The sequence below is a fragment of the Hibiscus syriacus genome, unplaced genomic scaffold (genome assembly GCF_006381635.1).
Source record: "Hibiscus syriacus cultivar Baekdansim isolate YM2019G1 unplaced genomic scaffold, ASM638163v2 tig00116982_pilon, whole genome shotgun sequence".
In the NCBI taxonomy this organism is placed as follows: Eukaryota; Viridiplantae; Streptophyta; class Magnoliopsida; order Malvales; family Malvaceae; genus Hibiscus; species Hibiscus syriacus.
The window spans coordinates 812,855-884,943 of record NW_024063505.1 but is presented as its reverse complement, the minus strand read 5'-3'; the positions used below and the strand labels follow the sequence as shown (position 1 = coordinate 884,943).

Below are 72,089 nucleotides of genomic sequence, written 5' to 3'. Positions count from 1 at the left end.
ATTGAAATACCAACAAATCAATCATTATGTGATACAAATTGTATATCATAGAACTACCCAAATATTGGGTAAAATTAGGTCACTAATCCAAGCGAATTAATTATTTGGCCCAATACGCCAACCCCAACATTAATTTGCTCTACAACGTTTGCTACAGTGTAGGCAAATTTGGCATGCACACATTGTGAGTTTGCCCAGATATTATTTTTTAATAGCCCCAAGTCTACCGCCCAGTCGAGCTTAATTGTTTAATATACTTCTTGAAACTCGTCATGCCCACATGATTATTAATTTTAAAATATATGATTTTTTTTTAAATTGAAATAATATATAATAATTATAAATTTATTTTTTAAACTATGGAACTCGTCACGTAGGCATGACGAGTTCTGTTTGAATTTAAAAATTATAGTCGTTAACTAAACGTTAGGCAACGAGAATTTTTTTTTTAAAATTCCACTAGAGCTCGTCGTGTTCATATCATTTAAAAAATTCATGTTCCTATCATTTATAATTTATTCATGTTCATATCATTTACTCAAAAGAACGTAATTTGTTTTGTATAAACAAATATTTTGATGTTCATATCATTTAAAAAAATTCTTAAGTAATAATTTTATTTATTTTGTAAATATTTTATTACAAACTAATAATTAAAATTTATTTTACTAAATAAAATCACTAATAACAATAAAATTTACTTATATTTATTTAATTATTGACGATGTTGAAAAGTGGTTGAACAATAATGACGCAGGACTCGTCAATTTCTTTATAGTTGTATGTCTTCATCATGTTGTTCTCGTTTGCTTCTCGTTGAACTGGTATAGTGTACATCAGTCCAATGTTATAGCCTTACTATATAGCCTTTTAGTTTAGTGTATCTGAACTGATTTATTGTTCTTCTGTGGTTTTATTCTGGTTTGACTTGTGTATTTTTTTTTTTGTTATTATAAGTAGTGTGCATAAACACCAAACAAACTTTACGTTTCACCTATGGTATGTTATAGCCTTTTAGTTTGGTGGATTTGAAAGATGTTGCGTGTTACTACTTCTTTTTTATGTTTTAGTTTTGATAATATCTTTTTAATTTATGATTTTGATTTGTTTGGCTTTATTAATTGAATTTTTAGGTTTTAATTCCTAATGATAATAGTGGGTTTTAGCGGCATTTTTTTAAATCATATAGCGGCCTTTTTAAGTGCGGCTAAAAACCCTTGTGGCGAAACAAAAAACGCCGCTAAAACCAACACCGCAAAAGGTAGAGAAGATTGTGGACGACAAACGCCGCTAAAGGTTATGATTTTTTAGCGGCGTTTTTCCACAAACGTTGTTGAAGGTTATTATATTTAGCGGCGTTGTTGAGAAACATCATTATATATCTTTTCTTTTGTGGCATTTGTAAAAAACGCTGCTAAATGTTCTGACAAATGGTGACATTTGTTCCCAAAAATATCGGTAAAGGTAGTAACATATAGCGACATTTGTGAATGTAAAACGCCGCTATTGACTATGGCTATAGTGGCATTTTCTGTATAAATGCCGCAAAGATCTAGAACTTTAGTGGCTTTTTTTTCTAAAATGCCAGTATTGAGTATGTATTTAGTGGTGTTTTTTATACAAACACCGCGAATTAAAAATGATTTTCCATATGTTGTTTTCTGCTATTTTGTTACCCAAATTTAAATTTTTAACATGTAATATTATCCAATAAACTTGACATCCATAACAATCAACTTGAAATCCATAATAATAAATCAAAGTTTACATTAACGTAAAATATAATGTAGTTCAACATTGTTAACTAGAATAAACAAAGCATATATCTAAAATAAAACCTAAGATGGTGGACTTTGGGGTTGATTTTTTCGTATCATCTGCATCATAGTTTGAAGTTGATTTTCAAAAGTCTTCACATTTTTGCTGATATGTTGTTTCTCTCTATGCTTCCCTCGCTTCATTTTCGGCTTTCATTTGAGCAACTTTTTTATCCATTTCAGCCAACTGTTGTTTTAAACGACTAACTTCTAATTGGGAAGATTGACTCTGTGATGACATATACTGAGATGAACTGGATCCAAAACATTTGGTTGGAGTAACGAATGATCCTTAACAGCGAACCTGACGATATCTTTCAGGACCCAAAACTTCATTAATAACTTGATTTTCGATGTCATCCGCATTAACAATACCATGACTTGAAGTCGTAGCTTCATACTCCGCTCTTTTATCCCTCAATTTTTTCTAATAATAGATTCAATAATTATTTTAAATAAGAATGTCATACTATAGATATAAAATATAACATAATTCAAATCTTGTGTCCAATAAATGTACCATAATTTCTCAGTTTCATCAGTCATAAGAGAGTCATCCTTTTTTGTATGTGTCATGTCAAGGAGCTTTATTCGTCTAACTTTACAACCAGACGTATTTTCCTACAATACAGAATAAAAATTAAGTATTGCATATAAATAATTTTCGTTACTATGTGCTACCAACTGTAAATCACTATGTGAATAGTCAATAATACCTCATCATTAGCTATACAAGCAAAGCTCTTCGATCCAGCTGTGAGAGTAAACTTTTGTTGTTGTCTGCTAGCAACACCAACATGCTCTCGGTCCTACAATTTTAAATTTGTAATTATAAAGTCAATATTATAATGACATTATATTATTTTTGAAAAATACATCATACATGTCCTTTCTTTAAACTCCAAAATTGACTGCATCTTCCCATTAATACCTGAGCATTCCAGGTAGAACGGTTTGCAGCTTCTCTTCAAGGTTGAGATCATTCTTGAAGTATTTCTTTTTTAAAGAACTCTTGTGGTCTCTCCATATCTTCCCTAACTCTTGCTTCAAATAATCGTCTGAGACCTCTAAAGAAAGTTTCTCCTACAAATAACATAATTGTTCAAAGTAAATATAAATTACTATTGAATTGTTATGGATTATCTATTATAATGACATTATTGCCTTAATAAAATCCAAAGCCTGATTTTTGTTACTATTTGGCATTTCACGCCATGACTCATAATTGATCGGTAAAATATTAGCATTACGTGCAACCATGCCTAAGTGATCGAATAGAAGATGTGATTCTGGACAATAGGTTTACCGACATCGTTTCTTGAAACTTTTACATGGTTCCCAAGAGGAAGTTGGTATAATTCCTTCAACGTTGTACGTCCTCTAGTCTTGCGTGTTCGACCATTTTCAACTATATAAGAAATAATTCAATGTAAGTTTTCAAAATGAACCAGCAATTAAAGAAAGTGTCGAACATTACCTTCAATTTCTACATCTTCTTCAATAGTAATCAGAACTTCTGAAGAACTTACGAAAAGCCAACACCAGTCGATTCCTCATTATTTGTTTCTTCCTCCTCTTGAGAAGCTCGAACAATCTGCAAATCAATTAATTTTCTCCTGGGCATGATTAACTTTTCAATATTCATGTAAAGAGTTAGAAGTCATGATTAAGAAATATAAAATTAAATTTTTTTAGTAAATAAAGTTTTACTTTTTATAGCTAATTTGAGCAAAGCTTTGAGTGCTAAATATGTAGATCAACAAGTTTATGAATGAGAATACTTAACAATTTTGATGATAGTTAACAAATGACGAAACTATTTGGAAGGAGGGCCATTTTTCATTAAAATTGATCATGAAGCTTTCAAGTATTTGTTAGATCATAAACTTACCACTATTATTTAGAAGAAGGGCTTGACTAAGCTCATTGGATTGGATTACATTATTCAATTTAGGAAATGGAAACACAATTTTTTTGTTAATTCTTTATCAAGAAAGATGGAATAGACTTCTAAATTTTCTCAACTTACTGCAACACAAATTAATCCAACTTGGATTCAAGAAATTGAGAACAATTATACATATGACACTTTTGCTATAGAAAAAATGAAAACAACTATGGTTAATTCAACATATTCAACAGATTAGTCTTATACAAAGGGCATGTTTTGATTCAAGATTGGTAGTTCGAGGCCTTTGCGAGCTAAACTTCTACAGCTCGTACATGATTCTCCTCAGGGTGGTCACTCAGAGGTACATGCTACATTGCACAAGTTAAAATCATATTTTTCTGGCCTAAAATGAAGAGTGTTGTCAATAAACAACTATGTTTCTTTTTAAAACATGTCTCTTGATACAATTATGGAGATACGAATCCCAACTAGTCATGGTAGACCTAGGTCGGGTGGATGGGAGCAATCACCTCTTAAAAATTTTAAATGTTAAGATATATTATTTGTTAACAATAAAATAAGAAACTAGAACATAGAATCTACCCCAAAACATTAGAACTTGTTAAAATTAGTACCAGATCAATATTATTTATAAAATTATGGGTGGTTTTAATTTTCTATTATAATAATTAGTTGTGCAAAACATTTGATAATGAATTTATTAAACCTAAATGAAAAATACCAAACACATATGATAAAGACATCACAGAAAATGATAGCACAAACTAATATTATAGAGGATGTTACTCTTAATCAATAGTATATATGAATTAGCTTCTTCCAATAAAGATTATCATACCAATTCATAAACTCATAGAAAATATTTTCATAAGGGGTTCATTTTTGTTACTATAGTAACACCATCATTTCATAACAAAGGAAATCACGAGCAATCATCAAAATTTCATCTCATCCCCTTTGTTTTATTCATTGTCTTCACATTTGAATCGTTGAAGGAAAGATAATGAATATGAAAACAATCCAAATCTAAAGATTCAGAAGCAAACCAATAGGAATAGTAACAACGGAAAAAAAGGCAACTACTAAAAGCAAGTAACGAAGACAAAATCCAAACTGAGATTTGAAATCATAAGACAAAAAAAGAGATACGGCACTGCAGGTCTTATCAGAGAAAGCAAAGTGATAATTCAAAATAGAAATGGTACATGTCAACAAAAGAATGGAGTCTTTGAGATTCGCTTAACCTAAAGCTCCCACCGTAGCAGAAAAAGATACCATCGGATTAAAGACAACTGAACCCCCAAATATAGTGACGGTTAAAACTGTTAGATTCAATGGTAGATTTGGGTTTTAGCGGGGAACGACTACAACAGAGAAACAATCGAAAGGCAAAGGAACAATGGTAGTTTATAGGAAAAAGATGGAAGATAGGGAATAAGAGGCTCAAAAGAATTAGGGATCGAGCAAGAGAAAGGGGGAGATATATTTATCCTTTCACGGCGTTTATAGGAGAAAACGCCACTAATGTACGCGATTTTGCAGCGTTTTTATAACAAATGCCACTATTTACGTGTCTATTGTGGTGCGTGCATAAAAAACGCCACTATTGTCCAATTCTATGAAGGCATTTTTCCAAAAATGCCACCTTTTGTCATTTTATAACAGCGTTTATTCTAAAACGCTACTAACATATGTGTTTATAGCGGCGTTTTTAATAAAACGCCAGTAGAGTACTATATTCCGTGGTGTTTTCAGAAAAATGCAACTATATATCTGGCTATCGCAGTGTTCTTAAATAAACGCCCCTAAAGTACAAAATTTTAATGATATTTCCCCAAAAGCATCGTTATATGTAAAAAAAATAACGGCGTTTTCTGTAAAAATGCCACTACAGCCAAATGCGATCCACCGAAAAGCCCATCGAAAAGTGTCATTGGGAAACAATTCCTTCATTTCATCAAACTTTCGGCTCAACAAGAGCGCAAGCAACAACGAGTTCATAGACTTTATTGTCCTCGAGCAAGTATACTGAGGAATTTCGTCAAACAGCTTCAGTGCACGTTCGTGTAACTTCGCCCAGCTGTAAATCTTCAAGACATTGCAAAAAATGATCTCTTCTAGGACTATCCGCGTGTCGTTTTTGAGAATGTGAAGAACTTGATTCATTTCTTCAAACATTTAGAAGCGGCTGAGCTTGGTGATGATGAGATCATAGGAAATTAGGGAGTAGCGGAAGGGTTTGTCGGTAGGTTTGAGGTATGGGTTTGGGTTTTTTAAAAGGTTGAAGGTTAGGGTTGGGTCTTTTTGGCTGCGGAGAATAAAGGAGAGCCTAAATAGAGATACAGGTTTTGGAATTTTCAGCAAAGAATAAAACAAAAGTTTAACTTTTAATGTTCGCGGCTATAGCGGCTTTTTTTAACATAAACGCCACTATATATCTGGCTATAGCGGCGTTTCTTACATAAATGCCACTGAAGTGCATGTTTTTAGCGACATTTTCATAAAAAATGCCGCTATATATTAGGATATTGCGACATTTTTCTAGAAACAAAACTATACGTAAAAAATAACGACGTTTTCTCTAAAATCGTCGCTAAAATTGATGCTACAAATATGGTTTGTTATAGTGCTTATAGCGACGTTTGTATAAAAACACCGCTAAAGTACTCCTCTGTTGTAGTGTTTGTTGAAAAATGCACTATAGATGAACCCTATTGCAGCGTTTGTATAAAACTCCGCTAAAGTACTACTTTGTTGCGGCATTTGTTGAAAAATACCACTATAGATAAACCCTATTACGACATTAGTATTAAAACATCTCTAATGTACTACTCTGTTACGACGTTTGTTGAAAAATGCCACTATAGATGAACCCTATTGCATTTTTTATAAAAATGCCACTAAAGTGCTACTCTGTTGCGGCGTTTGTTGAAAAATGTCACTATAGATGAACCCTATTGTGACGTTTGTATAAAAACACTACTAAAGTTACCATTTTGTAACGTTTGGAATGTAAACGTCACTATATGTTTAAAGTTGGTGAATTTTACTCTCAAAACGCCGCTAAAAATGCCGTTGTAGAACAGTTTTGTTATAGTGTTTTATTCATGAATGAAAGAACACGGAAGGGTGACGAATCTTCTCGAAGTATGGTAAGTACTTCCCATCGAACGTGACGACAACACATTCTTTCCCTTCCACGCCTTTAACTTTTGTCAACAGAGCAATAAAAGTCTATAGCAGACATGCTAAGCAAAACACAAAGATGAATTAGTGAATGAGAATATGAAAATTGACACAATTTTCTGCGTGGGACTCTAATCTAGGCTATATTCGAGTAGATTTTAAATCCAAAGCTGTGAATATAGCATTAAACACTGGAGTTGAATGAAGAAATTACCTAAAACGTTATGGAAGTGTTTATGATTATGCAATTGAATTAAATTCAACCTATCATCTACCCACAAACTAAACATGCAAACTCCCATATTTCGTTCAAACAAATAATTCAATCATAATCCTATACAATTAACCCATGTTCTATAATTTCTTTTCTCTAGCCACGAAATCATTAGCCACCAAAAACTCTACAAAAACTGTTAAGTCAATCTAATCGTTTGACATATATTCCATATCATAATTTCTTCTCAAAGCAGGAAAACTAATGTTGAACTTACTTCTCTATTAATACACTGGAAGCATGCAGATACACTAGGCATTCAGGCTAAGAGATGCTCATGTCAAAGTTTAACAATCAGCATTGATACCAAATAAAACACAGCAAAAGCTTCTATAATAAACAAATCCACAAAATATTGGACCTCAAAAACATCAATCATCGCTGCCTGATAGAAGTAATGAGATAAAAAAAAGTTCACTATCTCGAGATCCTTTATCACCAATTATCCCTGAGCCTCTTGGTCTACTAACAGATGTTTTTAGCTGCAAGAAAACCAAAAATTGTCATCAGCAAACACTACACCAATGCTTAGGTAGAAGTAACCACCAAGAAACATATATTCGTCAGTAAATGCCATTGGTGAATCTTCATTTTAAGAAATGTTAAGGAAAAAGATAGGAATTTTGCCCTTCATAGCTCTCTTGTAGGGCAAAGATTTGATACAGGAACTAGCAAGCAAGAATATACAATTTAAAAGGCGATTATCTTTTCAAATTAATTATACAAAAGTTAAGTCAATATCAAGGGAAGTTAGGGTTCATAAAACATAGACACCACTCAAAAGTGATAAAACTATAATTAATCTTATAGAAAATCATGAAATCTTTAACAAATACAATAGAGATGATTTGCATTGATCTTAATCAAAACCTATTGAAACTAAAAGGAATCTGAATTAAATTAACTATCATCTACCCAAAAACTAAAAGGAGATGAAATATAATCAAAACAAAGGCTGTTATTCATACCTTAGTTTAACTTCCTTGAGTTGGTATGCAGAAACGAAGAAGAAATACCTTTGAGCAGAGTTAATATCAAAGAGAGACTTAAAATTAGGGGGAAACAAAAAATTTGAACTGATTTGCATGGATCTTAGTTTAATAAAACAAAATGGTAAGAAAAAAAAACTAGATCTCTACATTCATAATGATAAATTTGAACCGATTTGCATTGTCTCAGTCAAAAGCTATCGAAATTGAAAATTAACGAGATACGGGCCTTGTAGGCGAACTGTATTCTCTTCATCTGAGTTAAGGAACCTGAAAAAATAAACATTCACGGTATGATAAAATCTATACAAGATTTACTTAGACGTAGCTCTATTCTCTTCATATGAGTTAAGAAACCTTAGATTTTGCAGATGAGAATAACCCATTAGTAAAAAATATGTTGAAACAAAAAGCCTTCAAACTTTAAGAAATGGGAAATAAGAAGAATATCGTGAATGAAGAAAATCGAAAATAAGAAGAAAAAAATATCAGATTATGAGCAACTTGCTGGGTTTATTCGTATTTGCTGCCCAACGCCACTATATATTCATGTATTGCGGCGCTTATTACAAAAACGCCGCTAGAGTATGAAGTTAGCGTCTTCAAGAAAACACCTTTATATAACTCTATTTTACGACGTTTTTACGACAAATTCCACTATAGGTACATTTAGCGACATTTTTTCTATAAACGCCGCAATATATATAAAAATAGCGACAATTAGTCCAAAACGTCACTACAAACATGTAGTGGTGTATTTGCAATAATTAAATTAATAAAATTATGAATATATATATTATTGTATGATAGTTAATTTCTAAATATGTTTTATTGTATGTTAATATGTTTTTTTGGGTAAACTATATAGATAAACCTCTATGTTTTTAGTCTGGCCGATTTTAATCACCGGTTTATAAACTATAGTTTTAATCTCTTATATTATCGATTTGTTCGATTTTAATCCTTTCAACTTTAATTCTTATTAACCCGTTAACAGAAGCATTAGTTAGCAACTAAAAATAAAAATTAATCCATGTGTCTTTTTTTTCTTCTTCCTCCTCCTCCATGACTAGAGAGAATAGCGCACACAAAACGAAATGCAAGCCTATAAACCAAAATTATTTTGATTTTTGATTTTGGAATCAATTTACAAATTCTCAACTAATGTTTTAAGACGTTATTATGATATAAAATTAAGAATGCTTAATTATCTCTCAATTATGAACAAAAATTATTTTAACTGTCTCTTCAATAGCACTGCAACTCGTGAATAAATTAACAGAAGTTAATTCAGTTGAAACGACTATAATTAGCAAATCAAATTCCACAACACTTAACTTTTCCTCGATTTCAAATAAATAAATCATCCTCTTTTACGTTTCATTTTTATTATTTCTTATGGATCAAACAATCCACCAACTTCTCTCTACTTCCTCCATTATCAAGAGACAGATTTACTGCACTATCTGTTTCATCTTTATCTTGATCTCTTCCATCTAGGTTTTGAACCTTGGGGAGCTCTTCAAAGTCCCTCCGTTTGTTTCGTTTCGTTCATTACTTCCCTCGGAAACCAATACACAATTATCATAAACTACCCTTATGACCTTGTGATTATTCCCATGACGAATAGGTTCAGGTCAACAACAAAAATTAGGTTCACTTGTACGAGGAAAACTGTTCGTTTATTGATCCCGAATTTCAGTGTCGTTAGAGTGGAAGAAAAAACGTCGAGTATCTGAAATGGAAATGGAAACCACATGGCTGTTATGTTCCAAGGTACGAGAGTTTAAACATTTTCTTTGCCTTACTTTCTATCCCTTTCATGCATGCGGATTGCCATTGCCGCAACAAAATGGCAGAGTAAGTGTGGTTGTTAGGGTTGTTTAATTTATTTCAATGCCAACAATTTTTTGGAAAGGAGTCGAAACGGATAAATAGTTTTTGCAGGTGATTTGGTGGGAAGAAACCTGTTAGGTATGGCTCATAAATATACCGGTAAAGAAGACAGAAGATGGAGCGGAGTGAGCTCATAAATATATGGTACAAGGTTTTTTTTTTAAATATGTACCAGGGTTTATTTATTATAAAAAGAGATGTAATCAAAATCTATGAGACATTGAATGACAATTCTAGCGCTGCCTAGAACACCGAGGACGTAAGCACATTACTGAACCTCGTTAAAATTCCTGTGTTCTTTTCGTTTTCTTTACCCGATTGTTCAACAAAACCAATGGGAGTCCTTGCTTTACATGTTAGCTCAAGCAGTTTCAAACAAATCTAATATCTTCAAACAAAACGGGAACCTCATACGCAAAGGCTTTCTTTCAATCAAGTTCCAGAACTACACCCTCTCCGTCGAATACTTGTATACTACAGAATACCTTTCATAGCGTTCCTCGCACGCCGGCCGATAATAGATATTGAGTGGCAGTTTTAATGAAAGAAGAAGAAGACACGTGCATTAATTATTATTTTTTTTAATTATCAACTCAGATTTCCATTAATGTGTTAACAAGAGTTAATAGCCGAGGGATTAAAATTGAACGAACTAATAGCGTAAGGGACCAAAACCATGATTTTTCTAAATCAATTACCGAAATTGGCCAGACCAAAAAATAGGAAACCATCTGTATAGTTTACCCATATTTTTTTTACTGTAATTAGACACCGAATTTGTGACAATTCACTCCGTTTGCTTTGTCTAATTTGCAAGTTACAAATAAGTTTGATTAGATCGTGATCATATTGTTATAAAGTTATAAGTCAGCCATTTTACATGTAAATTTATGTTTTACTGAGTTTAATATGAATGGTATATATGTCAATATGTAGTAATTGTTAATGGCATGTATGTTAATGTGTATTAATTGTTATTTTTATTGCTTAGTAAGTTTCATTGACCATTTGGTTATATATGTATAAGTTTCATTTAATTTTTTTAGTTATGAATAATGTAGTGGTATATATGTATGATGAAGCTTGTGTGTTATATTATGAAAAGTGTAGAAAAATAAGATAATAAAAAGGATGATGAGATGACATATGTTACATGATAATAGTTTTTTTAAATTTTTTGCTCGGTAAGAAAATATACCGAGGCTCTTCAAACAAAAAACATGCCCAATATGTGAAGTGCTGCAAGTTCAAGATTAACTATTATTCATGTAACATATGTCCAATATGTTCCTTACACAAAAAAGATAACACTATTATCACTTAATCCCCTGAACAAAAACCTAAAACAATATACCGAGGCTCTTCAAACAAAAAACATGCCCAATATGTTCCTTACACAAAAAAGATAACACTTCACCCTTCAAAAACTACAGATCCAACAATGAAGGCCACTAAAGCCAATGATAAGGAAACACAACAGAGATCCAAAACAATATCACTAGATACCTACACCACTGCAAATCGAGCCAAAACAAGGAAAGAATTCGATGTAACTAATCAATGCATCTAAAGAATCAACCACCCAAAAAGAAATCAGACAAACCATATTGAAAATACAACAGCCAGGCACACTAAAAGCTATGGAAAATTCAACCTTCCTTGGGGTATACATCATCCCTAAAAAACTGCGACACGGTCGATATCCTCAAAAAATCCAACCTTTCAAGATCTCGTTGAAACAAAAGTGTGCCAGGCCTCAAACCATCACTACATAAGTCCCACAGAAATAGTCACCCTTCACCACGCAACACAAATATGACTCACTCACTCATCCAAAAAAAACTGACAATTGGACTACCTTTTCAATAATTGACTTGCCCAATCGGCCTTTGCAAAATGATCCACCATAACGTTGATTTGACTACAAATAAATATGAACCAGGACCAAACCTTACCCAATCAGCCTTACTAGATAAATACTTTTAATTTTTCAGCTCCTCTCCCCGACCTTGAACTTTTCCCAAAATTTTCAATTCAAATTCTTTAACACACCTTTGACCTTCATTAAGCTTAAAAAACTGATTAAATTGAATGGTTCCTACCAAGAGCTTTCTTAATTGCCTCCTTGCACCCTTCTTTTGTATCTCTATGTTTATAAAAACAAAAAGACTGGGACTCCAAGCAATAACTCGAGATGAGTCCAGGTCATATAGTGTCAGAAACTCACTCAGTTAGTCTACTCCTCCAGAGTACCCGAGATATAGTCAGGTCACTTAACATCGACACCTCATATAACTAGCATTTATAGTGCCCAAGCACTAAATTGGATATAGCCATATAAGCCCTTACTTAACTAGACCAACATCGTACACAAATAATTCGGGTGTCCTCAACGTTTTCCCGATATTATAGAGATGTGGAAACGGATAAATGAATGTTTCTTGTTGTGGAAGCGGAAGGATTTGAATGGAAGAAGAAGATGATGACGTTGTGAAGGATGGAGATGGATAATTATTCTATTGAACTCTTCTAGTCACAATAAAAAGACAAACTCATAAATTGCTCTAATCAACCCTCCTAATCTTTGTTGCAGAAAACAGACAAATCTTTGTATGACTATACCTCTCATATTTTTTTACTTTTTCTAAAAGACAAAAAACCATAACTGTTTGATATTGATTTTCGGGTCATTCTCTGAATCAAACTAGAGCAATGGCATCAACTATATTTGACGGCTTTAACACCCTCGAGAAGAGTCTAAAATGACCAAGATTTCCTTTTCTTATTTTCTTTAATGTTTAATTGGCAAATATCATGAATGAAGGCCAAAAATTGCATCTAATCTCTACCAGACACCACCCCCCCCCCATTGCTTCCAAAGAGGATGCTTGAACGTTATTTTTTATTAAATGATACGAACTTCGCAAAATGCCTTTTCGACAAAATACTTATATCGAACACTCAAACATAAGTTCCGACTGAATATTTATCATATTCGAATTCGGGTATACGATAATGAATCTTTGGAGTGAAGAATCTAGATGGAGTGAAGACCACGACATTGATATTTGACCACATTAACAAATCTACTGCAACAGCCAACCAGAATTCATTCAAAAGAAACTATATTAACAAAGCTTTTTACCACGTAACTTTCAAAAGTAAATCAATCTTCATCAAAGCAGTTTTCACCAAGAATTTCAAGGAACAGCTAAAGGGTATTGTGGATTAGTTACAGACTGCAAGTTAAAGGCCCTTCCAAGTCTTTTGCTTCGAAACAAACTTCAGATTACAAGAAACTTGAAAGAACTAAACAAAAGGTACAATAGATCCGGAGGCATTTAGTTACAAATCTGTTTATAGGGTATTTCCCTTTCTAAATCAGCTAACATTCTTCATCGAATGTCTTAACAAAACAAACAAAGATTAACATACAATACACCAAACCCGAAAAACATTAACACCAATATATAGATATTCGAAGTCACCCTAAATACACCACACGATACCTAATCAGTTAAACAAAGCTAAAGGCTTTTATTTATGATCAGTGTATGGAATCTATGTTCTTACTGAGCTCCTCGAGCTTCTTCATCCTCAACTTTTCGCTTTCACTCACAAGCTGTTCAATCAATAAAAACAGATAACACAAGGTGAGATTTGAATTTACGATGCTTTGAATCTGTAATTTTGTTTTCAACATTACAATTATAAAAAACTAACCTCCATCAACTTTGTGATTAGCTGTACTTTTTCTTTGTTCTTTTCATTAAAGGCCTCGAGGGCTTCCTTGTACTCCCTTTCCTACAAACCCAGTGGCGTAATGGGTACCATAGTTAACAAATGTTTCATAATTTACAATGAAATTTGATGGAAAAATTCAATTATTAGCTTCAAAGTTGGGTAAAGTAGGAACCTTTTTCTGGCAGGTGTGCCCTAATGGCTTCCTATCTTTGTTAACTGCATCTATCTTCTTCCTAACCTGAGCAACTTCCTTCCTCATAGGATCTGCAAGTGCTTCAAGCTCCTGTAGATTCATACGTTTTCATTTAAAATGAGAAACAGTACAAGAAAATTATCATGTGGGACTTAAGAGCATCTCTGGGGTTGAAACTACAAAACCCAAAAAAAAACTTCCGAAATAGTAAACCATTTAAAGATAACCTTGATCTATTAACTTAAATGGTTGTTTCTGCAACAAGATGTAAAGCCCAAAAATTAACTGACAATTTCTTAATTTATATTGAAACCTTGAACTACAAATCTGATAGATAAATACTCTTAATCTCAAGCAGAAATGTATTATGAAGGCTAAACCTGAAAGCCCTCTTCCAGAATTTCAAATCCATGCCCAGATCATGACTTTTCATCACCATGTTACCCTCTAAACTCTCTTTTTTTGTTGCAGAAATTTACCAAAAAATGTAAACTTGTTTGAAAACCAAAAGCTATAAACATTAAAAATTGCATCTTTCCTGGTCAAAATAAAGAAGAAAAAAAGCCAAAATGTTCTTTGAAACATACCTCACGAATCACGGCCAAGCGTTTTGTTTCATCTTCAACACGGCCTAACTGAAGCTGAACTTTTTCTCTAACTTCCATCTTCTTCCTCTCGATCTCGTCTTCTTTGGCTCTAAAAGTGGAAAGAGCAGACTTAGAGATCTCTTCATCTTCCTTAGACAAGTGGCTGCTGAAGCTTAGACTCCCGGAGTTTTGAACCGTTAACTGCTTTTGAGGCTGAGGCGGCGGCGGCTCCTGCTGATCAATCTGCATCATCTTAGACAACTCCAGCTTCTTCACTAAAGGAGAAAAAAAAAACCTTCTTCCTTGAATTTCTCTCTTTATTATCCCCTTCAACTTCTTTTTTTTTTCACTCTTGCTTTTGCTTTTTTGCTTTGAAATGATAGCCTGTGTTTCTCTCTCATCCTTTCTACTTTTTATATTATATACAATAATGCTTCCAAAGATTTTTATTTTTGTTTTTATTAATTAAAGTATTGTAACCCAGGCCAGCTTAGCTTTTTTTCTAGGCGATTTTTTTTAAAAATCATCGGTGATCGGTATATATATATATTGATCTAATATCGATCAGATTATATTTTTTGATTTAACATTTATAGTAGTAAAACGTGTTTTTTGAACCACGTTATATATTGATTTGACGTCACGTGAAGTATAGCGCGCCTCCTGTACCTCGCTATACGCTGACTGAGTTACACATGGGGTATAGCGCGCCCTCTGCTCCGCACTATACGTTACGTAGGGGTATAGCGCGGATCAAGAGCTGCGCTATACGCCGTACCAAAATTATATTTAACGCGGTCACTGATCCGCGCTATATAATAATTACATATAACACGGTGCAGGTACCGCGCCTTATATGTTTATAAATGCCTCCGGTTCTCGCATCTCTCCTCACATCTACTCGCATCTCTCCTCTCTTATAAATTAATACAACAATTCCGTCAACGAGTAATAATTCTGACAATCTTCTTATACTTGATTTAGAAGTTCGTGCGATTTTTCGTTATAAGGTAATTTTATTATAATTTTTTAATTATACTTATTGTTTATTATCATTATTTGAAAAAATATTATACTAATTATTTTTAATTAATTTTTATGTTTGTAAAATTAAAAAGCGGGAGCATACGTCGAAATAGTTTTGCGGTGCAGGTAATAATATAAAATTATATTATTTAAATTATTTACGTTGATGTGTAAAAAAAATTTGTGTTATATTTTCGTTCATATATAATTTATTTAATCAGGTTTGTTTAAGTTATTTTTTTTCAGATATAATATTGCCGCACTTTTAAACTCAAAGAATGGCGCGACTTTCAGCTATTGTTTATTATAATGGTCAAATTCGAGAAGATGAAACCGACGTTGTTTTCGTATCAAATGTGCATGTTAAAATATCATTCAAGAGAAACATAACTCTTGAGGAGCTGATAACGAAGATTTCGAGGAAGATTCATGTTGGAAGTAACAGAAGAATGTTGTCGTTGCAGTACAGATTTCCAACATCATTGTTGCAATTAACTTATACAGCGTTCGAACTTTCGAACAATGATGATGTTCAAATGATGGTTGAAGCTCAAAGTAATTATTCAGACGCCACTATTGAGATGTATGCACATTTTGTTCAAGTGCGTGCTGTTCGGGGTCAATCTTTAAGCTCACACTATGGGCTGGCTGAACAAGTTGATCAAGTTGACAATCCGACTATAGTAATGTGTAATGATTTTAATGCCATAATGGGGAGACATTCATCCGCAACTCCTTACGATATGTACCGAGGTGGGTCCACGAACAATCCGTATGGCAACACCGCGTCCAGTTCAAGGTGAAGGCATTCATCTGCAAATTTCTTTGACCATATGGAGATGCCATCGACGCAACCATCTGTGTAGTTTCCATTTGACACGATGGCTTCAAGCTCCAGGGGGAGGCATTCGACTGCGAGCTTTTTCGATCTCAATGTCGATATGCCTTCCAGTTCAAGGGGAATGCGTGCAAGTAGTAGGTTCTTCGACCTAAATGTAGAGAGCATGGAGGAACTATCATCTCCACCAGAAGAACCGCTTCGTGAGCCTGGTGCGGATGGTGCTGAGACTGGACTATTCATTCACCCAGAATCACCGCAATTCAACTCCGATGATGATGAAGTTCCAGGAAATGTGGCACAAACTGACCCTCTTGCACACATGTATGAAGCTGATTATGGTGCAATGTACGGGCCAGAATTTGTGGATATGCCTCATCTCGGTGACTATGGATATTACTCATCAATAAATAATGGTGAGTTATCTTTAGGCATGGAGTTTTCAAGCAAAGAAGAAACGATGATGGCTATCAAAAATTACAATATCCGTAATTCTGTTCAGTCCAGAGTTAACCGATCGACGACCGAAAAATATGTATGCTACTGTGCCCGACACGAAAATGGATGCAATTGGATGGTTCGCGTATCGAAAATGAAGAGGAAAAACAACATATGGGAACTAACAATATACAATGGTCCTCACACATGTTATACTGGAGGGGTTAACCAAGATCATCCCAACTTGGACTCTGTAGTGATATGCCAAGCCATCATGCCTATGGTAAAAGCAAGCTCTCATATAGTTGTTGCAGTGTTGATTTCAGCTATACAATCGCAGTATGGGTACACCGTCTCCTATAAAAAAGCTTGGTTGGCAAAACAAAATGCTATTGTCAAACTTCATGGCGAATGGGATGCATCTTACAACGAACTTCCAGGTTGGTTTAGGCTGGTGTTGACGTTGAATCCTGGGATAATTGTGGACTTCGAAACCTCCTATGCATACCATAATGATCGAGTTCTTCGCGATCGATGCCAATTCTACCGGGTTTTTTGGAGTTACCCAAAGTGCGTTAATGATGCCAAATACTGCAAGCCTGTGGACCAGATCGACGGGACTTTCTTGTATGGAAAATACAAGCAAGTTTTATTATTGGCAGTTGTTCAAGATGGCAATCGCAACATTCTTCCAGTTGTTTTTTCTCTTGTCGAAGGAGAAGATACATATTCTTGGGCTTTTTTCCTCCGAAATTTACGTGCACATGTTATCACGAGGGAAAAAACATGTGTTATTTCTGATCGCGGAGCTGGGATCAAAGCAGCAATGGAGTCTTTGGGTCCAATGTGGCAACCACCCTTTGTCCAACATAGGTATTGTCTCTGACACATTGCTGCGAACTATCATGGAAGGTACAAGAAGAATGATGAACGTCAATTAATTGTGCGCATGGGTAAGTGAAAGCAAATTAGTAAGTTATACATTTTTTGATCAGGTTACGAACTACTTCCTCGAACGTTTGAATCAATGCTTCAAGATTTACGGGAGAAGAACGAGGAATGATACGATTACATCAGCCTCATCGATAAAGAAATGTGGACGAACACATATGATGGTGGATATCGATATGAACACATGACGACCAACTTGGCTGAGGCAATCAATTCAACCTTAAAGGGTGCACGTCACTTACCTGTAGCGGCTTTGGTAAAAACTACATATTTTCGTTTCGGGGCGCTTTTTGCGAAGCTCGGGGGACAAGCTCAAACCTAGATGCAAGGCGGTCATGTCTATCACCCTAGATTAGTTGCAGATCTACAGAAAAAAATTGTTGCATCAAATGGAATGTCTGTAACAATCTTCTCAAGAAGGCATGAAATGTTTCATGTCACAGAGTTGCCACGACCTCTTCAATGGATTGAAGCTGTGTCGTTAAGAGTAAATCTAAGGGACAGAACGTGCGACTGCGGGTTTTTTCAAGCTCTGAAGTATCCATGCTCTCATGTGATAGTAGCTTACTCGCATACACGTTAAGACTATAACCATTTTTTGGATCCCGTATACCTACTATCTGAAGTTTTTAAGGTATACGAATTTGAGTTTCCCCCCATAGGTAATGACAAAGACCCTGATGAGGTTCAAGATTGGCTTCCGATTGTACCAAATCCGAGTTTATTAAGGGAGCGTGGTCGTCCAAAATCCAATCGAATTCATTGCGATATGGATATTCAAGAAAGATCTAGACAAGATAAAAGATGTGGCCATTGTAGAAACCCAGGACACACTAGAAAAACATGTCCACTTCTGTTATCATCAAGTAACAATTGATGAGGAAATGATGTATTTGTTTATCAAATAATAATTCTTGTATTTTAATTTGCATTTACTTCAAGTTAATGTCATTCGATAATCGCTGATGAAGATTAAAAAAACGAACACAATCATTAAATTTTATCAAACTAATAACAATTTGGTATTTAAATACAACAAACTTACAATAAGAATTAAATGGTAAATGATAACCAAATTACAATAACTTATATTAAATGGTAATAAACAAAATTAACTGAAATATATTAAAAAAAAAGTCCAACAAATTTAACAAAATAAAGTAAGTATTAAATGAGAAATAATAAAAAATTACAATTAAACAAAATAAAGTAAATACAAATATAATAAAAAAATCTATCGATGCCTGCGTCGCGAATGTGTTCCGCATGGCGGTGGCTGTCGGTCTCGAGGAGGATTTCTTCGTATCACTGGTTCTGACTCATCGCTGTCATCATCGTCGTCATCGTCGTCATCACCATCGTCATCATCGTCGTCGTTGTCCTGAGCAGGTACATTAGGTTGATGAGGAGCTGATGACAATGAAGCACCTCCATAGAATAAGGACCCTGGAGGTGTATGACTGACTATCCCGCCTGCCTGCGAAAACTGGGAAAACCCAGACATCGCTGAGTGTGAAAACTGTACAGGAGGTGTCTGTGCTGCGGCTATGGGTGATGAGGCTGAACCTGAACCCCAAGTCAAATCTGCAAACATAGACCCATAATAGCCTCCAGGAGGGGTCATCTGTGACGGTGGCGGTGGTGGGGTCATAAAACCAGGTGAAGGCGGCGACAGCGACATCTGGTAATGGAAAGGCGATGGCGGCATCATATATGGTTGCAGTAGCTGCTGGGAAGGTCCTGCTGGTGCAGTTGAGGATGAACCGAAAACACCTGCTCTCCATCCATGAGTCGGGGGACGATAGTGCTGTATCGGTGAACGTCTCTCTCGACTTCGTGGAAAGGTCTGCCCTCGTGCATCCTCAGGAAGTAGAAACGGTTTCCCGTTACTGTTGAACCACTCATAATAATCCTCAGCATATATCAAGAGGTCATCAAAAATGGGCTCTCTACAGGGAAGGCGCCGATGTCGATCCTCCCACAACATGACCCACCCAAGATGCCTCACCAGTCAATCTGTATCTGTCTTGTTGCGTCTGTCTAAGCTATGCAGCTCGTCTATATTGCGAGGTGCTTCCAGAATTGGTTGAAAACAGCCAAACTGCCGGAGCACGCGATCAGTGGAGTGCCACTCGACGGTCGCATAAGAGATCAGAGGGACCATCGCCATCTAAACATCTGATGGACCCCTCAACTCAGGTGGGATCATCGCCCTCACATCATCAGTAGAATATGACACTCATTCAAACTAAAACAAATAATATACAATTTTTATCAAAATAATAATCTAATTATATAACTATAATCTAAAATCGATTTTTAAACATTAAAATTCATACCTGTGTGCCAGCCTTCTGATCGATTAGCACCCTAATTTTTTCTAAATTATTAGGTAGCTCCTGATGATTTTTCCTATCAGTAGACCACCTATTCAAGGAAAAAATTGTTATACGCTGTATAAAATTATTAATATACAAAATCAGTTTTATAATTACCTCAGCAGTTGTGGAAATACGAATGGGTTCTTCACAACAGGACATAAAAAGGGCAATCGATATCATGCCCAAGATTGCAGCAGCAGGAGACATCCGCCGATATTATTACGTGTGTAGTAAGTGGCTCCACACATCTCCCTGTACAGCAAAGCCAAAACTGCCGAGCCCCAACTGAATGATCCGGCGAGATGAAAATCGCTAAGATGTCGCAACCACATGCAGTGAACTAGGTTGCGCGATTTGTACGACATCATCAACCCTTCTATCAACTGCAGTATGCATGCTCGTGCATACATCTTAACCTCATCCTCAGAGGTGTCTGCGCTCAACTTCCGAAAATTGGCATCTAACCAATTTAACGGTATCCTACCTCCGATAAAATTTTTCGGGACACGTCCTAAACTATCCCGACACAAAGTAGTCCAAGAACTGGAAGCTATCCCTGATATCACATCTCCATCCACCGGAAGCCCCAGGTGCATAGAAACATCCTCAAGCGTGATCGTGCACTCTCCGCACGGAAGATGGAATGTGTGGGTCTCCGGCCTCCACCGCTCTAATAAGGCAGAAATCAGGTCTGGCTCTATCTTACAGTGACCCTGATATCTACCTATGTAACCGAATCCAGCCTCTACTAAATACGACAAGACACGGCTGGGTATCACTAACTTAAGATTCCTAATAAAATGATCTAATACACGGTCCTTCTCCTAAAAATAAATAATTATAAAAATTAATTCTTACTCTAATAATCATGCATTAAATAAATCAATTAATTATTACTAATAATTTAAATTAAATTAAAACGTTAAAATGTTACCGTATCAGCAAAGTGTCGAGATATTTAATTCTTAATCTAATAATCATGCATTAAATAAATCAACTAATTATTACTAATAATTTAAATTAAATTAAAACGTTAAAATATTACCGTATCAGCAAAGTGTCGAGATATTTAATTCTTAATCTAATAATCATGTATTAAGTAAATCAACTAAATATTACTAATAATTTAAATTAAATTAAAACGTTAAAATGTTACCGTATCAGCAAAGTGTAGAGATATATGATTTCCATCCGAGCGAAGTAGAATGCCTTCCATTATATATATGTAAAATAATTATATTAGTAAAATATTAAATAAAGTAAATACATAATAGTAAAAATATTATAAAATATACCTTAAAAAGATAGAGTATTTGAGAGAAATTTAGAGAATTTGAGAGAATTTAGTGTGATAAAAGTGATTGAGGATGGGGGTATTTATAGGGACGATGGGACGTGAAGGGTTGGGTATTTAGGGCTATAGCGCGCCCCCTACACTGCGTTATACCCTACGTGTCAGATACCCAGGTATAGCTCGGATCAGGGGACGCGCTATACCCACGTGGCGCCAGATCACCGTATATCGCGAGGCAGGGGGCGCGCTATACCCACATGGCGCCAAATCAGCGTATAGCGCGATTCAGGGGGCGCGCTTTACTGCTACGGGTGTTAGATCGAAAAATATAATCTGATCGGTGTTAGATCGATAAATATACCGATCACCTGTGATTTATTGGAAAAATTGCCTCTTTTCTGAACAAAGAAAATAGGATATCGATCTTCAAAGACAAGACAATTTTTTTAAGAGAGAGAGAGAGAGAGAGAGAGAGAGAGAGAGAGAGAGAGAGAGAGAGAGAGAGAGAGAGAGAGAGAGAGAGAGAGAGAGAGAGAGAAATGTATTTTATCTTTTTATCTATTATACCAATATAAATTTAATAAAAAAATATAAAATGTGCCAAAGTTTTTAATATTAACCCATCAATGAATATTAATTGATTTTCTAGCATTTAAAATAATAATTAAAAAAACTACCACTTGCTTGTTTTTTACCTTTTGTACCAAAACGTGAACATGTTTGAGGGTGCAAAGCAAAAAATGGGACCTTTTCTTGGCTTTATTATTTTTTGGTATAACACTCTTTAGAAAAATAAATGTTTTTTTTACAAGAATAGTCATTCATATGGAGTATATTTTGTATGTGTGGCAATATCCTTAAAAGCTGCATTTGATAGGAAAACGTCTTTCATGCCCTCAAATTATCTTCCATTTCATCTTAGATTCTTTTTTTTTAGGGTGATTTAGGGGTTTTAGAGTTAATATTTTAGGGTGCGATTGGTTCACGGAATGTAAGATTACCAATGGGAATAAAAGATTACCAATGGGAATAAAAGATTACCAGGGAATAGGATTACTGGGAATGTTGTATTTTGTGTTTGGTTGGTTTAGCAGGAATGTAAGATTACCGTGTTTGGTTAAAAGAATAAAAGATTATTGGAATGTATATTTGACCAAATTGTCCTTATTATATATTTGTATAATATTACAAATTGTAAAATATTTATATATTTTCTTTAAAAAATTAAATTCATAATATTTATATAATTTTTTTACAAAATTAAAAATATAAAAAATGTTTAATGAAAGGGTAAATTTTTTTTAATCCCTGAACTTTATATAAAATTTTAATTATAGATTTTTTTGTAAATCTAAAATAATTTAAGGATAAATTTGTAATTTAACATTCGTAGAATTTTTATTATTCAATGACAGAAGAAGGATATTTTTGAAAAAAATAAAAATTAAAGGGCATTTTAGTCCAAAATGCCGGTAATGTTACAATACCTAAGGGAAGGGAGATAATGATATTCCCAGTAATATACCCCATAAAATCTACTATTGGTATATACCCCATAAAATTTACTATTGGTAATAAAACATTACCGGGAATTAGATTCCCGGCCAACTAAATATGGGAATGTGAGATTCTCATCTCATGGGAATCCCACGATCCTTGAACCAAACACCCCCTTAGGGTTTAACGTTTGTAATATTTATGTTTAGATGCTATTTAAAAAATTATTTTAGTAATTATATAAGAGGAAATTGAATAGAATTATGATTAATTACGATAGCAGTTATGATTTAAACACAAATTTAAACAATCCACAATATGATGAATTTTTTTATAAAAAAAATACATTAAAAACAATATCAACATACATTAAAGAAAAATACAATCATAACATATAAAATCATATCAGACCTTAATGACTCAATAATAATTTGGACATCAAAATGTAAGTCTTAGTCTCTAACACATACAAATGTATTATGTTGACAATTAGAATGGTTGTAATCATACATTTAATAACATATCGACAATAAAATATAATATCAAGACATCTATTATCATATCAGATATTAAGATTAGACAAAACCCAATAATCCTTAAAGTCTGAATCTTATATATATATAATAAATGAAGGCCTAAGACATAAATTGCTTCGATCAAACCTTGATCGAAAGCTTGTTGGAGCAATTGTAACTCATGTTCAACGTTTCGAGTAGCGTAGAAAAACACTCTTGTATCCTCACCCAATATAACGCATGGAGATTATTTGCAGCAAACATCATATTGAGGAATGTAGTTGTGGGTAGCACATAGAAGAAAGTAGGCATGAGTGAATAGAAACGCAGGCAATCGTAGTTGCAGCTGCTAATATAGAATTGCAGTTATAAGTCTCTTGAAATGGATCTATGAAATAAATAAAAAGAAAAGATAACAAAAAACTCAATAGTAGAATACTTTTTAATAGTTTGGATGGTTATAAGATATTATCTGTTTATAATCTTTCTTACCCACTGATAGCACACACACATTGTAAACACAATTGCTCGAATCCAATACCTCGAAGGTAAACAATTTCTCTTTAACTACTAAGTCTTCTCGATGGATTTAAGAGTATAATACTTAATAATGTATTTTATAATATCCGATAAAATTTCAAAACGAAAGATCAGTCAAATTAAATTTAGTAGCCATAAAGACAACTCAAAAAGATTAACAAATTGATATAGACATTTTAGAAATTAATATGAAAATTGATGTTGAGAATGAGTCTTGAAAACTTAGCAATGTGATGGAATAATAATTTAATAAAAGCCGGAGGTGATTTTCACCTTTTTCGGTGTAAAAAATCGATAATATTTACTTATTCCATTAATTGCTAGAATCACCTTGGAAATGTATGTTTAAATTCTAGTTGTTTGAGCTGGACTATTCGAATATAAAACTCTATATACAATTTAATAAAAAAATCTATATACTTCTAGAGTCAACTGTTTTAACGAGTTATTGTATATATCTTATTGGGTTATAATTATATTTAAAGTATATTCTTTTTAAATAAAAGTTAACGTGTAACTAATTTATATTATATAAAAAATAATATGTTCAAAAATTTGTTTATTTTTTTAATTTTAAGAATATTTTAATTATTATGTTTAATTCTATAATTATATCATGATCAGTATTATCACAAAAATGAATTAAAAATTTACTAGTCTTATTTTTTTTACGATAAAATTTTACAAGTCTTAACTCAGTCGAACTAATTACTATTATATCATCTAAGAGGAAGTCCAAACACGCTCAAACTTATATTTTCTTTTATAAGTAAATTAAAGTCTAAAAAAATTTAAATAATGTATTAATTTTTTTATTTTGTCACCAAATATTTATATTTATCTTTATAGTAAAAGTTCAAATTTTTTGCTTAAAAAATTAATTATAGATTGAATAAATTATGTATTTGTATCTATATCGTGACCTTAATAATTAATATTTATTTGGATTATAATGAAGTTTAAAATTCTATACGTTAATGTAAACTTTGACACACTAATTTTTATCTTATGAAATTCGTATTATTATTTATTTAATATAATGTTCATTTTACATATCGTATTACAAGATCTGCTTAACCATAAATTAGGGTCACTCTTGGTAGACAATCTGTAAAATCATATGTAAATCTCAATTGGATCTTAAGTATACCATAGTCTTGGACTGGAGAGCCACCCTTAACATAAACTTTTAATCATAAAAAAATAGGGCATAATAAGGTAGTAGTTTAAGGGAAAATATTTCTGTAAACGAACTGAACGCACACGAACGGAGGTATGTTCATGTTCGTTCATTTAATAAATAAAACATAAACGAACAAATATTTTTTGTTCATGTTCGTTCATTAAGGAATATAGCTTGTTCATGTTCGTTCATTTAAATAATAAACGAACATAAACAAACACGAACAAACGAACATAAACAAACACAATAAACAAACAACACAAAAAAAACTTATTCGAACACAACAAACGAATGTAAAAAAAGTAAACAACAAGAATAACAACTTAAAATTCATTAATATAATCTGTAACTTTAGAGTTAATTTGTTCTAATACGACAAAAACATACATAAATCATAAATAAGCTATATGAACATAATAAAGTCTTAAAGTTAATTTGTTCAACAGAACAATCTTTTTGAAATCCAAACAACTTCAATAATCTTCGTAACATATTCAACTTGCCCTCTGTTCGAACATAAATGAACATAAATGAACGAACAAATAATCGAACGTTCACGAACGTAAATGAACGAACGAGCCATTTGTTCATTTTCGTTCATTTAATTAAACGAACGCAAAATCTTGTTCATGTTCGTTCATTTAATAAATAAATAAACTTCCCACCGCACGATTCATGAATGGTTCGCTAAACGTTCAGTTCATTTACAGGCCTAAGGGCAAAGATGTAGAAGAGGTACTTGAAATAAATTAAATGATGGTTTGGTGGAGGTTGATGTAGGGAGGGGTTACCTACACATGAACATTTAACCACACCAAATAAATCAAATAGGGAGGAGTAAGTGAAAAGGCAATGTTTAATTAATTAATTAATTAGGAGAGAAATTGCCAATTTGGCGGCAGCTTAGCTAACCATTTGACAAATATCACCAACTTTCCCACTCTTTGCCATCAAAGCAAGAATCTCCTCTTTTAGATTTTAGATTTATCTCTTTGTTTCTTTCTTTCTAATTTCCTTTTTGATAACATGTCTTCAAATGATATATATATTAAAAGTTATTTATAATTTAGAAACTTAAACGATTCTGTATGTTACTCGTTATATGTTTTTAAACACTAGCAAATAAAATTAACTTAATAACAACTCATAATCTTTGAATATAATAAAAAACAAATGTAAAATTATTGATTAGACACAAAAGAGTTTTGGTGATTGTAAATAGTTGATACTTTTAATTTGGGTGAAAAGTTATTGTCGATAGGGAAACGATCTTTAATCGATATTTTTATATTACAGAGAGAAGTACAGAGAATGAGAAAATAGAGATGAGGTGTATGTATATCCACATTTTGTTATCAAATTGATTGAGAGTATTTATAATGATTTTTAGTGTGCATGCCAGTTATAGGATTTTCATGATTATTAGGAGGCTGATAAGCTTAGACAAATTTACTAATCAGATTTTGAATTTAGTTGATCTGTCAGAGATCTTGTATACGTCTTGTTTGTTAACTATTGTTAACTGATGGGATGCCGACTATTTTCATTTTATTTGTCTTGACAGCTAGGAGATTTCTGAAACCTGTCTCCAAAAGTATAAATATTAATTAGGTTTGAGTCGAATAAATATATGCATATGGGTGAGCCTGCGAATTCTTTTTTTTACTTCTCTTTCAAATTCGAATTTAGATATAAGTCGGCGTGTTTCATTAATTAAAATAATATGTATATCTTTTTAATATACAGTTAATTACATATCTTTGTACGTTCTGAATTTAGATAAAATTACACTTAGCATTATATTTATATATAAATTTGGACGTGAGCTGAGCAGATCAATTCAATTTTGTAAAATCCAGCCGGTAAACTTGTAAAATCAAACGAACGATATAATAATTGAACCGGTCTCGACACAAGATTGCACTTTAAAATAATATAATTAAATTAATCACTGGTTTTAATAAATTGATACTTTTTGTTTTCATTGGGGGGACCAATTTGAGATGAATGGACAAGTTCAGAGTCCAAACAAAAATGAAATATCATTTTCTACGAAAATAGAAAAAGCCAAAAAAGAAAGAAGAAGAAGTTCATTATCAACTTAAACGGTCAAGATATTGCGATTAAAATAAAACTGATTTTGGGCCAAGGAATCTGCTGGTGGGGCAATCCAACGATGCCCATTTGAAACCTCACCATCCTATACGTCACTGCCGTGCAACCTGGACTACTGTTTTTATTTTCTATTATTTTTGACATTAACTAATTAAAAATTAGGATGAAGTACACAAATACAGTCATCCGAATATAAAATTTACAAATGATCATTTAACTATATATGATGTTTTGTTAAGTTCCCATCTATATATATGATGTTTTGTTAAGTTCCCATGTTATTAAAAGTTATGAAATTGTCACTCGATTATTTATATGTTCCAAACTGTATTTTTCTGTTAAAAAGTTAAGAATCGTCTAAGCTGGACGTTAGCGTGGTGATTGATATATGATAAAATTATATTTTAATGATATCTAGTGGTATAGTCGTTGCTTTCAAGTATCGGCTTGACAATATAATGTGTCAAGCACTGACTCGATGACATAATGTAAACGAAGAGTCCGACCAAAAAATACAACTTAAACAATTTTTTGATTAGATTTTATCATATCTCAGTCAATAAGTTAATGTCTAACTTGGAATATATGAATAGTCAGTGAACCATTTTGTAACTTTTAATAGTTATGTGACTCATTAGTTTAACGAAAAATGATGAGTTTGGATCATATAAATAGTCTATGAATCATTTTTTTAATTTTAAATAGTTAGAAGATTCAATAAAATAACATCATACAGTTGGAGACTGTTTGTATACTTTACCAAAAAAAATTTAATGGAGAAAAAGGTAGTGTGCAAAGATACTCACCGTTAACCTAATGCCAGCTTATACATGGTTTGTTTTGTGTTATTTATTTATATAAGGCCGTGTTGGAACATCAATGATTTGGTGTCCCATAGAATTGTATTTTAGGTTGGCATGGAATGAAACATTTTGGGGGTTACGGTTATGGACGGACATGTTCAACTGTGTGTTTTGGATTCTCAAATCTCAAACCACACACGGTTATGATTAGATTTTTATTGTTAGATTTTGTATTTGATCATATGCTCGACAAATTATTTGTGTTTATCATTGATGCGTTTCTAGCTGAATTAATTAAGTGATTTCAGTAAGAGTATCGTTTTTTAGAAGTTATAAACTCGAGCACTGGGTATGTAAATTATTATTGATTTTTTGTAAAAAAATATTTAATTAGTATATGATAGATGAGATGAATCAATTTTCAAATTAGTTAGTTTATAATTAAAATTAAAATGTTAGAATAAATTATATGAAACATCATAAACAAGGCACGAGTAAGTTATAGTACGAAATAATATAAATATGTCGCATAATATAAAAATATTATGAATATATCATAAACAATGATAACCAAAAGAGAATAAGTAGCAATAGTGGTTGTTTTAAAAGATTTAAATTCTTATATATTTTAAATATTTTATTTACGTTTTTATTTATAATATGTTTTTATTCCCTAAAATTTTATATGTTTATCTCTTAAATGAATTCACGATAAATAATTTGAAATAATTATAAGATATTATATTTTCATAATATTTTAAGCCACTGATAACACACCCTACAAATACAATTACTCAAAATAAAAAGATGAAGGAAAATAATACTTAATTTAACCACCGAGATCACTTAAAATTTATAACGATAAACACTCTTATTATTAGGGGTGGCAATGGGGCGAGATGGGGACTATTTTGCATTACCCATTCCATCCTCAACACTTACGGGTACAGTTTTGAGGAATCCCCATTATATGTTTCAGGGATTTTTTTCTCCCTATACCTATCCCTTACGGATTAATGTGGGTTTCGGTTAATCCCCATCCCAAAAAATAAACAAACATTTTTTAAATTAATGCAATACCTAAAATTTATAAGATATATATGATTGTCTCAAATTTATCTATCTATAATATGAAAGTTTCAAACGTCAATATTCATCTAGCACTCAATGTATATATACAATCTTAATCATTTTCGATCTCAACAAATCAATGTATATTAAATGAGAAAATATATAAACTTCAATTTTAGTTCCTTTGAGATGTAACGGTGGTAACACGTAATCTAACAAATATTTTTCGAGGAACCCCACGGTTATTTTTGTAAAATATTGGGGATCCCTACAGTTATTTTTCGGGGATTCTCATGGCTATTCACACGGGTACGACTCGGTTATCTCCATGGTTCAGATAGAGCAATCCATGTTCCCATCCCCATTTTAACTTCGGGGATAAAACTTTTTTCAACCCTATCCCTGTGGGTGAAGATTTCGGTAATTTCCCATCCCGTTGGTTTGGATTCCCATGATTTTCGGTTTATCCCCATCCGATTGCCACCCTTACTTATTATCAATCAAAAGGGTGCTTTTCAAAATTTAAGAAAATTGCATAGTAAATTAGGTAAAATATAATATACTGAACAATTAGCAAGTGGAATAATACCTTGAGACCGACTTATCTTATTCCCAATCAATCAAGAACGCCTAGGACTGATACCTTCTTGAAGAAAAACACACACACACACATGAATTTACCAATAAGTGCTGCTAGGCTTTTAGGAATTTATGGAAAAACACCAGTTGACCAAAGTTTATACAACTGAATTCAGTTGATCTGAACTCTCAGAAATGAAAAATAAGAGTAATAAATAAAGTCAAAATTCCATGATTTAACGGCTTAACCTTTACAATACACGCATGTGGAGTACAATTATATGTTATTATTATATAATTTTTTTAACTTTAAAATGCAAAAACGCATCCAAGGTCCCTAAATTAAAAAAACAATGTGTTTCTCATCCTATTTTTTAGATTAATGTAACCCTCCAACTCGAAAAAAAATCAATGTGGCCCATTGACCAACGTTTTTCATCTTTGACCAACGAAACCGTTACTTTCAATTGACGTGGCAAGTTAAACTGCCCAACTCACTCCATTTAATGCTGACTTCACATTGAATATGTTTATATGAACTAAGGTGGAAAGTAAGCAATTAAAAGTAGAAAAAAATTACTTTGAAATCTAAATTTAAAAACCCTAAATGTCTCTACTTTCCCAAATTTCTTCTCACCCTGTCGCGGTTTTAAAAAATGTGTTAATTTCTTTTAAGTGTCAATTTTTTTGTTGTCAATTTTTTTTGGAATGCTTTTTGTTGAGGGGAGCTTTTGCTTTTTCAATTGATTATATATTAATTTTTTCCACTTACTCTACATTTTTATTTTTGTACTTTAAAGTTTGAATTATTTTTGATATAACAAAAAGGTGAAGAAGTAAAGGTTTGAAAATTTCAATTTTAATAATGAAAAGGGGGAGCTTAATTTTTTTTTCCAAAATACTTTTTTTCATTAAATGTTTTATTAAGGGAGAGTTTTGCCAAAACTATTTTTTCAAATGTTTTGATATATCAAAAAGAGGGAGATTGTTGGATTTATTTTGATATAACAAATTAAGGGCAAAATGTTTTTGGACTTAATTGAATTTATTCAAAAATAATTAAAAAATAATTCAAAGTCCAATAAACAAGAATTTGAACACAAAATAGTTTTCTGGTTAAGTAGTACCAATACTATTCTTACAGTATCGATACCTCATGAACAATATTGATATTATTCTCATAGTATCGATATCCAAGGTAAAAGAGGTAATGATACTTGTCAGAAAGTCCCAATGTTTCTTGTTGTTTTCAAATATGTTCAGATTCCAATAGGCAAAATTGGTACTGATACTCAAAGGAGTATCGATACTACTTTACATAGTATTATCAATACCATAAACCCTAGCATTGATATTGTTATAGCCCAATAGTCTTAACGACTAGTTTCTTTGAAAGTTACTAGGGTAGTACTGATACTCATATCTCGAGTACCGATACTCCATATTCTAGGCAGTTTTATTTTGCATGAATTAAGTTTCCAATGGCTCCAAAACACCCCAAACGGCTAGAAACAGTTACAAACTCATTCAAACATATAAAAACAAGTTAAAGACACTTGAAGAATGTTACAACACCTATCTAAGAAATCCACATCAATAGAGAAGCCCTTTCAATATTTTTTTCCTTTTCTCTTGTACATAGAGTGTTTTTAGTGAGCTTAAACTATAAACACCTACCTTTAGATGTTTTCTTGTTTACACATTTTTATCCTTTGTAAAAGGGAAGTGGTTATATCTAGGGAGTTTGTAAAGGTTACTCTTAAGCCTAAAAAAAGAAAGAACAAATTAGTGAATTTGTTAGAAATCCTTAGTGTGGAGCTAATATAGTGGATGTAAACTTCATTAAGAAAGTTGAACCACTACAAATCATTGTGCACAATTTTCTTATATTTTCTCCTCAAGTCCCAATTTTTTCAAAAAGCCAATTGACCCCCTCTTGGCTATATTTTCGATTGATTCATAAAGCCTAAAATCCTAACAATACACTATCAACATTAAATAAACCATTAATTTGATTCATCTTCCTATGTTGACTAAAATGTGCATGAAAGAATCTCGTAAGTGAGCCATTGAACTCGAGAACATTGAGCCCAACATTGTTTTTCTTTATCCACTAATTGCTTAAGTTTAGTCTTGGCTTCAAGTAACTTAACCATTTGACAATGTATAAAATATAATTACACAATATGATGACTTTTCATATGCACCATAGTAATTTATGTACGGTTGATAAATATTATATACTTTTTTTCATGTATCTTTTATGTATAAAATATTTATCCAATTAAATAAAGATTCACCAAAGCTTAGGCATGTAAAGAAATTGAACATTCATCGAACCGTTCATGAACTATTTGATGGAAAGTTTGTTTATTAATTAAACAAACGAACATGAATAAGATTTTATGTTCATTTAATTAAATGAACGAACACAAACAAATATTGTCAAGTATAGGGAAGTCAAACAACAAGACTGGCGAGGTAAAATATTGTCAAGTTATTAGGTTAACGTGTAACATCAACATTTCGTCATTTTTGTTAATGGTTGTTGACAGCGAATGATCGATTTGTTATAAATCGATATTGTTAATGACCAATTTGTTACTTTTGAAACTTTTGTGGGAAAACGAAAACTAACACAAACATTAGTAACCATTTGTTTAGTTTACCCATAAAGAAAATGCATTGATTTGTTGTACCAATATTTTGATCATAATAAAGGGTAAACTAAGTGTAACGCCCCGATTTCCAGGTTAGCAGTTTTGGGCAAACCTAAGTACGATTTTAATAGGCCAAGGGACCATTTATAAGTGGTGGGTTAAGACATGACTTGTTCTAGTTTGGGCTTGAGCCCATTAAAGCATAAAAAGGGTGTTTTTGTGTTGGGCTTGAAAGGAGAGGACTAGGAGAGCAATTAACCCTTAAACTTATTCAAAGGCTAAAATCCTTTTATTACAATGAGGTCATACATGCATAAATTTCATACCACTTTTTCTTCATTCATTGTCTTCTTCCTCTACCCATTCAAACTCCATTCTTCATCTCATCTCTTGAAGCTAGAAAAAGGTGAAAACTTGTGAAGTTTTCCTCCCTAATCCAAAAATCTAAGGTAAAAAAATGAAATCCTCCATCCTCTAGCTTCATCCCAAACCCATTCTTGTAAAACCACCATGGAAAATCTTACGGAGGTTTAAGATGAGTTTTGGATTTTAGAGTACCTTAATGCTCTCAATCTATTTTGGATAATTGAAATCATGTTTCCAATCTCCTTAAGCCCCTAGATGATTTAGTAACTTATTCTTTTTCTTGTGATTAGTGAAGGAGGCTGGAGAGAGCTCCAAAAGTAAGGACAAGGGGAAACTTGTCTTTGGGTAATCTTAGAGAGTTCTCTTGCAGCTTAGACTAAAGGTAACACACTTCTAACATTTCCTTACTGCTTGTAGATTAGCATGTGTAGTTTTGGTTCTTGTACGAGTTTATGAAGCATTTGGGTGCATTTGGGGTTTAAAGTATAAAAACAAGAATTTATTGTTGTTATGCATAAAGTGATGACCTTTTTGACCCTTAAGTACTAAATAAACTTTAAACACTATTTGAGGGCCTTGGGGACCTTTTAAGAGTGATTTAAAAAGTTTTAGACGACTGAAACAGAGCTTTCTAGGCACATGGTATCAGTATCGTAACAATACCGATACTATTCATCATGAAAAGACAAAATTCAAAGGTTTTGTGAGGAGAGTATTGATACCCCATCAAGGAGTATCGATGTTTCATTGGTTGTATCGATACTCGAGGACTTGATAAGATTCTAGTAAGCTATTTTGGTATGGGTACTGTAATACCCTAATTTTTTCCGAACCATTTAAATTCACTTGAAGATGATCAAGAATTAATTTGGAGATGTTTGTACTCGACGAGGAATTAATTCAAGTGATAAATCATAGAAGTTTGCGTTTGAAAGCTTGAGGTGCTTAATTGGACTAAAACCGTATATGTTCATTTTTAAAATCGAGACACAAATTGAAATTCAATCCCAAATACAAATTTAAGTGTATAAAGTCCATTTACATATTTGAAGCCAAATTACAATCCAAATTAATTGCAAGACTCAAGATTCAGGCCCAACAAACGAAGCCCAACAGTAATTAAATCCAAACCTGACCCAACAGCTCGACCCAGACCTGGTTGCAACGACTCGACCCGGGCTGCCCATGCCTCCCACGTGCAGCTTGGCCCCCCGCCATCGTACATGCTACAACAACTCAGCACCACACGTGAAGACAAGGCTCGACTCCCCAACTGTTGCCCATGCGCCATTGCAGTATCATAACCAAGATGGTGCCATTTTCAACCTCGACGTGGAGCACCAAGCTCCACAATGCCCAAACATCTGCACATGCCAACACAACACCCAATAGCTCGGTTCTCTACTACTGCCCACACCTGTCGGCCACCCACGTTCATTCCTATACTCTACACCAAGAAAGATACCAAATTCCATTAGAAAGTAGAGAACATTATATTTCTAGGGATTTTTTGATGTAAAAAAGAGATCAGCAACAGAAAAAAATGAACAGCAAATAAAGAGCAACAATTAGCAAAAAACCATTACAATAGGGGGTGTTTATTAACGAAAAAAGAAGGGTTCATCAGTAACCATTCGAACAACAGGGGGTTTTTGGTGGTAATAAAATAGGGGGTCTCGATCTTTCTTTCGAATTTATACATGAAAATCACTGTAAAAGAGAAAAAGAAAGTGCAATCCTACCATTGTATTAAAAAACCGAGGAATCAATAGAAAGCAAAGAACTTTTTCTGGTATTACCCATATTTCTTTCAATTTTCAGTGTCCTTTATGAATTTCTTTCTAAGCAAGTAGAAAACGTGAAAAATCAAGAGTTTATTTCTGTTACCTTTTTATTTTGTTTGTTTCATCGCTGTTGGAGTCTAGATCACCGATGCTTAGTAGGGATTGTGTTGTGGTCTAGGTGGGTTTAGGTTTTGGTTCTGTCACAGGATGGGTTCACACATGTGGGGGATCCTCATCGGAGCTCTAGGCAATGGTTTCCATGGTGACCACGACGGTTGTTTAGGTCTCGTTGAGGTTGAGAGAGGGGTTTGAGAGAAAAATGGTTGAAGAGGGTTGTTGTCTGTTTAGGTTGGGAAGGAAATGAATTAGGGCTAAAATTTTACCCTAATATTCCATATATCAATACTTTAAAATGACGTAGTGTTGGGCAGCGTCGAAACGACATCGTTTCGATTAGGCTAGAGTATTCCATGTTTTGTTTTGGGGGAATTTCGCGATAGGTCCTTCCACTGTCAACTTGTATCATTATGATCCCTAAATCAAGCTTCATTGGGATTTTAATATTGTAGCGCGTTTTATTTTAGTATGATATTATGATATGTTTATTTTAACACTGTTTTTACATTGGATGTTGTAGATTGGGAACTTTTCATTTTGGTCCTATGTAGTACTTTGGTTGTATTATGTTTGGAGTACCTAAAAATGAAAATTTTATGAAAAGAGGCTGCTGTTTACTTTCTTTATATTTTAGCCCCCTTGTTTAATATTTTATGCATGTTTGTAGGGTTAATTTAGGTTTACTTTAAGTGTACGCATGTATATATATACATATATATTATTTCAAGCATGTTGTTCATGCGCACAGATTTAGGTGTCATTTTTTATGCATGTTAGCCTCATGTGCATGACTCAACCTAATCATATAATCGGATTAAGGGTAATACCCTTTTAATTTAAAATTGTCAAAATGGCTTCTCTTAACTCACTAGACAGCTACTTTCGACGATTTTAAATTACAAGTGTATCCCATCAGTGTCACTAAAAAATTTTGGTTCTTCAAGTTAAAATTTGGGAATGAAAGAAAAATAAATGTTCGACTATTTAAATTTATTGAGAAATGGTCGTTAGAACTCACCTAAAGATCTGGTCTCAATATTTTTAAGTAATCGAAAATTCTTTATTTTTCTAACGGTTTGGTAATTTTAATTTAACCTATCTTCTTGCTTTTGAATGTTATAAAATTCACATTTTTGTTGTTTTAAGGGATCAAAAATTAAATTAAAGTTGAACTTGTAAAATTTCGTTGCAAAGACATTTATTAATTGACTAGGTACCAATTTAGAGCGCTGTGGGGTGCTAATCCTTCCCCACACATAACCGACTCTCGAACTCATTTTATGGTAACGCAGACCCCTACTTGTCGTTTTAATTAAAATCATTTTTTATTTAAAATGGCAAAACATTTTTTGATGCCTAATCACACCCTAATCAAAGATTGGTGGCGACTCCTCAAACCGTATATTTTTTCATCGTAAAGGAATTTCCAATTTTTTGAAACGAGAGGTTTTCTAAAATTTCATCATTTTTAATTAAAAAACCAATCAATTAAGAGGAAAATTAAAAATTATGCGGCTTTCAAAATCTCGTAAAGATTGTATCGTAAAGATTGGTAGACCGTAAAATTGTCGTTTCAATTAAAATTATTTTTAAGCGGCAAAATATTTTTGGGTGCCCAATCACACCCTAATCAAAGATTGGTGAAGACTCCTCGAACCATATGTTTTTATTGTAAAGGAATTTCTAATTTTTTGAAACGAGAGGTTTTCTAAAATTGAATTTTTTTTAATTAAAAAACCAATCAATTAAGAGGAAAATTAAAAATGACGCGGTTTTCAAATCTCGCTCCACTCAGAAAAAATGGTTTCGATAGCTTGGCGACTCTGCTAGGGACCCTTTTTTAGTGAACCAGGCCGATAGTCGATTAATTAATTATCTTTGCAAACGAAACTTATAAGTTCGTTTCAATTTGGGTTTTTATCCCTTGTTTGTTCTAAATTTCTTGTTTGCATTTTAATTTGTGCTTTGGTTAAAGAATAAATAGTTGTACTAACGTGTGATTTACATGTTTCAGTTTTCTGACCTTCACTTTAGTTTGCTGTTTTTCTTGGATCGAGGCAAAGGATTATGAGTTTCCCCTCACTGTCGCTATAACTTTTCGATATTTAGAGCCATCTAACTGTGCTCTATCCCGTTAGGTAGAGGTGAACGCTACGCTTACGTGAGAAAAATTACTTTTCTCCGTATGGGCTTTAGCAAGTAATCTCTGGGGTACATACCTTATGTTTACGAGCGAAACATTGAGTTTCCTCGCATGGACATAGGGAAATGTATCATCTCGAATTGAACTTGACCCGTTTAAGCCTATAATGGGTGAGGGTCTGGCAAGCCCAAGGGGGAACCAACGAAGGACAATTCGAGGACCCTGCTAGTGGTACCAAACCTTTACCCGTCTTACGTTGAATCTCTATCCGCAGACACAAAGGGGAAACTCATTCTAACCTTTTCCTCGAATTTATTAATTTTTACAAAAAGTATGAGAACTAGAAAAACATGCGGTTAGGTTTTATATTTCCGTACGAAGCCTGTGAATTAGATATCATGAGGTTAGGATTTGTTGTAAATGACATAGCATGTGGGTAGATATCATGTCGGGTAGGATCTACTAAAGCATGATTGGGTAGCTAGCATGTGAGGGTAGGTTTCATTTGATGTTTACTGAACTTACTATATTGTTGTTTATCTTATGTGTACTATCCCATTTTTGTTATATTATGATTTTATTGCATTTGCATCTTTATGTCATTGAGGGGTGTTAATTCACAAGTGATTGACTAATAAGAAGGCATGCCATATTGAGGCAAGAAATTCTCCACCATGTAGTCGAAACTGGGAGATCCGAAGATGTTCAAACGATTCATTAAGAATGACATCCAATGAATGAAGAAATCAGAAGCTGATTGGAGAATTCCTTTAAAGGTGCAATGGCCAAGATGTTGACTCAAGAGATGGATACAGTCATACCAAGGACGAGAAGACCCTTCATAAAGACATGAAGACCAATTCACATTGGAGGTAAGAATGGAGATTTCAAGATTCAATTTAATGACATCCGGCATCATCAAAGGTGATAAAATACGCCAACAACTTTGGGGTGCAATATTAGATTCCATGAAGAGTACGACTCAAGGAAATAGAGAGATGAAGAATCACATTTATATTTTGACTACATGGTGTACTTACTGTATTCTTGTCATCTAAATGAAGGTTGTTCTATAAGTGGTCACTTTCGGAGTTAACACCTCGTGCATTTGCATTTGCATTATTGTTTTTGCATTGACTTATTTATTTTTCTATTGTTATTTTTTTGTCATTTTGTTATCTTATTTGTACTAACTCATTTTTATGTTATTTTTCTCTTTGTCTGCATTGCATGATCATGACATAATCAAAAGGTGTCGATTTGTGAGTGGTCAGCATAGTATAAGGTTTTCATGATGGACAAGGGGTTTCGTGATCAAGCAGGCTATAATACAGCTGAGAAGTGGCATCCTAAGAAAGCTTCAAGAATAGTGGAAAGATCTGCACCCAAAGATCGCATAACTGAGGAAGAGCAAAATGAGATAAGAGAGATAAAAGAGCAGATGTACAGGATGATGGATATGATAGATGTTTTGTCCAAATGAAGGGGTACTTCCACAACAGGAAAGAAAGAGCTCGACGAGAGCAACTTTGAGGTGTCAAACATGAAAGAGACTACTTTAGAGGCTGTTGATCCTAGCCAGTATGAGAAGCCACACACAATCATTGTTTGTATCAACAAACTGTTTGGAAAAGCCAAGGAAATAGTGGAAACTAGAGAAGTTTAGAAAGATGAAAAGAAGCCATGCAATCAGAACTAATCGATGTGTGATAGTCTACTCCCCACATCAAGGGCAGTAAAACGGGAAATTCCAGTCCAACGCAAGTTGAGAGGTGGCTCTCATTTTGATTTTATCCCAATATTATATAAGGAGTTGTATGATACACTGTTAGAAGCTCGAGAAGTGTCCCCACATTATGTGAAACCTCTGCAGCCTCCATATCCAAGTTGATATAACGTCAACGTTCGTTGTGAATATCATGATGGAGTTCAAGAACATTATATTAAGAATTGTTCTACCTTCAAACGTCGAGTCCAACTTCTTCTAGATCATGGAGTATTGGAGTTTGAATTGAAAGGACAACCTAGTTTGGTAACGGGTTATCCTGTTGAGTTTGAAACAAAAGTGACCAAAGGTAAATGTATCAGCGAGGACATCCAGGAGAAAGATTGTTTACCAAAGTACGAAGCTCAGATTCGTCATCTAAGAAGAGAAAATGATAAATTGAGCATAAAGATGGAAGCCATGCGGGTTATTTTTCAAAGGATCAGTCAAGCCTTTAAATTTACCGGCATAGGAAATGTCCCAGAGGAGTGGATAGCAGGGGTCGCTAAACTGAAGAACGACGCTGAACAGTGGAGGAAGAATTGCAAGATGCACGAAGGTCAATCTGAGAAGTTTTCTCATGATTTACAGATTGCAGAAAAAAGACGCAATATAACTATTGATAATTTGGGAAGATATCAAGCTGAAAATCAGACGTTGAATTTGGCCATAGCCAATATGGAAATCTCATATCAACGCCACAAGAGGAAAAATGAAGCTGAGCTAGAAGCCACTAGAGCCAAGAACAAGAAGTTGATGAAGATGGTGGACGATTGTAGTGATCTTATGCAAGAGTTTCATAACCACAATGACTTTTTTACAAGGAAGATTTAACAGCTCTGAGAGTCGACAATCAAGATACAGAAAATGGACAAAGTCATGAAAGAAGCTATGACCCAATCAATCAGTGTGGCTCACAAATGGGTTGATTTGCTGGCTTTGCAAGAGTATTGAAGTAGATTGACAATTCAACACCCGAGCATGAGTGGAAGTTAAATTAGCTTTTGGATGAGATAGAAAAGTTAGGAGCAAAAGCTATCCATTATCTGTAAAAGAAGAGAAACAAAAGAGAGAAAAAAGAAGAAAAAAAGAAAGAAAAAAGAAGACAAAAGAAGAAAAAAGAAAGAAAAGTAACAAAAAGAATGAGGAAGATTGAAAAAGGGCTCAAGACGAGAATCCACCAAGATCGTTGTAAAGCTAAAAGAATGAATTGAGGTGAAAGGCTGAAAGGGTAGCTCGAATGCATTTTAATAGGCACCAGGCAAGTAAAACACCCTCAAGATTCTGATGTTTTGAAATGAGCTATTTTGACAACATTTGCGTTCTTCTAGACAGAAGCTTACTTCAACGCTCCAAATTATATCGAGTTGATTAGTTCAGGAACATTCATGTTGGTGATGCTTGAGGCATTTGACTTTATTTCTTAATTTTTATTATGATTGCCATGATTTTGTAAAATTCCAATTTTATCATTTCAAACTCCAACTCTGTGTATTTATAAGTGTCTTATAACTAGATTAATATAGTTCGACAGAACACAAAAGATTTCTTGGTATTACTTTAAATTGATCTTTTAGAGTGCATGAAATCCTAAGTAGCCCAAAACCATGACACTCGTGTTCATTTGTTAAAGAGTGCATGCCAAGGAATAATCTGGAATGATTTGTGAACCAAGTTCATAACCATTTGATTCTCATCAAAGACGTCTCTCTGACATATTTGGATCGGAGTAAAGAAACAAGTTGATTTCTTGAACTATGGATATCTTATAAGTTGTTTCTTGGAGAAAAATAATAGGCGATGCCAAAATGATGGAGCACTTCACACTCTTAAAAGCAAGTGGTACGAAAGATTAGGAGGGCTAGAGGAGAGAACTTGCAACACTCTCTTGTGACATTATCAGCAACCTGATAAGAAGGGGATGATTGTCTCATTCGAAAAAAAGTTACATATCTCAGTGTATAGTAAAAAGGCAAGAATGCGACCAGTCAAGAAGAAGATGGCCACCTAATTCAGAAGAGGAACATGTCTCAGACATTTCTGTTAGAAGGGTTGATCACTTTTTAAGTTTGTTACAACATGAATATAATCCCTCGAGTTACTTGATAACATTGTTGTTTAGTAACACTAGAATGAGAAATTCAAGATAAACAAATTTGAGCACGAATAGAGCCATAATGATCCATAAATGAGGCATTATCAAAGTTGTACCTCGTGGGAATCATGAGATTCAAATTCAGTGGACATTAAGAGTGAACCTTTTGACTTGATGGTTGGATGTATTTTTGAAGGTCCATATAATCCATGTGGGTATCTTGAAGGCTCACATCAGCATGAAAAAGACAGAAGTAATCCATGTGGGGCATCTTGAAGGTTCACATCAGAATGAAAAAGACAAAAGTAATCCATGTGGGGTAACTTGAAGGCTCACACCAGTATGAAAAGGTTGGGGTATTTTGAAAGTTCATTTGAACTAGAAATAGAATGTTAGGGCATTTTGAAGGCCCGTTTTAGACAGAAATGATATATGTGTGGCATTTTGAAAGCTCATATTGAGGTATTTTGAAGGCTCATATCAACAAGAAACAATTTTGAATACATTTTGAATGTTCATATCAGCAAATGTTGGGGCATGCTGAAGGCCCATATCATCATGTGTCAAGATCATTAATTTGAGTAAATATTTCCAATGAGACATAAAGGTATGAAGAATGAAAATGGTGAAACAGTGACAGTGGAGCTGATTATACATAATTGCTTTGTTCATCAGGCAGTTGTATTATTTTGGTGATTTGATGTTGGCAGTTAAAGTGTCCCACTTGTTGTCTCAACGAGCTTTGTTCTTAAATGACGTCCTACAAAAGCTCTGAACACTATGCAAAGAACTTCACTGACAAGAAATCTGGGCAGAAGCCAAATGATGAATTGTGGTCAAATGTTTTACAAAAATCTGAGCAAAAGGCACAAGAAAGGATGAATGTGTTGTCAAATGTTTTACGAACCAGTGATTATGGTGCTGAACCAATGTTGCGATCATATGGTATTTCCATTTGTTGATCCGAAATGAAGAGTGATTTCTTCAACCCCAAGGTTATAAGTGAGAAATGATGAAAATTGCTTTCCATAGAAAGTGAGCTGAAATTTTAACAACAAGAAACTAGTGGAGCCAATTAAGGTTAAACAACAGGTTGTTGTTAAACATCTCGAGATGATATGGTCTGAATGACTTTGTTCGAGGTCCAATTAGATGTGGAGACATGAAATGAATTAGGATAAATCCTCCTTGTGATGTGTTTCAAGAGTCAAATCAAAACAGACACAGTTCTCCTAATTAATCTCTGCTGAGTTTAGGATATCTACATCTACATTTTTCAAAGATGATAGATTTTTTTTTTCAAAGATAAAAGCTTTATTGGATTTCTACACAAGTACAAGGAAAGAAAGCTGGTGTTATCCAGGACAAAATGGGGCAAAAAGGTCATAATTCTAACTATGACAAGAGTTCCACAAATGAAACATTTATTTTGAGACTTTAATGAAACAAAGGAAACACAAAGATGCAAGTGGATTAGATAGTTTATGAGAAATGCTAGCTTGAAATGACATTTTGACTAAGTTAAGGAAGACTGAGTTAACCACTTTGAAGTCAAATGAAGATTGCATCAACATTTTTGCATTCATAAGAACATCATTTGCATATAAAAAAGTCATACATTACATGTTGCATTCATATTTCATCCATTAAAGCATATTTTTTTAACAGATTTTCCAAGAAAAGAAGATAAGAAAAATACATAATTCAAGCCTTGAATGAAGGGAATTATATTTCGATTAGCAGAACCTCAAGAATTGAGGAGCCCAATCCAAGAAGAATCATTACTTTGATGTGGGATCACATTACCCAAACAACATGATGTTTTCAAAAGATGTTTTTAATAAACTAAGCCTGATTTTCAGGGGTTTCTTGATGACGATTTTCAATGAATTTATAAGAAACTGAGCTTGAGGGACCATCGTGTTATGTAGGGGTTCCCACTTGTGATTTGATAATGGCAGTTAAAGTATCCCACTTGTGGTCTTAACGAGCTTTGTTCTTAAGTGATGTCTACAAAAGCTCTGAACACTATGCAAAGAGCTTCACTGACAAGAAATCTAGGTAGAAACCAAAGGATGAATGTGTGGTCAAATGTTTTACAAAAATCTGAGCAAAAGGTACAAGAAAGGATGAATATGTTGTCAAATGTTTTACGAACTAGTGATTATGGTGCTAAACCAATGTTGCGATCATATGGTATTTCCATTTGTTGATCCGAAATGAAGAGTGATTTCTTCAACCCTAAGGTTATAAGTGAGAAATGATGAAGATTTCTTTCCATAGAAAGGGAGCTGAAATTTTAACAACAAGAAACTAGTGGAGCTAATTAAGGTTAAACAACAGATTGTTGTTAAACATCTCGAGATGATATAGTCTGAATGACTTTGTTTGAGGTCCAATTAGATGTGGAGACATGAAATGAATTAGGATAAATCCTCCTTGTGATGTGTTTCAAGAGTCAAATCAAAACAAACACATTTCTCTTAATTAATCTCTGCTGAGTTTAGGATATCTATATCTACATTTTTCAAAGATGATAGATTTCTTTTTCAAAGATAAAAGCTTTATTGGATTTCTACACAAGTACAAGGAAAGAAAGCTGGTGTTATCCATGAAAAAATAGGGCAACAAGGTCATAATTCTGACTATGACAAGAGTTCCACAAATAAAACATTTCTTTTGAGACTTTAATGAAACAAAGAAAACACAAAGATGCAAGTGGATCAGATAGTTCATGAGAAATACTAGCTTGAAATGACATTTTGACTAAGTTAAGGAAGACTGAGTTAACCACTTTGAAGTCAAATGAATATTGCATCAAAATTTTTGCATTCATAAGAACATCATTTGCATATAAGAAAGTCATACATTACATGTTGCATTCATATTTCATGCATTAAAGCATATTTTTTTTACAGATTTTCCAAGAAAAGAAGATAAGAAAAAGACATAATTCAAGCCTTGAATGAAGGGAACTATATTTCGATTGGTAGAACCTCGTGTTATGTAGGGGTTCCTTGATGATAAGCTTGAGGGACCATCGTAATATGTAGGGGTTCCTTGATGACAAGCTTGAGAGACTATCGTGATATGTAGGGGTTCCTTGATGACAAGCTTGAGGGACTATCGTAATATGTAGGGGTTCCTTGATGACAAGCTTGAGAGACTATCGTGATATGTAGGGGTTCCTTGATGACAAGCTTGAGGGACCAACATAATATATAGGGGTTCCTTGGTGACAACTAAGAAACTGAGCTTGATTTTCAAGAGTTTCATGATGAGTAAGTCCTTCAGGCCATCAGTAAGCCTTTCGAGCATGATGTGTAAATCCTTCGGGTCATCAGTAAGTCTTTCGAGCATGATGCGTAAATCCTTCGGGTCATCTATAAGTCTTTCTAGCAAGATCATAAGTCCTTCGGGCCATCTATAAGACCTTCAGTGCAGGATGTTTTCAAATGAGATTTAAGAAACTAAGCCTTCAGGGGTTTCTTGATTTGTAAGTCCTTCGGGCCATCCATAAGACCTTCAATGCAGGATGTTTTCAAATGAGATTTTAGAAACAAAGCCTTCAGGGGTTTCTTGATTTGTATGTCATTCGGGCCATCCATAAGACCTTCAGTGCAGGATGTTTTCAAATGAGATTTAAGAAACTAAGCCTTCAGCGGTTTCTTGATTTGTAAGTCCTTCGGGATATCCATAAGACCTTCAGTGCAAGATGTTTTCAAATGAGATTTAAGAAACTAAGCATTTGGGGGTTTCTTGATTTTTAAGTCATTCGGGCCATTCATAAGACCTTCAGTGCATGATGTTTTCAAATGAGATTTTAGAAACTAAGCCTTTAGGGGTTTCTTGATTTTTAAATCCTTTGGGTCATCTATAAGTCTTTCGAGCAAGATGATAAGTCCTTCGTGCCATCTATAAGACCTTCGGGTAGGACGCTTTCAACATTTCCTTTGCTCAATTCACAACACTTCAAATCAGCAACGTATCACTTGAGGGATCAATATTTCCATTGAAAAGATCATAATGAGAAGAACTCAAAACCTGAGGAACTGAAGATGAAGACTCGGCCAAGAGAATAAATCAAAGGACGACATCACTTACGGTAAGGATCCGATGAATTTTGCAGAAAGAGAAGAATTGACATTCCCAGTGAAGAGTTCACAATGTGACAAGAAGAGACCAAGATGAAAAATGATGCTCTATTATCTTTGCTTTATTCCTGTTTCACAACAATGAGCAAAGAGGGGCAGGTGTGAGCACTATTTTTTTTATTCAAACCCCATGCTTCTTACACATCATTTTTTATAAATGCCTCATCTTTTGCCCATTTCCTCCGCCACGTGAAGACAACCTTTTGCCACCCTTACTCCAACTCATCTACAAATAATACCAAATAACACCTAAATTAGCCATCCACTACAAATCCACTAAACCAAATCAAACATACTCATCCGAAAATCCATTAAAAACAAATCCCACATACTTGACGCCAAATCATTCAGCAACAAAGAAGAAGGCATAAAGAGGGGGCATTCGAAAACGAGGGGGAGGGGGAAAAAAGGAATATAGATGGGAGCTGGGTCATCTAAAAATCAGCAAAAATAAGGGGAAAACATTTTGTAAGATGACTTCTAGTGTAAAGAGGGAGGTTTTGTTTCTGATTCGAACAAATATCAATGTAATCTTGTCCATCCCTTTTACAGAAGACAAATCAAGAAAGGTTTATTTGAAATTTCTACTTTCATTTTACTTTCATGTTTATTTGGGTGTGCTTGTAATATTTTGAAACTGAAAAATAAATAGAAAGAGAGCCGAGGGTCTCGAGGTCTAAGAGTCTTTCATGGTGGCTTAAGAGTCGTTTTAGAGGTTAGACGAGAGAAAGGATAAGCCGAGGTTGTGAAGCGAGGGATCGATTTTGAGCGGCGTGAGGGGTGTCTCGAAGGTCTCGGTTTGAAGGCTAGCAAGTCGAGGCGAGAGTTCGCTTGAGTTCTTCCAAAGTTCAGATGCAAATTGAACAAATCACTCTTTTTGTAGTAGAACAAAGAAAGCACATAAAGGTTTATTTGAGCACCAGAACTTGAGCTACTCTTGATCGCATTATATCCTATTGACCGGTTGTTAGTAGAGATATTAGAGAGGGGCAAAGCTATTGTGTGTGTTGTTCTATGTGATTTACTTAGGTTTAGGTTTAGTGTAGCTTTTATATTAAATATTTTGGGTTAATTAATTTTTAGCCACCAAGATTTTAGGGTAATTTGCTCTCGTACCCCTTAGCTTTAACCGCGTATTTTCAGTTTAGTCACCTGTAGGATCATTTTCGAATTTTGTTTTTTATTTGTCCTTTTCTGTTTTGTTTTTTTAGTTTTATTCTTTTGGATTAATTCTTTTCATACCCTTATTAGTTAAGCACATTTTTATTTTAATCCTTGTTCTAATTATTAAGATTGAATGTTTAATTATACCTTATTTTGTTTCAGCTCATTTGGTTTGTTAGCAGTAGATTTAATTTTATAATGACATTTATATATATAGCATGTACATATTATATTATTAAATGTTATTTTCAACTTTAAGTAAATAATATTAATAGTATATTTATGGTTGTTAATTGATATAACATAAAAGATAAATATTTTTTTTATTAAACCCACTAAACATAGTTTATAAATCATCCACTAAATTGCCAAAAGTTTAGGTGATCCACGTTTTAAGTCAAGTGGGGTTAGGTTCATGCATAAATAGACCATATTATTCTAGTGGAGGTTCACATGTTTTTAGGGTGAATGGGTTATTTTATGTAATAAATATTGTTTATGTTCATTAAGTTAATATATATTTATATATAAATGCTTGTTGTATAAATGGTGGCTTTTTATGTCTTGTATTCATGTGCGTGCTATATATATATGTGTGTGTTTGCATATAAATGGTTATTTTGCATCTCATGAACCCATGCATAATGAATAGTTATATATATATGTATGCACCATGCGTGTATCTCATAGTAAATAATAGTCGTTCTATTAAACGGGTTTGTGTCTTTTAATTTCATCAATTAATTTAATGTGTAAAGTCATATGAATTTTATTTGATTGTTAAATTATTGATATAATTGCATGTATTTTTCGTTCGATCTGCATGATACCCTCACGTGCATAACTTGACATCGTTACTTAATTGGATTAAGGTTAATATCCTTTTAATTTAAAATTGTTTTAAGTGGGTTGTCTTAACGTATTAGATATCCGCTTTTAACGATTTTAAATTAGAAGTATATCCCATTAGTAACACCTAAAAATTGATTCATCACTTTAAAATTTGCGAATGGAAGAAAAAGAAATGTTTGGCTATTTAAATTTGTCGAGAAAAGATTGTTATACCTCATTTAAGATCTGGTCTCGATATTTTTAAATAATCGAATATTCTTTATCTTTCTAAAGGTTGGGTAATTTTAATTTAATCTATTTTGGTGCTTTTGAATATTGTAAAATTCATATGTTATTGTTTTGTTGGGGATCAAAAATCAAATTAAAATCGAACTTGTAAATTTCATTGCTAAGACGTTAATTAATCGACTAGGTACCGATCTAGGGCGTTGTGGGGGTACTAATCATTCCTCACGCGTAACCGAATCTCGAACTCAAATTTCGGTAACACAGACCACAATTTTGTCTTTTTAATTAAAATTAATATTTTATTAAAATGACAAATTTATTTTTGGATGCCAATCACACCCTAATTAAATATTGGTGGCGACTCTTCAAACTGTATATTTTTTTTATCATAAAAGAATTTACAATTTTTCGAAACGAGAGGTTTTCTAAATCATATTACTTTTTAATTAAAAATCAATCATACTTGGATAAATTAAAAATGGTGCGGTTTTTAAAATTTCATCCGAAAAAAACTGTTTCGACAATTCCATAAGACTTATGCCTTGCTTGATGCTCGGGATAACATTGAGGACACCCGAGTTATTTGTGTACGATTTTGGTATGGTTGAGTAAGGGGTTATCTGGATATATCAAATCCAGTGCTTAGACACTTTAAATGTTAATTGGATGTTGTGTTGATGCTAAGTGACCAAAACTCATCTCAAGTACTCTGGAGGAGTAAACTATCCAGGCAAGGTACCGATACTGTGTGACCCAAACCTAACTTGAAGTATAGGGAGATGCTGATGCTATGTGACCCAGGTCTCTTCTAAGGTTATTTAGTAAGCAAATAGGGGTGTGAGTTATGTGATGCTAAGTTATCTGAGCTACACCATGATGCTTACCTTTTTTGTTGTGGTAGTGTATGCAAATGTTCATAACCATACTTTTAGCATGGCTATACATTAGATGCATATAGTAAAGTATGGTTATTTATGTAGAACTGAGCTTGTGAGCTTAGCATATGGAATGTGTTTTTGTGCACAGATTCTTAAATGCCAGTTGAGGAACTCGTCACCAAATTTGGGATTTTCTAGACTTAATTACCCAGAAGAGTACATCTCGAGTATTGTAAAGAGAATGTACTGTTATAGACCCTAATTATTTATTTATTTGAGTTGTAAACTCTATTTTATACTTATGTATTTTTGAGACTGTTGTTGGGAGCCCCTTCATATTTAAATACTTATATTTTGTAATCTTATTATATTATGGTATCTTTATTATGATCAGATGTTATTTTGGTTAAATGTTTTCAAAAAATGGTTAGCTAAGTAGATGGTTTTATGTGATGTTCTAATCCTTCGAATTTTAGGTCGGACTAAATTATGATGTTAATCTAATGGTATCAAAGCATTATATTTAGTTTTTTCTTGAATCCGCGGGTTAGAGTCTTTAGGTGTAAATAAAGTACACGCCTCTAGAGTGTCAAGTGTAATTAAATGTTTGGAAATGGCAATGCTAACTTCTTTCTCTTTTGAAACTCGTAGGTTATGAAAAATGACTTCGCACATAGTTATGAGGGTCATTAGGAGAGTCATGCCGCTAGTTTGAAAAACAGGGGATGAGTTCGTTCCCGACTCTAAGGATATATGTATCTTAGAGAAGGCAAGGATAGATGAGGTAACATTTTTTTCGAGACCTTACGGTGGTTGTTAAGGCATATGGTTAAAGTTATCCCTAGGGAACGCACTGCACCCACTCTATCTACTTTACCCCTTGTCGCCACTCAAGAGTCCCCCATCGAAATACTTCTCCACTATAATACCACTTACTTTCTGGGTTTTGATAATGACGATTCAGTAGTTGCTGGCCAATGACTCCGAGAGACCCTTCGCACCTTGCGACAACTTTATCTTACCCCTCGAGGGTAACTTAGAGTGCATTACTACCTTGTTGAAGAATGATGCCATAGATCGGTGGGAGATCGTAAAGTTGGTGCTAGAGCTTGAATGACCGACTTGGGAGTTATTTCTATTAAAGTTCAGGTAAAAATACATCAGTGAGACCCACACTGATGACTTAAGGGACCGATTCTTACACCTGACCCAGGGTGATCACTCTATTTACTGAGACGAGAGCAATATTTTACTCTTGAGCCGTAATGCACCAGAGCTGGTTACTACAGAGGAGCACTATTGTATGAGGTTCAAAAAGGGCATCTATATAAGCATACTTACTCACCTAGCAGCCGATCTACTTAGAATCTTTTCTGAGTTAACCCACCAGGAAAAGACGATTGAGTGAGTTCTAAGAAGAAGGGTAGTGAAACCGTAGGATAGAGCCAATGAGCCCCAAACACTGTTAGATCATCCCAGTCTTTGGCCTAGAGGGCCAGAGACTCCTTAGGATTATGGAGACCTTCACCTTCTCAGTCATAGAGGTTAAGATAGGGCTTAGTACGCAGACAGGGACTACAGGGCCACATGAGACCGTTAGCTTCATCTTCTGTGGTGAGCTCTAAAAGATCAGCCATGACCATGCAACCCTCGACTTGTAGGCTTTGTGGTAGGAGACAGTCGAGGGAATGTCATCGAGCCTCTCCAGCATACTATGGATGTGGATCATTCGAGCACCTTATCATATACTACCCTGAGGAAAGAAGTGTTTTGCCACTAGCTGTTGAGAGATCGACTCAAACTGTGCATAGAGGTTGGAGATCTTTCTATAAATGAGGTAGTATAGCCTCCGGATAGTAGAGCACAGGTACCGCCAGATATGTAGTCAGTCCTGAGGCTAGGGTTACCTCTTGTCAGTACACAGTTCGAGCTTATGAGGATTATGAGGTCATTGATGCCATCTAGGTATCTTTACATTGTTTGGTATACATGTTACTACCTTAGTAGACCCCAAGTAAACCAACTCCTATATTTTTCATGATCTTATCTGAGAGATATATTTCAACCGTGGACTTGGAATTCAAGATTCGAGTTTCAAGTTAGGAATAGAGTGTCAGTGGACAAGATCTATCATTGGTGGCCGATAGAAATATGAGGACAAACATTTTCAGAGGACTTGATGGAGTTATCATTTCGAGAGTTTAATTTCATTATTGGGATGGATTGGTTATTCGAGCATCACGTGATTCTAAGGTATAGAGCTAGACAACTCAAATATTGTAAGCCTAATGGGACCAAAATCGTGATGGAAAGTGAGGAGCTCAGTTGTACTTCAAGGATTATTTCGGCCTAGGAGGCCTATAAGTTGATAAGAACGGGTTATGAGGCATTCTTAGCTTATGTAATGGACACTCAAGTTCCAAGTCCAGAGCTTAAGGAGATTCGTATAGTAAGAGACTTTCCCGATATTTTTTTAAATGAGCTACTAGGTTTACCACCTAACAGAGAACTAGAGTTTGGCATTAAGGTTATGTCAAGCTCATCTCTTGTGTCATTCTCTTCTTACTACATGGCACCGATGGAGTTGAAGGAACTTAAGGCACAAATTCAAAAACCTCTAGAGAGAACGTTGATGAACCGGTTTTATTTGTAAAGAAGAAAGATGGGTCGATGAGGTTGCATATTGACTACCGATAGTTGAACAAGTTAACCGTAAAGAACCGCTATCTGCTTCCAAGGATTGATGACTTCTTTGATCATCTTAAGGGAGCTAGGGTATTCTCCAAGATCGACTTGAGGTTAGGTAATACCAGTTGAAGCTTAAAGAGGCCGACATAGTGAAGACAACTTTTAGAAACCAGATATTATAAATATAAGTTTCTAGTGATGTCTTTCAGTTTCACCAATGCCCCAACCGTGTTCATGAACTTAATAAATAGGATCTTCCACTAGTATCTGGACCAGTTCGTAGTAGTGTTCATTGATGACATCTTGGTATACTCGCATTTAGAGGAGAGCATGACTATCATCTGCGTATTGTACTGCAGACCTTAAGGGGGTATCAGTTGTATGCTAAGTTTAGCAAATGCGAGTTTTGGCTATTAGAGGTATTATTATTAGGTCATGTGGTGTCTACTGAGGGTATTTGAGTTAACCCTCAAAAGATTCTAGCTATGGTTGAGTGGGAGTTATCGCGGAATGTGTCAAAGGTGCATAGTTTCTATCGCTCGTTGAATACTACCATCATTTCACTAAAAGGTTTATATGATTGCCACCCTAAGGACTAAGCTGCTAAAAAATAAGTATTGTTTGTTTGGGATGACAAGCCAGTAGAGTTTCGAGAGACTAAATGAGCTTTTGAATCAAGCACCAATATTAACTCAGTCAGAGTCGGTAAGGATTATAATATGTTTAGCGATGCTTCACTGAACGATTTGGGTTGCGTGTTGATATAAGAGGGTAAGGTAGTTGTGTAGGAATCTCAAAAACGCAAAACACATGAGCATAACTACCCCACTCATGATTTGGAACTAGCGGACGTGGTCTTTACCTTAAAGATTTTGAGGACCTCTTCGAAGAAATGTTTTATATCTTCACCAACCACAAGAGTTTGAAGTATTTTCTCATGCACAAGGAGTTGAATATGAGGAAGCGATGTTGGGTGGAGTTGTTTAAGGATTATGACTTTATGATAGATTATCATTCGGGGTAAGACGAATGTGGTGGTCGACGCCTTGAGTTAGAAGACAATATCTGATCTTTGAGCTTTGATTGCGTGCTTAAGATCATCGATGGTGGGTTGCTAGCTGAGTTAAAAATTGAACTCGAGTTGTTTAAGAAGGTGAATGAACTTTAGATGATTGACAACCGTTTGTTAGCTAGGTTAAACAGACTCATCGTGGTAAGGCGCCTGGGTTTAAGTTAAATGATGATGATGTATTGTACTTCTGGCGATGGTTGTGTATTCTATCGAGAAAAAATTACGAACCAAAATCCTTGGTGAGGCACATTCTAACCCAATCCCAGTTCATCCAGGAGGAAACAAGATGTATCAAGACCTTGTTAGTTATATTGGTGGCCGGGTATGAAAAAAGAAATAATTTAGTTCGTGTCTAGTTGTTTAGCTTATCAGCAAGTCAAGGCGGAACACCAGGTTCCATCATGATTACTTCAGCCTATCCAGATCCCCAATGGAAGTGGGATATGGTGACCATGAATTTTGTGATTGGTTACCAGTTACGCGAATGAAACACGATGTTATCTGGGTAGTGGTCAACCAATTAACCAAGTCTACTCATTTTCTACCAGTTTACATGTATTACACCTTAGAGATGTTGGCTAGACTGTATGTCCAAGAGATAGTGAGATTACATGGGATACCAACATTGATTATCTCTAACTGAGACCCGTGGTTCATATCGAGGTTTTGGAAAGCACTTCACGAGGCTTTGGGTACCTGATTGCATTTCAGTACCACTGTTCACCTATAGATCGATGACCAGTCCTATCGTGTAATCCAGATTTTAGAATATATTCTTAGATGTTGCATGATAAACCTTGGTGTAGTTAGGAAGATCACCTCCTGCTGGTGGAGTTCGCCTACAATAATAACTACCAGTCGAGCATTCAAATAGCTCCTTATGAAGCCTTATATGGAAGGAAATGTATGACGCCTTTATGTGAACCGAACTTAGTGAGAAAATATTGATATCCTCTTAGTTGATTAGAGAAGTAAAAGAAAAGGTCCAATTGATTCAGAGTCATTTAAAGGATGCTTTTGACCAGTAAAGATCATATGCAGATTTGAAGCATAAAGATACAGAGTTTGAGGTGGGCGATAAAGTTTTCCTCAAGGTGTCACCTTAGAAAAGAGTGCTTAGGTTTGTGTGCAAGGGGAAGTTAACTTTGCACTTCATTGGACCTTATGAGATTCTTGAGAGAGTCAAATATGTAGCATACCGATTAGCCTTGCCGCTTGAGATGTAACACATTCACAATGTATTCCATGTGTCGATGCTTAAGAGGTATCTCTCTGACCCTTCCTATATATTCTTCCTTTAGAGCAAATCGAAGTCAACCAAGATACGACCTATGAGGATGAACCAAGAAAGATCCTAGATCAAGAGGTCAATAAATTGAGAAACAAGCAAAATCCATTAGTAAAGGTATTGTGGAGGAGCTATGGGACCGAAGAGGCAACTTGGGAGACCGAGGAAGATATTCGACTTCGGTATCCGCATCTATTTTACTCAGGTAAATTTTGAGGATGAAATTTCTTTTTAGAGGGGGATAGTTATAACACCCTGATTTTTGGGTTAGTAGATTTGGGTAAACCCGAGCAGAAGTTTAATAGGTCGAGAGACCATTTGTAAGTGTTGGGTTAAGACTTAACTTTTTTTAGTTTTGGCTTGATGGTGTTTTGTGTTGGGCATGAAAAAGATAAGACTAGGAGAGTAATTAACTTATTCAAAGGCTAAAATCCTTTTATTACAATGAGGTCAAACAGGAAAAAATAACTTACATATTTTCCTTTATCCCTTGTCTTCTTCCTCTTCCCATTCAAGCTCCATTCTCCATCTCATTTCTTGAAGCTATACAAATGTGATAACTTGTGAAGCTAAGGTAAGAAATAAAATCCACCATCCTCTAACTTCATCCCAAACCCATTTTTATAAGTTTTAACCATGGAAAACCATATGGGGGTTTAAGATGGGTTTTGGATTTTTGAGTCCCTTAGTGCTCCCAATTTATTTTTAGAGAATTGAAATCATGTTTCCAATATCCTTAAGCCCCTATGTGATTTAGTAACTCAATCTTTTGTTTATGATTAGTAAAGGAGGTTGAAGAGAGCTCCAAAGGAAAGTATAAGGGGAAACTTGTCCTTGAGTAATCTTGGAGAGTTCTCTTGCAGCTTGGATGAAAGGTAATACACTTTTAACCTTTCCTTAATACTTGTAGATCAACATTAGTATTTTTGGTGCTTATATGATTCTATGAAGCATTTGGGTGCATTTGGGGGTTAAAAGCATGAAAACAGGAATTTGTTGTTGTTCATGCATAAAGCGATGACCTTTTATGACCTTTAAGTACTAAATAAGCTTTAAACACCATTTAAGGGCCTTGGGAACACTTTAGGAGTGTTTTAGAAAGTTTTAGACGAGTGAAACAAAGTTTTCTGGGCATAGGGTATCAATTACAATCTGATACTGGTTATCATGTAAGGAAAAAAATCAAAGGGTTTGTGAGGAGAGTATCGATGTCCCATCAAGGAGTATCGATACTTCTCAGGTGGTATCAATACTCGGGGTTTGGTATCGATACTCGAGGACTTTATCAGATTCTAATAAGCTATTTTGGTATCCGTACTCATGGGAGTATCAATACTTAGGGTAAAGTATTGATACTCACATATGGGGGTATCGATACCAAGGTATTTTTTAAAACATCGAAGGTAAAATTGGTATCGACACTCGAGGAAGTGTCGATACCCTAGGGGATGATGTACTAATACCCCAATAGGAGTATCGATACCCTTATGAACTTTTGGGTTATAAGGATAGCTTGAATTGAAATGATAAACAAGAGAGTCTTACGTTGAGGAAAACCTTACAATAAACTTACAAGTGAAAACATTGATAATTGTGTGATAATATAAGAACCTTATGAGGTAAGATTCCATAAGACTTATGCCTTGTTTAATGCTCGAAAAAACATTTTAAGGACACCCGAGTTACTTGTATGCGACGTTGGTATGGTTGTACGGATGCTAAGTGACCCGGGCATATCCTGAGTACTCTAAAAGAGTAGACTAGGCGAGCAAGGTATCGATGTTATGCGACCCAGACCTAGCTTGAAGTATAGGGAGATGATTATGCTATATGACCCGGGTCTCGCCTAAGGTTCATTAATAAGAAAATAGGGGTGTGAGTTCCGTGATGCTAAGTGACCCTGAGCCACACCATGATGCTTGCTTTTGTTGTTGCGGTAGTATATGCAACTGTTCATAATCATACTTGTAGCATGCTTATATGTTAGATGTATGTAGTAAAGTATGGTTATTTGTGTGACACTGAGCTTGTGAGCTCAGTGTATGGAATGTGTTTCCATATGCAGGTTCCAGTTGAGGAGCTTGTAGTTAGATTTGAGGAGCTTGATCACCAATCATAGTACGTCTCGAGTATTATAGAGGGCATGTAATGTCATAGACCTTAGTTGTTTATTTATTTGAGCCGTAAACTCTATTTTATACTTATGTATTTCTGGAGACTGTTGTTGTAAGCTCCCCTATATTTAAATACATATATTTTGTAACTGTATTATATTATGATATTTTATTATGATCGGATGTTATTTTGGTTATATTTAAAAAAAAAAAGTAGTTAGTCACGTAGTTGGTTCCATGTGAAATTCTAATCCTCTGGATTTTGGGTCGAATTGAATTAGGGTTTTACACTAAGTGTAGTACCTAAACTATTACTTTTGTTCCATTTTGGTATCTAAATTTTATTTTTATTTCAAAATCATACCTAACATTTAATTTAGGTTTTATTTTGGTATTATGTTGTTAAAAGTTTAACAGTGATGTTGACTTGTCACCACAAGGTAATGCCACATCATTGAAAAGATAAAAAAATGTCAATCAACAATTATGTTAATTTTTTTCAACGATAAGATACAAAATTGAAATCTAAACTAAACATTAAGTTTGATTTTAAAAAATAAATTTTGAGAAATTATGTTTTAGTAAGTTTTTCTTAACAACTGATGTTTAAAACCTAATAATTTAATTATTAATATTATTGATTTATAATAAAGTAATTACTTGACGACACACAACTGTTACCGAGGATAACATAGTACTGATGCTATGTCTTGACCAATTAACTTGACATTATTTTTGTCACGAGATAATCTCTACGGTGATTGTTTTCTCTCCCCTCTTTAAAGATCCTAATTCTTAAAATCTCAATTTACCTATCTGAGTTATGCAACACCAATGCCCGCATCATTTGAAGAATCAGTCGGGCTGGGCTCATTCCATTGGGATTTGTCCGATTGCTCATTATTTGAATTTTCATTTTCTCTAAAAGATTTTATTTAACACAAGCAACGTAAATTAATATTTGATAGTTAAAAGATGGAACTGTATAGCAACATACTACTTTATTAAGTTTCTTACTTGTACTTAGTTGGCGTGATGGAGGGAGTTAATCTTTTCTCGATTTAGGTCACGTTACTCGACCTCTAGTTCTTCTGATGGTTCCTAAGAAATTACAAATCGTAGTTTTCCAAGGGCTATTATACACCAGCAGAAACAGTTTCAAAAATTATGGGTATGGGTTTAGAGAAGGATGACATGGGTCGGGTCGGGTCGGCTTTTCGATTAACCTGATTTGATTTAAAGATATATATCTTTCAACCGAAATTTGATCTAACTCGAGTTTAGGAGTGACTTCATTCTATCTGACCCCGACCTAACTTTTGAGATAAAACTTAAATCCAACTCGACCCGACACAAAATAAATATACTTGTAAAAGATATTATTTTTATTCAATAAAAATAGAGATCTAATTGAAAAAAATAAAATATAGAGGGTTATTATTATAATTATCCCTAAATATATACGATAAATTTATATTATTTTTCGAATCGGATAAGATATTTTTTATTCTAAATTTGAACCCGAATCCGACCTAAACATATTTTCTAAAAACTCAATTCGATTCGATTCGACTCGACTCGACTCAAATTCATTTTTTAAAAGATTCAACCCGATCAAATCAAATCGGATAGGAACTAATCGAATTCGAGTTTGATGTCCATAGGTAGGTTTGGAGGATGTTAACTCGTTGGTTAGGCAAAATGAAAGCCAGGGTTAATACAACGACATGTGAGAAAATTAATAGGATTCAATTGTTCTCTTTTCCTTTTTCTTCTTTCTTTTAATAAGTTTTATCAAACAAAAAATTTAATGGCACAACCGAGGAAAAGCCTGATTTCAACGATAAGTTTCAGGTAAAACTCTTCGAAAGTAGGGATCAGTTTAAAATTTAGTTAGCTTGGCGGATTTTTTATGTAATTAGCCCTGAAAAATTGAAATCCAAGAAGGTACCAGAACAGAAACTAAACATACAGCACTGTTTATGCCACGCGGCAAAATCATGTTTACTTTTATGACTCAGCCAATGAGGAGCCTACTAATTCCACATTCTCAATGGCGTACTTAAAAAAACCCCGGTTAATTACCCTAATAAATAAATAAAGATAAAAGGAAAAACGAGACAGCATAGCCAAAGCCAAGGTACGCTTTCATTTACCGATGGCGGAGAAGAGTTTCAAGTATGTCATCCTCGGCGGTGGTGTGGCTGCTGTAAGTTCCATTCTTCACTCCTCGCTCATCGATTCTAATTCTTTTACCATTTTCTTGAATTTCGTTCGAATTTATTATGTTTATCCATTCCTTCGCTTTTTTAAATTTTGAAAATATTGTCTTCGATATGTTATAATTTATCGGTTAATGTATTAAAGGCTTTCGGATCTAGCGTTTCGGGGAAAATGAAAACGGAGTACGAATATTAACTGAACAATAAGAAAAATAATTGAATGCGAAATTGAAGGTTTAGGTTAGTTTTTATTCCTGCAGTCACTGGATGAAGATAAAAGATTAACTGATTAGCTTTATGGTGTTTTTGAATTGGGTTTCCTGAAAATCCTTGTTTAGGCAAACAATCAAGCATTTTTTCCAATTTGTTTCACAATCTAATGCTTCTTTTGCTGTTATAATTATGTAGAGTGTTGACTGTTGTGTAAGTTTGAAATTTTGTTTTGATTTGTTTAAAACTTTGCTTCCTTTCGCTGAAAGTTTCCCCTTTGGACTTTATAGGGATATGCAGCAAGGGAGTTTGCCAAGCAGGGTGTTCAGCCTGGTGAGCTAGCAATTATTTCCAAGGAAGAGGTATGCTCTTGACCATACCTGAGAGCAATTGTTTGTGATCGTTGCTTTACCAAATGATTGCTCAATCTATTAACTAGAATTGTATCCATTTCGTTTATATTTTACATTTTGGATGACTATACTCTTTATCATCATGAACAATTGTTTTGTTTTAATTATTATTTGAGCTTAGAAAAGCAAAAGATTGCATCACTTAATTGACTTCTGAGAACACTGTTTAGCTTTTGAAAATATCTTATTCTGCTCTCTTTGTGGGGATTTCTGAGTTCTAATGTATTAGAGCCAGCAACAGTGCCATTTACATTAGAGCACTCATTTTAACTTTTAACTGCTACATTTGTTATTTATTGTTCCTTCCAAGGGATAAAATTTATATTGTATATTACCCTTTTTTTCTTTTGCTTTACTATGCATGTAGGTGGCTCCATATGAACGTCCTGCTCTGAGTAAAGCGTATCTCTTCCCTGAAGGTAAGCCTAATATGCTTTTTATATACCAATTTGCAAAACTGAAATAAATTCTAAACACCTTTAAATGCGATGTAACCATACTTTTAGTTGCCACATTAGGTGGCTTGCTGGTTTGTTTTTTTCCTGGATCGATGTGATGAATTGTTCTTTGCAGGAGCTGCAAGACTTCCTGGTTTCCATGTCTGTGTTGGAAGCGGTGGAGAGAGATTGCTTCCTGAGTGGTACAAGGAAAAAGGTTAGTAACATCTGTCTACCTGGATTTTGTCATTGTGAAATTTGGAAATTGCTCACACAATGGATAATGGATTTGCTAAAAGGAAACTTATCTAAAATTGGGAAATGTCCCTTGTTGATATACTTTTCCTGTTCTGGTGTTTGCAGGGATTCAGTTGATCCTTAGCACTGAAATAGTGAAAGCAGATCTTCCTGCCAAGACTCTAGTTAGTGCGGCTGGAGAAACATTCAAGTATCAAATTTTGATCATTGCAACTGGTTCCACAGTGAGTTAAAGTTTCTAACTGCACGTATTCCTTGTCTTTTCTGGCATAGAAACTTGCATATTTTAATACACTTTTCTTTTAGGTTATAAGGTTGACAGATTTTGGCGTGCAAGGAGCCGATGCCAAAAACATCTTTTACTTGAGAGAAATTGATGATGCTGATAAGTTGGTAGAAGCAATCAAAGCAAAGAAGAATGGCAAGGCTGTTATCGTTGGGGGAGGCTATATTGGTCTTGAGCTTGGTGCAATAATGAACATTAACAATTTTGATGTCAGCATGGTGTTCCCTGAACCATGGTGCAGTAAGTAAATTTCCAACTGTAGGCCTTCCAGTATAATTTAATAAACATATGGCATCAGGACTGATTACGAATGAACTGATCTGGTCTCTAGTGGGTTTCTAACTTCAAGATTCTTCTCATAGTGCCCCGGCTTTTCACCTCGGACATCGCAGCTTTCTATGAAGATTATTATACTAATAAAGGGATAAAAATCATAAAGGGAACAGTTGCAGTTGGATTCACCGTCGACTCAAATGGAGAGGTAAGAACTAGGAAGTTATCTTTCGGCAATATTTAATGGGAATGAAACTCTGTAATCATTTTAATGCTGATACATTTTGCGCACCTGTTCAGGTGAAGGAAGTTAAACTCAAGGATGGTAGAGTTCTGGAAGCTGACATTGTCATTGTGGGCGTCGGTGGAAGGCCTCTTACAACATTATTCAAAGGGCAGGTTGAAGAGGAAAAGGGTGGAATAAAGGTTGGTCTCATCAGTGCATAACAACAAATGCTTATTCATCTATAAATGGCAGTCTCATTGCACTATTATAAAGATCTGCAGTCACCCGAAGTGGTTTTCAATTTTGTGTCATATTCATCTCAATTCGATTCGTTAAACATTTATTTCTATTGAAGAATGGTATGTGATTGGATAACATATTTTGTTTCATTGCAGACTGATGCTTTTTTCAAAACAAGTGTTCCCAATGTATATGCTGTGGGTGATTTAGCCACTTTTCCTCTGAAGTTATACAATGAGTTGAGAAGGGTTGAACATGTTGACCACGCCCGAAAATCAGCTGAACAGGCTGTAAAGGTGTGTTATCTCTCTTAGTTTTTCTACTTTTACACTTATGACCTGATCTTATACTCGATTATCGGCTAAATGTTACTTCCCGGTAATTTATGCAGGCCATCAAGGCAAGTGAGGAGGGGAAATCAGTTGATGAATATGACTACCTTCCATACTTCTATTCTCGTTCCTTTGATCTGTCATGGCAATTCTACGGTGACAATGTCGGGGATACGGTGATTTTTGGAGACAACAACCCGAAATCTCCAAAGGCGAAGTTCGGATCTTACTGGATCAAAGAGGGGAAGGTGGTTGGAGCATTCTTAGAGGGCGGAACTGCCGAAGAAAACCAGGCTATTGCTAAAGTTGCTAAGCTTCAGCCTTCAGTTCAAAGTTTGGATGCCCTGAAAAGTGAAGGTCTTTCTTTCGCCTGTAAGATCTGATGATTAATACCTGCCATGCGTTCCAACAAACATGATCGTTGCTTGCTTGTAGCACAAGTACCGTATTGATAAAGACTTGAATTTTCGTTTCCTTTGGATTCAGCACACCATTATGCGGTTTGCTTTGCTTTCTTATATGAATAATAAAGATTTATACTTGCGGCTAAAAGCTCAGATTTGGGGTTAACCTTTTCAATTTAGGTTAAATAAAGGGGTTATGTCATGCACAAACATGATTTATTTCAACATATATGTCTAAAATATAATTTAGATTCTAAATTGGTTTTCGATCGATGGGTATAAAAAATTGGTAGTGTAAATTAATATTATTTTAATATTTAAAGCATATGTAAATTCAAACATAATAATAAAAGATTTCCAAATCTTAACTAAGAAAATTATTAAATATTTATAAACAACTTATAAAAAAACCAATTAAACAAGCATATTTTTTTTGAAAATAATATGTTTATCAAAATTAACAATGAAAGCTGCAAATTGATGAAATAATTTTTTATTAATAAAGGAGATCAATATAATCATTTTTCTTAATATTGTATAATTTTTAAATTGAGATTTGAATTCTTTTTATTATTGTTTTTGAATTTATAAAACAATATATTTGTTTCAATTATTTAAATAACATTATATTATGTTTTATACCTATTAATTGAATATCAATTTAAAATTTGAGCTATATTTTAAAGATATTTAGTATAATTAACTGTGTATATGACAATATTCTGTTTGATCCAATTTAATAAAATTAATTATTTAATTAATCCTTTTACAATATCATCCTATATGAGCCATATCTAAAAAGCATCAATAATTTATTTTTTAAAAACTTTATATTTTCATCATTAAACTTAGGGTAAACTAAGTCGACCACTTAATTATGTAGCATTTTCACTTTTGCCACCGATCATTCAATTTTGTCAATCACGTCATTTAACTATTTAATTTGTTCAATCAAGCCACTAGCCGTTAATATTTGACGAGAATACTGACGTGGCAGTTAAAAGAATTGTATATTTCTACATTTAGTGCTTAATATTTATATATTCTCTCAATTTGGTCATAATTTAAATTTAAATTTATAAATTAACCATACAATCAGGATCTAACATGTGTCAGGACAGGAACATGACACGGAATACATGATTGAAGGATATTTTTTATTAATTTAAATTTATTTAATTAAATAATTTTTCTATCCAATTTAGAGATGACACATGTCACCACCCATTTGGATAAAAATAAAAGGGAAGAATTTGCTCTTGGGTGGAATCAAACTAATATCCAAAGGATGGGTGAACAACACCCCAACCTCTGCACCAACCATCCCCAATGGTTTATTACTTACAACTAATTGTATTTATCCTTTTTAAAGTTTGATAATGTAAAAGAAAATAGAAGCAAAAATAAATTAGAATTAAATTTTTTAATATTTGAAGCAAAAAAATTTAATATTTTTATTTAAAAAATATTAATTTTAATTCTATTAAAATTTTATTTTCAATTATTGTAGTATATTTTATTAAAATTATTTTTTACATTCTCAATATATAAATTTAACAACTTTAAAAACATTTTAAACAAAAAAATCATAATTTAATTCTGTTAAATTTTTATTTTCAATGTTTATAGTATATTTTATTAAAAATATTTTTTACATTGTCAATATATAAATTTAGTTAAAAATATTAAAATATTTTTGCTTGAATCAAATATTAAAACAATTAATTGTAATTTATTTTTGCTTCTTTTTTTTACCATTATCAAGTTTTAAAATGATAAATACAATTAGTTGTAAGTAATAAACCATTGGGGTTGTTTTGTGCAGCGGCTAGGGTGTTGTTCATCCATCCTTTGGATGTTGGTTCAATTCCACCCAAGAACAAATTCTTCCCCTTTATCCAATCGGGTGGTGAAACTTGTCACCTATTGATTGGATAGAAAAATTATTTAATTAAATAAATTTATAAAAAAAAAACCCTCCAATCATGTATTGACATGTTTACTTGCACAAAACCTTATTCTTTACCATTCTTATACTTATGTTTTCTCCACTTGTTTAAAAAAATCACCAGATTTCAATACTCATCTAATCCATTTAAAACACTTTTTCTGCTTCGATTTACATAACTTCTAAAAGAGCTTTTAACTCAATTCACAAGGGTTGTCTTTAACCCTGACTTATCCTCAATTAACTCTTTGTTTAATCTTTCAAGATCAAACCTATTGTTGGAGTCTGTCGAACTCTCATCTGATTTGATTCTCTGACGGAGAATACAACTAATTCATGTCTGGTTTAAAGTTGAACCAGAATCTCTATCTTTCTTTGATGGTGCTAAAATTCTATGAAGCACTAATTCTCTTAATCATCTGAGATTTTTTTTTCCAATCCTTTTATTCTTAGCTCTCTCTAGAGCTTTAACACGATCAACCATTTCTTGAAATGAGAACAATTTCAAAACCAGTAAAACCTCATATATTGGAGCTTCATTTATCTGCCATACTCTAACTTGTCAAAGTAGTAACGAAACTACTCAATTTAATTTCTCCTCTTTGGAGAAATAAAAACCTTCTATCATATCATCTAACCATAGGTCTGTAAAAACAGAACCTTCCTCAAATCCATCCTTGAACTCGGGTGCTCTTAACTTTTCAACTAATTCGATACATTCATTCTATGAGTTAAAAAAATATAAATTGAAAATTCATCAGAATATTCTTCAACATGGTGAAGACATTCCCTAAGTTTATACAGGCATTTCCTGAGGTTTTTCGCTCTTCTCCCTGCCTGGCCAAGGCAGGTGAATGCTACTACCTTCAGTCTATTACCTTGTGCTTCATGATCATACATCTAATATAACATAACATTTTAATTCTATTAGCAAGACAATACACTCCTTACACTATCAGATCAGAAATTATTCACTTTATGTTGGCATGTATACTTTTTAAAACACTTTTTACTTCGATTGATGCCTAGAATCGGCTAAACCGTAGCTCTGATACCATTAAATGTAATACCCCAACCCGTATCCGACCCGGATACGAATCCGAGGTGTCACATTGACCTTTTAAAACATGTACTTGCATAAAATAGTGAGTAATTTAAAACTTTTATAACATATAAATGACTAATTTACATAAAAGACATTTTCATTATTACAAAACCAATTAGAGCGTGTATATTTCACTTATTTATTTACATATAACTATTCGAAACATTTATAAAACTGTTCATAGCTTAAACAATATATTCTTTTGAAAACATGCCAACTAGAACTTTATATACTAAAATACATATTATTCACATCTTTTCTGATCTGACCTTTAGTAAGGAGAACTGACCTGTCTTGCTCCACATTGCTCTTTACTCTTCTCGAAACCTACGTGTAAATCACTTACACGCTAAGTCAAAGACTTAGTGAGACATATAAACATATAAGGTAAACGGTAACTAATAATCATACCTAAACAATTACTACTATCATTTCATACCACTCATACTTTTACATGTAACAAATATATGTATACATATATGTCATTATCATTCATATCTCTTATCTCATGTTCCTATGATCTCTTATGTCCATATCATATAACATATACCATAACCAATTGCACATATACATATCATGTCATGTAAACTATATATATATATACTATCATTGATTCATTTCATCATATGGTCTTATAAGTTACCATTTGTACAATCAAAATCAAATATGAAATTCCACAAGGAAATAAACATATTATCATATCATTTTATTAATATTATCTATTTAATAGCCCATGATACACATGTGAGAACTAAAGATATGCGAGTACATAGAGGTTGTGCACTAATGCTGTCACCATAGCTCATATAATTGTACCGAAGTGCCACATATAATTGCACTGGAGTGCCGCGTAGAATTGCACCGTAGTGCCATATAATAATGTCTATAAGGACCACATATCATTCCTTAAGAATCATATACATATACTAGGGATCAAGTATGTGTCTCGCCAGACTTCACACATGTTCCAAAGAATACATATATGTCCCGAAGAACCACATATCATTCCTTAAGAATCATATACATATGCCAAGGATCAAGTATGTGTCTCACCAGACTTCACACATGTTCCAAAGAATACATATATGTCCCGAAGGACCACATAGACTCTCGACTCTTGGCATGCCAACTATACCCCTAGCTCTCATGACACATAACATGGGCATTATCTTTTATATCCTTTTACACATTCATGTAACCATATCATATATTCATATAAGCTCATGGTTTCATTCACATATACATGTAATCACGTAGTTCATGTCAATTCCCATATGAGTTCATATTCATATAAACATAGGATTCACCCTCATGTATCACATATACTTTCTCTTTCATATGGCTCATAACATTTCTCATGTGTTCATATGACATGCAAATCATTGTCATCTTATCATGTTATAATATAAACATATCATCTTACAATACATACAAAACACATCAATACCTATATTCACATATACCTATCATTTCATTATCCTTATTATTATTCTTATCATCACCATTAATCCCTTTTACTTACCATATTCATATCAATAACACATATACTCATGCACACATATAAATCATAACAAATACATACTTCTATGAATTCATGTTTTTCACTATTGGAAATAGACTTATCACAAGTCTTATTTTCCCTTGAACCTCATATACTAGAGAATGTGCACTCACCTTAGCCTTGTTTGCTTTGAATCAATCTTAATCCTTAGATTGTTCCGGAACAAGCTTTATTCTATATCTACATCATAATAATACATTGATACATATCAGTATACTAATTGATATCTTCTAAATTGTCACTTCTTAGGCTAAAAGAAAAGCCCATTTCATCTTTTAATGAAGGTATGCATTGATGCACTGCACAGTGTATCGATGCATTCCCTATCGGTGCATCGATGCGCTACCTGTGCATCGGTGCATAAAATACATTCGATGTTTGTTTATTACTGGGATGCATAGATGCATGCCTTATACATCGATGCACCAATTGCATTCGATGTTTTTAGATTAAAAGAGTGCATCGATGCACTACCTGTGCATCGATACACCTTCAAACAATTTCTGGGTTTTAACCTTGATGCATCGGTGCACTATGAATATGCATCGATGCACTCTGCCCAGAATCCTCTTTTTGAACCCGAAAATTCATTCTTTTTGGATTAAATCATTCATATTTCAACCCCTTTCATATTCCTAACTGATATATACATACTTAAACTCATTAATATTCATTTATCTCATCTTTAACCTTAACATCCTCTCCTCTTTAAGAATTTCAAGAATCATACCCTATTTTCCATATATTTCAAATCTAATTCTAACACTTAATACTTCTTAATTAAGCTGATGACAAGTCAAATTTAGTTTCAAGTTCAACTTATCAACTCCATTCTGGAAATTCACTCAAGAACTCCAAATCTTTAATCTTCCCTAACTCATTTATCTTTTGATCTTAAGATAACTTAAGCTTTCCTTAAGCTTAAGTATCACCTAAGAATCATAACCCAACTTTTAATTCAAAAAATAACCAACTAATTAAGAAACTCACCTTTGAGTTGGAGCTTCACACACAAAGAAGAAAGGAGGAGAAGAGAATTCTGGAGACATTGTTTTTGGTTTCCTACACTCCCACGTGTAAAAATATATATCCCCACTATCATATTTTTAATTCCTTAAATGATCAAATGACCATTTTACCCTTTAGTTCCTTTAATAATTACTAACAAATTTTAGGAAATACTTCCAAATAAATCACTGAACTAATTAATTCTTCTACTTTAGTCACCAAATTCTGAAACTTTACAATTTGGTCACTAACCCATAGTTTGGGATGTTACATGTGTCACTAACGACACGTGTCATGTTCCTATGCTGACACCTGTTGGATCCTGATTGAATGGTTAATTTATTAAATTAAATTTAAATTATGACCAAATTAAGAGAATATATAAATATATGGACTAAATGTAGAAATAAACAATTCTTTTAACTGCCATGTCAATATTTCTGTCAAATATTAACGGCTAGTGGTGAACAAATTAAATAGTTAAGTAGTGTGATTGACAAAATTGAAATATCAGTGGCAAAAGTAAAAGGACTACATAGTTAAGTGGTAAATTGAGTAGTTTACCCTCAAACTTGACATTAACATTCGAAAAGAGTTCATGTTTTTTTGCCTAATAGCAGTAGCTCAAGAAAATTTTTCAATCGACGAATGTAATCTTTTTTGTTAGAACCAAATCATAAAATATGAAAAATAATCATAATCAAATCATGTCAAATCATCAAGAACGAGAAATAGTAGATTTGAAAGCGTATCAAAATTAATTGATAGGTTGAAATCATTGACTATTTCTTTGGTTGTGATATTCCAAGAAGATAGAGTTCTCTTAAGTATAAACTCTTTGACGGAGATAAGAGTAAATACAAGATTATCTATTTCTTGGGGAACATAACCGCTTTATATAGATGATTTAAGAATAAGTTATTGTCTATAACTCTTCCCCTCATCAAATTATAAATACAACTTTAATAGTATATACACTTTTACTCCTATGAAACTTCTAATACCTTATGACTTTATAACATAATTGGTCACTTAATTTATATCATATTTTATGATAACAATATACATTATAAATATGTTCTCATAATTATAGATTTTAATCCAATAATCTCCTACTTGGGTAGCGTATGTTTCCTGATAAGTGTATAACCTTATGAGCTCAAATTTTGTTATTATGTAATATATATTCTATAACAATCTCGTCCATCAACTATGTCCATATAGGATCAAAGCGGGCTTTTCCATATTTATCATTATTAATGATAACTCCGTAAAAAGACTCAATTTCTAGCATTTTCACTTAAGTTATTGTTCGTCTAAACAAAGCATGCACAACATTTTAGTTACATTTAGGTTATATTTGCTTATGGTGGATAAGTTTTGCTTCGACAAGATTTATTTGGTTTAACTGATGTTGCTGAGGAGAAAGGGTTTGTGTGGATTGTATATGTGCAGGAAACTTACAGAGGAAGAACATTTCAGTCGTGACAACGTAATTTGCAAGGGCCAATGGAACAGAGAAGAACGTCAGGAGCAAATTTATCTCGTCGAGGCAAGGCTTATCTGAAGAGTCTGAAGCGGATATGACGAAACCGCCTATGTCACATGCCAGTTGGATGACCTCCTTCACGTGTAAGCAAGTCTTAAATATTTTGCCAGCCGCCAGCCGCCTTTCTTTTTTAAGTCTAGACAAGATAGAAACGGTTATTTAAGGAATCTCCAATCATACTAAACCCTAGGAGATTTTTCCCTATAAATAACCAGCCGTAGCCGCCAAAAGAGGGGGCAAGGAAGAAGAGATAAGAGCTTTACTTAAGGCGTGAGCGAGAAACTGCAGTGTTTTCCCACCATTCACCAACTGACCTTCCTTGGTGTCCTCCACAGCCAGACTGTAGCAGAGCGGTGATCAGATCTCGAGAAAGGTTGATCACCAAGGCAGGAGCGGTGCTGATCAGAATTGTCACGACAGAGCCCTCGATTTTGGAAGTTGTGCTTCCTTTGTTCTTAATTTCTTTACATATTTGGGGTTTTATTAAACGATGATACTTGGATGACTTTTTTATAGCACCACGACTGTCTTACTTGGTGTTAATCTTTGTTTTGCCTAGACAATTATTTTCTGCTTTATGAATGATGAATTATGTTTTTGCTCATGACTGTTTTGTTCATTGTTTGAATATTTTACCTTGACACTATAAGAGCATTGAGAGATCGCCTGGGGTTTTGGTAAAACATGTATGCAATGTATGAGCATCGAGAGATCTCCTTTTGTCTAGATAGTGATTCTTAGATTCGAGAGAATTAAGATAGATCTACGTGAATAATGGAGTGAATCAGGGATGGTGATGTTCTAACTTGTCTACCTTAGAGTTAAGGAGCGGGTTTAAATCGACTAAAAGGGATAGACACTAGAGTAGGATAGACAACGCTTATAGTTCACGCTGAGATGTATTGCTACAACAACAATCTGACAAACCAAGGGTTGTAGTTGATGCTGAGTGGTATTTCCATAGAAACCGTCTACGAATACTTAGTAATCCTGTCGGACAGCTTAAGCAAGTCATAATAATTCATTCTAGACTTAGAGTAATTGTTGCCAGTACAAAAGATTAACATAAGTGCTTTGTGATAAGTCTGAACATGTGAGGTTGTTTGAATTATATTTAAATCAACACTTGTCTTTGTTTTGTTTTAGTAGTCTGCATCTTTATTTTACATCGACCAAACTTTTCTGCAATCATTATAATATTTCCTTGTCTTATTAATATTAGCTTTTAAGTTGACAAGATAGTAGGAATTAGTTTGTGACAACTAGTTTTAGAGGTGGTGAAGATAAATTTCTAGACCAATCCATGAGGAGACGATAACTCACTTACCCTATATTACTTGAGTGTATTATGTATACTTACACATAATTGCTTGCCTTTACATATACATTTGCAATCAATCAAGTTTTTGGCACCGTTGCCGGAGATTGGCAATTGACGAAATTTGTATTCGCCATAACAAGTTTTTCTTGTCACCTTATATTTATCTAGTCTAACGTAGTTTACTATTTTCTTTTATAGGTTTTTATTATTGCATGACCCTACGATCTGCTGGTAAACCTTTGAAACCATTCAACCCTGAAGTTGAACAATCATTCAGACAAAGGCTCCGTGCCCAAAGAACCAGAGAACATTTAAACCAACTTCAAATGCAAGACAACAACATGAGAGATCTAAGAGATCCTGACGCAAGAATTAATCTTCAAGTTGCAAGACCAAGAGCGATACGAGATCATTTGAACCCAAATCTCGATAACCTCAACCTAGGTATAATGGCTCTTAAAATACAAGCAACTCATTTTAAACTTAAACCAGTGATGTTTAATATGCTAAACTCTATTGCCCAATTTGGTAGTTCACCCAATGAGGATACTAGGCAATATATTTGTGTTTTCCTTGAAGTTTGTGACTCGTTTTGACAACAAGGAGTTCATGAAGACGTGCTTAAACTATCCCTTATTCCCTACATAATAGAGCGTGAGCCTGGCTCAGCGGATTTCCTTCCGGCTTAATGGAGTCATGGCAGATTTATGCAAGAGTTTCCTACTTCGATATAATCCGCCCAATATGAATACACAACTTCGCAATGATATTGCAAGCTTTCTCCAAGGAGATGATGAATCAATGTACGAATGTTGGGATAGGTACAAAAGTCTACTTCACAAATGCGTCAACCATGGATTTCATGACTGGACGCAAGTGGTGATGTTTTACAACGGAGTTAATGCACCAACTAGAATGATGTTAGATGCCTCAACAAACGGTACCTTACTGGACAAATCACCCGAGGAAGCCTTTGAAATCCTCGATAGAATAGCAAATAATGATTATCAATTCCTAAATACAAGATTGAGAACAGGTAGAAAAACATCTGGAGCATATGAATTAGAGGGTAAGGATTCGGTAGCTGCTCAACTTTCTTCCATAACTAATATGTTGAAAAATTTGCAACATCCAAATGAGGTAAGAGAAGTCAAGGTGACCAATAACGCATGCATATTTTGTCATGACAACCATCATGAGAGTGAATGTCCGGAAAACTATGAGTGAACCAATTTTGTGGGCAATTACAACCGGAGTAATAATAACCCCTATTTAAACACGTACAATCCTGGTTGGAGACAATACCCGAATTTTTCATGGAGTAATCAAGGGAACAATAACAATCAAACAACAAATTATAGGCCACAGCAGAATAATTCTGACCATCAACATTTTCAGAATCAACATCATCAGCAGCCCTGGCAAAACAATAAAGATATAGCTTCTTCCTCTAATACTAATTCCAATACTAATTCCTTGGAGTTATCATTGCAGGAATTTATGGCATCGACAAAAGATTTCATGGCCTCAACAAAGACCTTGATGCACAAACATTCTACAATAATTAAAAATCAAGGAAATTTGCTACAAAGCCAAGCAACACTTTTGCAAAGCCATAGTTCATCTCTAAGAGCATTGGAGAATCAAGTGGGACAAATTGCTATGACATTACATTCTCGCCCACAAGGAAATCTCCTTAGTGATACCGAGATCACTAAACATCATGGAAAGTAGTTATTTGAGTGAGTATTCGATAGAACTAAATTAAAAAAAGTAGTTATTTGAGTTGACGGGATGTATTTGAAAACTCAAACTTAACTTGAAATTTTTCGAGCTGACTTGAGTTTAAGAAATTAGAGTCGAGTTATTCGAGTTTCTGTACTAATTTTATTATAATTATTTATAGTATTATGACAAGGAGTTGTTCTAATTTTGTTGACTTTCTATATATATATATAATAATATTATTTAATATATCAAATACAATTCAAAATTATAAAATATTTTCATAATATTATATTTTAAGGAAAATATTTTGAGGGTAAAATATTGATGAAAGTATAAAGGAGTCAAGGAATTAAAGGGAAGAAAGAATTTGTAAATAATTGTAGTCAAAAGACCAAATTGAGTAAAATGCAAAGTTATGGGACTAAATAAAAAGAGTAAATTTTTAATAAAAAAAAGTAAGAATTGAAATTACATAGATATTATATTGTCGTATATTAGTATGTGGTTCAAATTTGGTAAAAAAAACTTAAAATAAAGGATGATTTGAAGAAATAAGGAAATTATAAAAAATTAAATGACTAAATTGAAAAATAGAAAATTTGTTATCAAAAAGAGAAATTGAGAGTACATATGTATTCTATGGTAGTTTAGGAATATGTGGTTTAAATTGGTAAAATGAACTTAAAATGAATGAGAAATCAAACGAATATTAAAATCAGAGATTAAATCATAAATCTGTCAAAATACTTAGTCAAATTTTTGGTTTTTTGAGTAAATCGAAATTTTAAATTTTAAAATTTAAATCGACTCGAATTCAAAAATTGAATTAATAATTTCAGTTAAATCAAATTTAAAAAAAAAATTGAGTTGAGTCTAATCGAATTTTACTTACAACTTCTCCCGTTTATCCCCTCAAAACAAAGTCCCATTTATCCAAACCCAATTAAGTTACTTTTAATGTAGCAAATGATTATCTTTAATTTATTGAAAATTATTATAAATTCGTAATAATTTTTAATGACGTTCCATCCCACATAGACAGAAAAGGGCAAGAGCACTTGAAAGCGAAAATTAATAATGAAATCCCAAACAAGAACCACACATCAGTAGCCGCGTGTTAATTAAACAAGTTGGACATTGCCACCCGGGTGTCGTTTCGTTTTAATTCCTCGCTGTCTCCCTACATTGCATGAATTTCCATCTAAGCCTTTTATCTGACAGCCAGTTCCTTCAGATATTTCCTATTTCCTAATTTAATTTAATTTAATTTAATTTAATTAAAGAAAAAAACAAAGACAAATTGAATTTTATTTGTTGCGGCCGACTTTAGAGTGTGTTCGAAATTTGACTTCGATTTAAAATATTGGGTTA

At 33.8% G+C, this 72,089-nt stretch overlaps 2 protein-coding genes and 1 long non-coding RNA gene across 4 annotated transcripts; 1 reads left to right on the top strand and 2 right to left on the bottom strand.

The window, feature by feature from the left end:
• Positions 1 to 13,339: 13,339 nt before the first annotated feature.
• LOC120192833 (chromosome partition protein Smc-like) lies at positions 13,340 to 14,993 on the bottom strand. Of its 2 annotated transcripts, none has more exons than XM_039195546.1 (4): positions 14,599 to 14,993; positions 13,991 to 14,101; positions 13,798 to 13,878; positions 13,340 to 13,705 (listed from the first exon to the last, which is right to left on the bottom strand). In XM_039195546.1, the coding sequence occupies exons 1-4, from the start codon at positions 14,848 to 14,850 to the stop codon at positions 13,622 to 13,624; spliced, it is 528 nt and encodes a 175-aa protein (XP_039051477.1). In that variant the 5' UTR covers positions 14,851 to 14,993; the 3' UTR covers positions 13,340 to 13,621. The 2 variants fall into 2 exon arrangements, with proteins under 2 accessions (XP_039051477.1, XP_039051480.1); XM_039195549.1 differs by having other exon boundaries at positions 13,340 to 13,696.
• A 42,305-nt stretch (positions 14,994 to 57,298) lies between these two features.
• LOC120192875 (monodehydroascorbate reductase, seedling isozyme-like) lies at positions 57,299 to 60,649 on the top strand. The gene is made up of 10 exons (XM_039195575.1): positions 57,299 to 57,406; positions 57,920 to 57,991; positions 58,410 to 58,461; positions 58,616 to 58,696; positions 58,843 to 58,961; positions 59,044 to 59,263; positions 59,386 to 59,504; positions 59,597 to 59,722; positions 59,918 to 60,058; positions 60,154 to 60,649. The coding sequence occupies exons 1-10, from the start codon at positions 57,356 to 57,358 to the stop codon at positions 60,475 to 60,477; spliced, it is 1,305 nt and encodes a 434-aa protein (XP_039051506.1). The 5' UTR covers positions 57,299 to 57,355; the 3' UTR covers positions 60,478 to 60,649.
• Positions 58,029 to 58,452, bottom strand: LOC120192876. Its single transcript, XR_005522810.1, has 2 exons — positions 58,314 to 58,452; positions 58,029 to 58,236 (listed from the first exon to the last, which is right to left on the bottom strand). It is a non-coding gene; the product is annotated as an uncharacterized LOC120192876 (long non-coding RNA).
• Positions 60,650 to 72,089: the final 11,440 nt, after the last annotated feature.

Coding starts and splice junctions, on each gene's coding strand:
- LOC120192833 (XM_039195546.1), bottom strand. CDS start 14,850: ATGATGCAGATTGATCAGCAGGAGCCGCCGCCGCCTCAGCCTCAAAAG. Junction 14,102..14,598: donor GCTTGGCCGTGATTCGTGAG/GTATGTTTCAAA, acceptor ATGAATCTACAG/GAGCTTGAAGCACTTGCAGA. Junction 13,706..13,797: donor TAATCACAAAGTTGATGGAG/GTTAGTTTTTTA, acceptor CTGTTTTTATTG/ATTGAACAGCTTGTGAGTGA.
- LOC120192875 (XM_039195575.1), top strand. CDS start 57,356: ATGGCGGAGAAGAGTTTCAAGTATGTCATCCTCGGCGGTGGTGTGGCT. Junction 57,992..58,409: donor CAATTATTTCCAAGGAAGAG/GTATGCTCTTGA, acceptor CTATGCATGTAG/GTGGCTCCATATGAACGTCC. Junction 59,723..59,917: donor AGGAAAAGGGTGGAATAAAG/GTTGGTCTCATC, acceptor GTTTCATTGCAG/ACTGATGCTTTTTTCAAAAC.